Below are 52,123 nucleotides of genomic sequence, written 5' to 3' on the forward strand. Positions count from 1 at the left end.
TTGCTTTTTTTCCCCCCTCGTCTGTTTCTGAGTAAAATAAGCCTGTAATTTTTCTTTCTCTGGTATCGTGGTTGTGAAACAGAGAGCTTTCTCTCTCTGTCTCTCTCACTTAATGTCTGGAAGAGTTTGTATAAAATTCGACTAATCTGTATATTGAAAGTTTTGCAGAACTCCCTTCTTGCCTGTAAACCCTCTGGGGCTATTTTTTTCCTTGAGAGAAGATTTTTAACTACTTCCATTTCTATAATGTTTATAGGGCCATTTGAGTTTTTTCATTTTGAATAGGTCTGTGAGATACATTTTTCTAGGAACTTGTCCATTCAGTAAGCTTGAAAAATTGTTGGCATGTATTTGTTGATGGTATTTTTTCCCCTTACTTTTCATGTTCATTTTATCTGTAGTTATACTGTGCTTTAACTTATAATACTGTTAATTTGTGCCTTTTCTGCTCTTGATCGGTCTTAACTAAAGGTGGTTATTTTGTTAGTGTTAGCTGAGAACTAACCTTTGGCTTTTTAAATCTTCTCTATTCTACTCTTGTTTCCTATTTAATTAATTTTAACTCATGTTTATTATCTTTTTTCTATGTTATTTGGGATTACGCTGTTGTTCATTTTATAACTTCTTTTTATTAAACGATTGGCACCTGAGCTAACAACTGTTACCAATCTTTTTCTTTTTCCTTCTCCCTCCCAAAGCCCCCACTATATAGTTGTATATTCTAGTTGTGAGTGCCTCTGGTTGTGCTGTGTGGAACGCCGTCTCAGCATGGCCTGATGAGCAGTGCCGTGTCCGCGCCCAGGATGGGAACCGGTAAATTCCCAGGCCGCCGAATTGGAGCACATGAATTTAACCACTCAGCCACGGGGCTGGCCCAATTTTATAACTTCTTAAGATGGCTGTTTAATTCATTTTAAAAGACAGTATAAACTTTACTAAAGTATTAGTCATTTTTACTTCATGTGTCTTGCAGTATGTCTTGGATTTTTCTCTATTCTCATTCAAGTATTTTATCAAAAACTCTTTTTTGGCTTTTTGTGTGTGTGTGGCAGATAGCTTTTGTCTTTGTATCCCTGAGATTATTGCCCTCATTTGTTAATGCAGTTTGGTCAGCTAGAAAATTCTGGGTTCTCTTCCATCAGTACTCTGGAAACACCACTCTACTGTCTTCTTATATCCAGTGTTGGTTATGAAAAATCTGATGTCAGTTTGATTTTTTCTTTCTTTTGAAAACTTTTATCATTTTCTCTTGGTCTTGAATATTCTTAAATTGTGCTAAAAATGTCTAGGTAAGGTTTCTTCTGTATCATTCCTCTCTTACGCTGAGCTCTTCTTTTTAAATCTGAGAAATACATCTCTGTTTTTCTTCACATGTGGTTCCCCCCCATTTTAATTTTTTGTCCTTTCAGGGACTTCCATTATTTGGATGTTAGCAGTCTCCTTCTGTCCTCCATATTGCTTGCTTTTCTTTCATACTTTCTCTTTACATGTTCTTGTTTTTTCCTTCTGGGAGATTTCCTCAGTTTGTTCTTCTAATTGGCTAATTCATCTCTCTACTACATCCATTTCTATATATCCCAACTTTTGGGCTTTTTATTTCAATTGCTACATTTTCATACATAATATTTCTGCTTGCTTCTCTTCATATTATTTGTTCTTATTGCTAACATCTTTCCTTATTTCTTTAGTAATTTTATTAAGGTCACTAGTAGTCCATCTGTTCTAATATTTTTGCTTCTTATAGATTCAATATTCCAACATGTATTTTTCTTTTGAAATAGTTGTGCTCTTCAAGTATTTTGTTGATTTTTCTCATGTGTCTGTTTTTCCCTGGTGGTATCAACTTCTCTGTCAGGCAGCACTCAATCCCTGACAGCCTCACTTTGCTCAGTGCGTTGGGGGGTGACTGGCTTTTGAGTCTGTCCCTCCTCACTCAGAAAACAACCCTCGGGCCAGAGAGCTGCTCTTTGCATCACAGGGAGAAGAAAGGTTGGGAGGAAATGCTCCTCAGATGTAATTCACCAGCCCTGGTGCTTGGGCTGGGAAGGATGGGGAGGCAACTCCTGGAAGTTACTTAGTTTCTATCTGTTTTCTAACTTTTCATAAACTGTCTTGGGCCAGGGGGGGATTTGTTTGCAGGAATTTATTGGAGCATGGTTTCAGGAACAACACCCGTAAGCCAGTAAGGGAAGCAGCACTGGGCAGAGGGAGGAGTGAACTGTGATGCCGTTGCAGCAGGGGCTTCAGCTGATCCTGTAGAAACTCTGGAGCCAGGAGCGCCCTTCACAGTGTCTAACACTGAGGCAGGAGGGCTAGCATTTGGTACTACCCTCCCACCCGCATTGACTAGTAACTGAATGTAGGCTGCTCCTGGGGAGGGGTCTTGCGTTGCTTCTTTCCAAGGCAGTTCCTGGAAAGGAACGCTGCTGTGAGCTGTTAGCAACCAACGCTCCAGGTAGCTGCAGGAATGAGCGCCTCAGCCCTGAGGGGGGATCTGGGCTCTGCGCTATAGGCCTTCTGTGCTGCCCTGATTTTACCCTTCAGGACATCTGAACCAGAGGTCCAAAGGCAAAAGTGAGGGGCAGGAAATCACAGAACCCCTGGAGTTCCTTCTCTGTATTATTTTCTTCCCGTAGCCGGGCCCAGCTGCTTCTTGCCCAAACCAAAAGCTTCCAGGTCACACACCAGTTTAAATAGTTGCCTTACCTTCGTTCCCTCTCTGCTTTCCCACAGTTTTCTTACTTTGTTCGTGTTTTTCCCTCTGTAGTTTCTCTGGGGTTGATCTTAGGGAAGGCACTGAGGGTTGCTGTGATGGTTAATTTTATGTGTCACCTTGACTGGCCTAAGGGATAGCTAGATAGCGGTAAATATTTTTTTCTGAGTGTGTCTGTGACTGTGTTTCTGGAAAGGATTAGCGTTTGAATCAGTAGACTGATTCAAGAAAGTCACCCTCAGCGCTGTGGGTGGGCATCATCCAATGCATTAAGGGCCTGAGTAGCACAAAAAGGCAGAGGTGGGGTGAATTTGCTCTCTGCTTGAGCTGAGACATCCATCTTCGCCCCTTGGCAGTAGTGCTCCTGGTCCTCATGTCTTCAGAATCTGAGACTTACACCGTTGGCTCCCCTGGTTCTCAGGCCTTTGAGTTTGGACTGGAGTGACACCACTGGCTTTCCTGGGCCTCCAGCTTGCATACAAGATTGTGGGACTTCTCAGCCTTCATAATTGCGTGAGCTAATCTCTCATAAGAAGTCACTTTCTATATATCTCTATATATTCTTTTTTTTTTTTTCTGGTGAGGGAGATTGGCCCTGAGTTAACATCTATGCCAGTCTTCCTCTTTTTGCTTGCGGAAGATTGGCTCTGAGCTAACACCTGTGCCATTCTTCCTTTATTTTGTGTATATATGGCTCACCAGCACAGCGTAGCTTGATGAGTGGTGTAGGTCTGTGCTTGTGATCCAAACCCACAAACCTGGGCCACCGAAGCAAAGTGTGCCAAACTTAACCACTAAGCCACTGGGCCAGCCCCATGTCTCTACATATTCTATTTGTTCTGTTTCTCTGGAGAACCCTAACTGACCCAGTTGCTAGTGCAGCAACTTTAGCTATCATACTTTCCCACGTAGTGGCTAAGGTAATCTTAAAAAAAAGGGAAATCAGATTATGTCATTCTTCTGCTTAAAACCTTTTGTTGTTTCTTCGGTGTATTTAGAATGAAATCCAGAACCTCTAACCTTGGCCTGTAAAGATCTTTGCAATCTTGCCTCTGTCTCTCTGACTTCCTCTCATGTTGCTCTTCACCCTGGCCTTGTGTCTGTCTTGAAAACATACCAAGATCTGCCCGTTCCCCTCTATCTAAAGCGTCCCCCTCCTCCAATTGTTCTTTACCACAGCACCCTGTACGCTTCTTTCTTTGCACTAGTAAAGTCTTAATTATTTTGTTCACTTATTGGCTTACCTGTTGACTGTTCTTCCAGCCGAATGCAGATTCCACGAGGACCAGGCCCATGTTGGTTTTGTTCACCACTGTGTCACTCCTGGCCACAGTTCTTGGGGCTGAGTGCTCTGCTCAGTAAATATTTATTGAGTGGATTCTCCGAATATCAAAGATACTCTTTTCTTTTTTCATTCTTAAGCTATACTCGTTCTTTTTTTCTAGCTTGTATACATGCTCTTCTGTCTCCCAAATTAGAAAAATCTTCTCTCTCCATGCCTTGTTTGTCTCTCACGACCACTTTTTCTGATTCCCACACCTCTAAGCTGCATACTAGTTGAGTTTACAATGAAAGTCTGTACTTCTTTGTCAGCCCGTTACAGCTGGGCTTCTCGCCACACCACTCCGCTGTTAATGTCTCTGGAAAAAGTCACTCATGCCCTCTGTATTGCCACATCCAACATGAATATATTCTTATCTTTTTGGACTTCTCTGCTACATTGAGCTGAGTTGAATACTCTTTTTCCTGAAAATTTGTCTCCTCCTCTGCTGTGAGCTCCTGGAGGCTGGAAACTGTGTTGTACTCACTGTTTGTGTTCACTCTTTCTGTTCCTAGTGTTTGCACATAATAGGTACACAATAAAAGTTTGTGGGACTTTTGAGTACTTCGTCAACAAAGGGTGCATATTTAAGAGTGTGGGGAGGTTAGGCAGGGCCAAATAATGTAGGGCAAGTCTTGAAAACCCCAGTAACCACAGGACGTAGGGTGATATGGACTCTAAATCAGTATAGTAGGCTGGGGAGGATGGTGGCAGATGGCAGAGGATACAGTTTGTCTAAGGGGATGAGATGCTATTCAAAGCCACTGGATGGCTGCCCTGTGGGAATGCTGGTCCAGTGTTGTCACATCTTATCATGGAGCCAGAAATCTGGATGCTTATATAAAATTATCTGATGTTTAAATGTTGAGTATCAATTTAAAAGTCAATTTAAAATATTGTGTAGGCCCAACAAAGCATGTATGTAGACTGTTTGTCCATGGGCTTCTAGTTTTCTACTTTGAGGTTATTCTCAAAGCTAAGGGAAGCCAGAGATGGATTTTAGGTAAGGAGTGGCATGTTCAAATTTATCTTTCACAAAGAACACACTGAAGAACAGAACATAGACTTTACTGCAATGATAAGAGTGGAATTTCAAATAAACGGTGACAGAAAGGATTTTTTCCCCAATAAAAACCATTGGGTTAACTTGTAATTATCAGAAAAAAGGTTAGCTTTTTCCATCACTTAATATACAAAGATTTTACAATGAACTTACTATTTGAATATGAAAAATGAAAATGTATGTTATCAAAAAGTAATTATAGCTGCTTATTTCATTTAGAAATGGAAAAGTTCTTTTAAAGTTAATACCTGAAAACAAATACCAAAGAGAAAGCAATGATAGATATGATTATGTGAAAATTAAAATATCTCCCCATATCAAACTAAAAGGCGAAGTACAAATGAGCAAAAATATTTATCATATGTCACAAAGAGATCATGTATATATAACTAGCAATTGCAAATCAATAAGAAAAATATTGCAATAGGAAAATGGGCAAAAGTTACGTGCTAACAATCAACAAATATAAAATACAAATAGTTAACAAATAGAAATATTTCAACATGCTAATAATCAAAGCAATAACTAAACTATAATGATAAATTTTTTTTTATACAGTTAAAGGTAAAAAGATGACAATATAACAACTAATGTTAATGAGAATGTGGGGAAGTGGGTGTTCTGACCCAGGAGGTTGTGAGGATAAATTGCACAGTTTTTTGAGAGGGCTACTTGACAATACGTATGTATTTTTCGAACCGGAAGTTCCACTTTTGCAACTTTATATTGTTGAAGTAATAATATGTCAAAACACTTAGTAAGGATATTCATGGAAGCGTTGTTTATTATATTGAAAAAACAAAAACAACTTGATGCTTCCAAATAGGGAACTAGTTAATAAATTGAAGATATACACTAATAAAATAAAGTTCAACCATTACACATTATGTTGTACAAGAAAATTTGATGACCATGGAAATTGTTGGTTACACTGGTAAATGGAGAAAGCAAGTTGCAAACTCTACTGTAGTGATCTCATTTTTGTTAAAATATATATGTCTGTACAGAAAAAGCACTGGAAATGCAGACAAGAAAATACTATCAGTGATTATCTCTGTGCTGTGGGAATTTTCACATATTCCTCATTTTTCAGTGACCATGTGTGTTTGTTTGCTAGGGCGACCTCAGCAAAATTTCACAGACTGGATGGCTTAAACAACAGAAATCTATTTTCTCACAGTTCTGGAGGCTGGCAGTCCAAGATCAAAGTGTTGGCAGGTTTGGTTTCTCCTTAAGCCCCTCTCCTTGGCTTGCAGACGGCTGCCTTCTTATTGTGTCCTCATGGCTTTTTCTCTCTGTCTGTACATTCCTGATGTCTCTTCCTCTGCTTCTAAGGACACCAGTCGTGTGGAATAGGGCCCCATCCAAATGACCTCATTTTAACTTAATCACCTCTGAAGACCTTATCTCTAAATATGGTTATGTTCTGAGATACTAGGGGTTTGGACTTCAACATATGAATGTTAGGGGGATAAAATTCAGCCTATAAGACCTACATTTATTTTGTAATCATGCTTCTTCAGTACATGATTGTGGAGGTAAGATTAGAGACTTAACTTACGTGGATAGGAAAATTTTTATTTTTATTAAGAACATGTTTCATTATTCATAACCCTTCTAGGTAAAATTGACTTAAGTTTATCTGATGAGAGGTCAAAAATATATCCATTTAAATTATGTTTGGAAATTGACAAACATAACTTTTGATCTGGCTGCTGTGCACATTATTTGTCTGGCTATAAAGGGAAGGAGAGGTCTCTAATGAATTCTTTGTGAGTACTAGTAGGCAAGCTCAATACTAATGAATACTGCTATGTGCTAGGCTCTGCATTTTACAAACACCTTGTTTGGCCCTCACAAATAGATTAGGTAGTTTACACACAGTGACACACATAAAGTCCACAGATAGCTGATGGTAGAGTCCTATGGAACTTAGAACCACCTGACTCCAAACCTACTGCCCTTACTTGCTACACTGCAACCACCTATCAAGTTTTGTCAGATACTCTGTTAACTTAACACTTATCACTCTTCATTGGAGTGCTAAGTCTGATTTTCTTCCTTAATTTTTTTTTTCCTGAAAATTCTAAGTACTACACTAGTTTATTGCATTGCTTCTTCTATAATAGCGCAGAGAACTTTGGACAAAGAGTTTGATATTTTGTCATTTAGAGAGATTATTATACCTTTCGTTCATAATTTTCAATCTGCCAACCTAAACATACACATATGCACAAGCACATACACACACACAGAATTGTTTCAACGGATTTATTAGCCAGAAAACAAACAATTAATACTAAGATTTGCATAGCTGTCAGAAGTGTTTACAGAAAACAATGACTAAACATCCTTGAAAATAAGGTTGTCTTTTCTATATCAGAGGAAGAATACATTTATTCTTCAATGATATAAAATTTAAAGTTAGCTTTTTGGAGGATTGATGGCAGACCGAAATTTCAGTAGTGCATTTTTTGGATTGATGAAGATTTGTGAGAAAGAGGATATAAAGACAATTTTAGTTACTAGAGCCACATGTTCTGAGAAGAATAGAAATTTCTATTGCTTGTCATTTTAATTTTGTAGGTAGAATCTGTTATTAATTGACAAATTGCTTCATGGCATCTTGTAAACACTCCGTGGACGTTTGCATGGTAATATTTTTCGGCATAACTGATATCAACAGTTTTGGTAAAAAATACATGATTAAAATTTGATTTGTGATTAATGAAGCTTGGCCTATGGACAACATATGCCTCTTATTTTTTACTAGCTTCTTCCATAATTAGGATATCATGAAGCTACTTATTGGCAGATGTCCATTTCTCTCTATAGGCGTGTTCCATTTTTTAATGTTAAGGGAACATTCCAAACTTATTAACAGATTGCCAGATATTGTTACTTATCATTGAATTTATAGAAAAATGAAAAATAAAAGTACTAAAGAGAGAATTCAATAATATTTTAATGGTCTTCAGGCTGTATGGATCATTCTAGCAATTGGGATGGCAGAGAAGTTTCCTCCGGAGTGGCTCCATTGGCTTGAAGTCACCCACGTTTTCAAGTGATGACTCATAACTAAAGTTTTATTTTTGAAATTTAGCCCAAACGCTTTCCTCTACAGGACTATGTTTGACTTTCTGGAAAGAAGTTATTCAGTTGTGATTACAGGTAACGTAATTTGAGGGTGCAGTAACTAAAGCAGGAGAATAAGGGCATTACTCTAAGTTGTGAGTGATTTTTGTTTTAGTAAGTGTGATAGATGAGTACTTAACTTTCATGATTGGTTGTGATAGAAGTAGCAGAAATTGTAGTTTGCCCTTTGTACTTTTATATCACTTCTACTAAAAGCTCAAAGCACTTTACAACTATATATTTAAGTCAGGAGTTTTAACAGTAATGCTTTTAGTTTGGAAAAGAGTAGGTTTTGAGAGCTGATGTTCCCCAGTTGGACTGCGTGCTTGTCTGTCTGGATTGGCTGAAGAAGTGGTAGAAGTGTTGAAGTAGAGCTGAAGCTGTATGTGTTGTGTTAGAAGGGAACGTTGTTAGACAAGTTGTTATGGCTAGTTCAGTTGTGGTCGAGGTGATTGTAGTTTGCAGTGGATATTTCAAGTCCAGGGCTGGTCATTTCCCGTTTGACAGTAGGGGCTGAAACTCTTGTGTTCAAGACTGTCGATGGGGTGACTTCAGGTACAGTGGTGTGCTCTGGGGTGATTTTAAGTACAACAGTGGTCACTGGGGTGGTTTCAGGTTCAGCGATTGTTAATGGGCTTTGGCTTCAGTGGTAGTCTCAGGGGTTTTTTCATGTTCAGTAGAGATTTCTTGGGTGTTTGTGCGTTCAGCGGAGCTTTCTAGAGTGATTTGGAGTTTGGTGGTTGTTCTTGGGATAGTTTCAGGTTCAGCAGTGGTGTCTGGGGTGGTGTTTCCATTTGCTGGTAGTTTCTAGGATGGTTCCCTATTCAGATGTCTTTTCTGGTGTGGTTTCATGCTCAGCGTGTTTTCTGGAGTGGTTTTGGATTCAGAAGTATTTTTGGGATGGTTTCAAGTTTGATTGTGGTCATTGGGATAGCTTTAGGTTGGGTGGTGATCACAGGGAGGTTTTGGGTTCCATGATGATCTCTTGAATGGACTCATGTTGACCAGTGATTTTTGGAGTGCTTTTGGGTTCAGCAGTAGTTTCTGGGGTAAGTGTGATTTCAGGTTTAGCAATGTTTTTTAGGGAGGTTCAAGGTCAGTCAGCACTGGGGTAGTTTCAGGTTCCGTGGTTGTCTCAGCTGTTCTTTTGGGTTCACTGGTGATTTCTTGGGTGGCTTTAGCTTCAGCAGTGATCTCTGGGGTAGTTGTAGTTTCTGGGGAGGCCACTGGGATGGTTTTGGGTTCAGCAGTGCTTTCTGGGGTAGTTTCATTTCAGCAGGGGTCTCAGGAGTGGTTTTGTGTTCAACAGTATTTTCTGGGGGTGTTTTCAAGTTTAGTGGGGGTCCCTGGAGTGATTTCAGGTTCAACAGTGTTTTCTGGGGTAGTTCCAGTTTCAGAAGTGGTCTCCGGAGTGGTTTTGCGTTCAACAGTGTTTTTTGGACTGGTTTTAAATTTAATGGTAGTGTTTTGAGCCATTTCACTTTCAAGGATGTTGCCTGTGGTGGTTTTGGGTTCAGTGGGGGTCTTATGGTTAGTTTCACGTTCAGCAGTTGCTTCTGGGGGTGATTTCAGTCCTAATTGTGGTTTCTTGAGTGGTTTCATGTATTTTAGAGTGGGTTTGGTTTCAGGCCTGATTTCTGGGGTGGTTTTGAATTTGGTGTTGGTCACTGACTTTGCTTTGTGTTCAGCAGTGATCTCTGTGTTGGTTTTTGGTTCAGTGGCATTTTCTTGTGTGGTTTCATGTTCGCCAGTGGTCTCTGAGGTTGCTTTGGGTTCAACGGTGATCTCTATGTTGGTTTTCAGTTCACTGGTGGTCTGTTGTGTGGTCTCATGTTCACCAGTGGTCTCTAAGGTGGTTTGGGGTTCAGCAGCGATCTCTGCGCTTATTTTAATTTCTGGGGTGGTTTCAGATTCAACAGTATTTTCTGAGGAAGTTTTAGTTTCAGAAGTGGTCTCCGGAGTGGTTTTGTGTTCAACAGTGCTTTCTGGTGTGGTTTCAAGTTTAACAACAGTCGTTTGGGTTGTTTCAGGTGTAAGGACGTTGTCTGTGTTGAATATCTGTTCAGTGGTGATCTCTTGGTTAGTTAGATGTTCAGTAGTTGTTTCTGAGGTGAATTCAGTCCTAATTGTGGCTTCTTGAGTGGTTTCAGGTTCAGCAGTGGTTTTTAGAGTGGGTTTAGTTTCAGGCTTGGTTTCTGGGGTGGTTTTGATTTTGCTGGTGGTCGCTGACTTTGCTTTGTGTTCAGCAGTGATCTCTGTGTTGGTTTTGGGTTCAGTGGCGGTCCCTTGTGTGGTTTCATGTTTACCAGTGCTCTCTGTGGTGGTTTTGGGTTTAGCTTTGATTTCTGGGATGGTTCCCAGTTTAGTAGTAGCCACTGTGGTGGTTTCAGTACCTGGGGTGGCCTCTGGGGTGGTTTTGTGTTCAGTGCTGTTTTTCTTGGCAAGTTCAGTTTTGGCAGTAGTCTCAGGCATGTTTTTGTGTTCAACAGTGTTTTTGGGACTGGTTTCAAGTTTAGTGGTGATCGTTGGGATGGTTTTAGGTTGAGTGGTTGTCTTGGGGGTCAATTTGGGTTCAGTGGTGATTTCTGGGTTGGTTTCAGGTTGAGACCTAATTTCTAAGATAGGTTTGGATTTGAGGATGTGTTCTGGGGTGGTTTTGGGTTTGATGGTAGACACTGAGGTGGCTTTGCATTCAGCAGTGTTCTCTGGGTGAGTTTTAGATTCAGTGGCAGTCTTTTGTGTGGTTTCATGTTCGCCAGTGGTCTCTGAAGTTGCTTTGGGTTCAGCAGTGTTCTCTGGGTTGGTTTGCAGTTCAGTGACAGTCTTTTGTGTGGTCTCATGTTCACCTGTGATCTCTAAGGCAGTTTTGAGTTCAGCGGAAGTCTCTGGGCTTGTTTCAGTTCCTGGGGTAGTTTTAAGTTTAGTGGTGGTCATTGGGATGGTTTTAGGTTCAGTTGTTGTCTCAGGGGTTGGTTTGGATTCAGTGGTGGTTTCTGGGATGGTTTCAGTTTGAGAAATGATTTCTAGGTTAAATTTGGGTTCAAGGGTAGGTTCTGGTGTCGTTCGAGTTTGATGGTGGACACTGAGGTTGTTTTGGGTTCAACAGTGGTTTCTGGGTTCATGGTGGTGCCTGGGATAGTTACACTTTCAGTCAATTTTTGTAGAATGGGTTTGGGTTCGAGGGTGGTTTCTGGGATGTTTGTGAGTTTGATGGTGGTCACTGAGGTTGTTTTGAGTTCAGAAGTTTTCTCTGGGTTCATTTGGCATTTATTTGCGGTTTCTTGTGTGGTTTGTTGTTCAGCAGTGATGTCTGAGGTGGGTTTGTGTTTAGCAGTATTTTGGGGGGTGGATTCACGTTCAGAGGTGATTGGAAAAATTGCTATCATAGGTTCCGTAGTAATTGGAGTGTGGGTAGATTCATATAGAGAGCTAATAGCAACTTGGTTGGGCAGAAAGGAGGTGGTAGATACTTCTGAAGGGATTTTTGAAGGGATTCTTTTAAATCAATTTAGAAAGACTTGGCCATCAAGACACATTACAAGACCTGAAGATGGTATTCGATATGGCCTCTTACACAATTTTTTAGCTGGATGGTTCTGTTTTGGTTTATCTTTTAGAGTCCATAAAGAAGGTTTTTTCAGATAATGTCTATATGTTATGTGTGGGATTGTGTGAAAGTGAGTATTACTAGTTTTATAAACAGGACCATGTTTTAAGGAAGATAGAAGAGCTTTGGGGCCAGTTTTCCATTGAAGGTGTACCATGTTTTTTTCCTGACTCTCACTAGGCTGTAAAAAGAGAAAGGAGAATATTATTCATGAATAACATAATTATTGAAATTTAGATGAATCAAACTATGTAAATTTGGAAGTATCTTTTTTAATTTCAATTTTTGATCAAGTACAGCACACATACCTAAAACACAGTGTATAGTTCAATGAATTAAGAAGGCAAATACCTATGTAACTACAGCACAGATAAAGAAATAGAACGTTCCCATTGTTCCAGGAGACCCCTTTGGTCCCTTCTCAATTTTTACCTAACACTTGTATAGACCTGTTTTTGAATTTTGTATAAATGGAATCATGTAATATATACTAATGATTTCTTTCTGGCTTCCTTTGCTCAACATTCTGTTTGTGAGATCATCCATATTGTCGTGTGTAACTGTAATTAATTTTTTTAAAGTCACCATAGAGTAGTTAGTCTCTTCTATAAATCCACCACAAATGTATCCATTCTACACTTTATAGGCCTTTAGGATCTTTCCAGTGTTTGGTTATTAGAAATGATGCTGCTATGAACTTCTGTTTACGTGTCTACTGGTGTAAATGTATATGCATTTTCTTGGAAAATACACTAATGTTGAATATATCCATTCCTGATGACTTAGTATATATGTATATCTTCAGTATTAGTATATAAAGCCTTACAACTTTCCGAAGTAATCTCACTAACTTATGCTCTAGTGGTAGTGTGTGAGAATTCCAGTCTTTTTAATCATTCTGATTAGTGTGTAGTAGTATCTCATCATGGTTTATATTTGCATTTGCCATTACATATGAGGGTGAATCCTTTTACATATGTTTATTGGCTTTTTGAATATGACCAATATCTTGAAGATATTCTGTTGTCTTCTAGACACTTTAATGTATTGTATTTTCCTTTAGGATCTACAATTCACTAGTCTTTTTTGAGAGAAAGAGAAAGGCGGCAGGATATGAGTTTGGGGTCAGGTCTCATTTTGTTTTCCAATTTGGACACTAATTGACTCAATACTTGTATTGAAAGGGTATCCTTTCTCCATTCATCTGCAGTGTCACCTTGTTGTAAATTAGGAATCTGTGTATCTATGACTCTGTTTCTGGGCTTTTAATTTTGTTTCAGTGATCTCTTTATTTATCCTTTGCCAAAACCACCTTTCATAATTTCCGTGGCTTTGTATTGTCTTAATGATCAGTAGAGAAATTCCACAAACCTTTCTTTCTTTTTTTTTCTTCATTTTTTTTTTTCTTCCAAGAGTGTCTTGGCTATTCTTAAATCTTTGCATTTCCATATAAGTTTGATGATTTTATGTCATTTTATGCAAAAGACATGTTGGGCTTTTGATTAAGATTGTATCAAATCTATAGATCAGTTTGAAAAGAATGATATTTTTATAATATTGAGTCCTGTCATCATGGACATTATATGGTCCTCTACGTAGGTCTTTAATTCTTTCAATGGCATTTTGTAGTTTTTAATGTAGAGAGCTTGCATATCTTTCATAGTTTTTTTTTCTTTAGGTGCTTCCTTATACTCCCATGTCTTCTGGCAAAAATCAGTAGAAAATTATATCACCTCAATATAGAGAAACTATTAATGCCATCAACAATTCAGGAATGAAAGTTAGGTCATCCCACCAGGCAGAGAACTACCACCAGCTGAAGTCCTTGTTAAGGGAAAAGGGAATATGGGCTAGGTGATTGAAGAAAGATTGTATATATTTGTCTCTTAGCAGTTTAAAATTTTTTCTCTTTATCTTGGTTTTAAGAAGTTTTATTACGAAGTGTTTGATTTGGTTTCCTTTGTATGTATTCTGTTTGCATTGTTAGGTCTTAACTTTTACAGGAAAGCCTGTTGTATTTTCTCATTAAATGTGATGCTGTTTCTGGGCTAAGGTATGGAAACTTTATCATATCGAGGAAGTATCCGTCGATTCCTCTTTTATTTAGTGTTTTTAACCTGAATGGGAATTAAATTTTTTCAGATTCTTTTTTATATCTACAGAAATGAACAAATAAATTTCTCCTCAATTCTGTTAATATGCCGTGCTGTCCATTGTGTCCCCAGGACTTATTTATCTTAGAACTGGAAGTTTGTTCCTTTTGATCACTTTCACCCACTTCACCCTCCCTACAACCCTGCCTCTGTTCTGTGTTCCAACCACCAATCTGATCTGCTCTCTGTATCTATGAGTTTGTTTTTTTTTAGATTCCACATATAAGTGAAATCATGCAGTATTTGTCTTTCTCTGACTTATTTCACTTAGCATAATGCCCTCAAGGACCATCCATCTTGTCACAATGGCAGGGTTTCCTTCTTTTTTATGGCTGAATAATATTCCATTGTATATATAAACCAAATTTTCTTTATCTATTCATCTGTCCATGGTTACTCAGGTTGTTTCCATCTGTTGGCTATTGTAAGTAATGCTGCTACGGGAGTGCAGCATTACATTTTTTTTAATGCAGACCCCAGTATGAGCCAAAGACTGCAAGGTAAAATAGTTACAGAGGTGGGACAAAAGAAACAAACTAAACTGCTGGTTAAAATTTCTCCAACAGGCATGGATAATGTGAGTGTGAGAGAAAATGTATGGGTGCATATAGGTAAAGGAAAAAGAACAGAAGAGAAAGAGAGAGAAGATTTTTGTCCTAGCTTGCCCTGATTGCTTGTAATTCCAAGTCTCTGAAATGAGCCGAGAAAAGCTGCCAAGCAAGGAGGTAGAGGATAAGGACATAAATGCACATTTAGTTTTTAGTGCTTTGCAAAACCCAAAGACTACTTATTGCATATTCTCAACAACTTCTGCATTGTTGTGCTGGGTTAAAATTGTGTTGGATTTGGTCACTTTGGAAATTTTTGCATGGCTGGATTCTTTGTAGGGAAAAAAGGAAAGGAACTCTGACACACTTGATTTCCAGTTATAGAATAGCCGTTAGTTCTTATTTAATTGTATGATCTCTTCTGCTATATCAGTTGTTGGCAAAGCTTCCTTTGCACCATTTTAATGCTTCGTGATGTAGTTCTTCTGTGATTTAACATGTGCCACTTAAACTTATATTTCCTGCCTGTTCTTCCCACGCTAATTTGAACTATGTGAAAAAACTTAAACAAAAGAGGAGAAACTTCTTGCAGGATAAATAAAGATATTGTACTGGGGCAATTCTTAATTAGAGTTAGCATTTTACATAACAATACAGGATATGGCAAAAATCAACTCAAGATGTGGTATATTGCAATTGCATTATGACTAACCAAGTCTAGACCCAAATTTTACACCAACTGTGAATCATGAACTAAAATAAAACTCAATGAAATCCATGCCTACACTAGAGTTTGCTTTTCTTGATTTGGCAACAAACTACTAACTTTGCATAGGATAGGCAGCAGAGGAGAAAATATTACATTTCTTTGAACCAATCCATGTTAGAAAGAATAACTAATTCTATTTGGTAACCAGCTAGATTTTTAAATAACAATATCCAACAGAAGTAGAATCATATCTGTACAAACTATAACCAACAAAAGCAATATCCAAACAGAAACTTTGTCTAAATGACGTTATTGAAACTTAAAAAATAAAATTAACAAAATCTATCGTTTATTAGAGCCTAGCATGTGCTAGTTAGTAGGTTAGGTAGTGTATGCACATTGTCTTGTTAGATGTTTTTAGAAAACTTTATTTGTCTGTTTGTTTATTAAAGTCCTTAGTTTCCATTAGGGTTCACTCTTTGTATTGTACATTCCATGGGTTTTGATAAATGCCTAATGCCGTGTGTCCTCCATTGCAATATCAGACAATCCCTATGCTCCACCCATTCATCCCTCAGCCCCTTGTCCCAAACCCCTGGAAACTACTGATCTTTTTACTGTCTTCATAGATTTACCTTTTCTATTAGGTCACATAATGGAATCATACAGTATGTAGCCTTTTCATACTGGCTTCTTTCACTTAGCAATATGCTTTAAGATTTCTCCATGTCTTTTCATGACTTGATAGCTCGTTTCTTTTTATTGCTGAATAATACTCCATTGTATGGATCCACCACAGTTTGTTTATCCATTCAGTTATTGAAGGGCATCCTGGTTGCTTCCAATTTGTGGCAGTTATGAATAAAGCTGCTGCAAACATCCATGTTCAGGTTTTTGTGTGGACATAAGTTTTCAACTCATTTTGGTAGATTCTTGGGAGCAGGACTTCTGCAGCATGTGGTTAAACTAGCTTTTTAAGAAACTGCCAAACTGTCTCCCAAAGTGCCTGTAGTATTTTGCCCTCTCATTGCTTCCTCTTTTAGCAGCTTTTCAATTTATGTATTTTACATCTGTTAGATGAGACAACTGAGATTCCAAGAGGTTAAATAACTTGTGCAGTGTCACGCAGCAGAATAAGGGCTAATGCTTAGATTCAAATTCAAGTTGCTCTGACTTTTAAGCTGATGATCTTTCTACTATACTACGCTACATCTCTGAGCAAACCAAACACTGAGCTGGGCAGGGTCCTTTAATGGTGCAAGTGTATATAGCCAGTCTCTACTGTATGTATTAATGTGTGTCCTGAGTCTAAAGCCAGACATCAGGGAAATGGCCTATTGCACAAGTCTTATAACTTTCCTCCTTCCCTTGAATCTCCCCCTTCTCCTTGGCCACAGCTCCAGGGCGGGGCTACAAGGCCCTATGAAAATGGCAGAAGGCAGACGCTAGATGTAGCCACGCCTCAATACAACTCTAGCTGTAGGCAAAGACAGTTTGCTATCACTAAACTTTGTATTATCACTCCATAACTGCACTTTCAGTAATGCAAATACTAACTTCAAACCCCCAAATGAGCTTTCTGAATTCAGGACTTCTTTCAAAGAACTGGAATGCCAGCGGCTGACTGTTCTAGAATGGGAAGCTGGGGGAAAAAGTCACTGGCTGCTGCTTGTAAGTTGTTTTGCCAGAAAGAACTTAAGATGACTATTGTAGACTCATACCTCTAAGCTAACTAAGGGATTTAGCCACTTAAAAATGTTTCTAGGTTTTTAGCTCAAGAGTTAAGCATGGTACTCCTGAGGTGTGATCTGAGATATTCCTCATTTTCAACCAGGGCAGAAATCCGAGTACATTTATTTGTACCTCAGTGAACTCATCATCACAATACACAGCGTGGGTGTTGGGGAGGGGTGACAGGCATTGATGGCTTGGGGGAGCAAGGGGCATGGCCAGCCTAGGTTCACTGTTAGGACTGGATTTGAGGCCCAACCCTGTTGCTTAGTTATTATGACCTCGAGGCATGATATGGAGACCATTGCACCATCTGGAAGGCAGAGAATAATATTTGCCATGTCATAATATGCATATCAGCCATATCATATTCTGCAAAGTGTCCAGTGAGATTCCCTATTCTCAAAGTATATCAGTTGTTTCTTTTTTTCTCTTCTCCTTTCAGCAATTCCAGCTATATTGATCACACCAGCTTTCAAACAGGGCACAGAATGCCCTATTTTAAGAGGAAGCACAATTTGGTATAGCCTGGAGAAATAGCTTAAGAAACTTAAGAAGAAGAGTGATGCTTGTTCTCATGAATAATATGATCTGGTTAAATTAGGGAGTGTGCTTTACATAGCAATTTAGATGAGATAGGATCACCATCCTTTGCTTATGGTCGTTTCTTTAAAAGGTTTATATAACTCTTTAGTTGTTGGTTGAGGTTATAGGAGAATATTACTTTGGCTGCCAGTTGTAGAAGGGGCTAGATTTCTATTTCAGAAAGACCTAGGTTGAGGGGGAAGGGATGAGACTGTTGACTATAAAAATGGACTACATTAATGGAAATCTTATGAAAATTAGGGGGCTATATCCTGCTTAGACTCCAGATGTTGGAGAGATGATATCCCCAGCCCTAAAGATTGCACACTGCATCGTATCAAATTCCTAAGATCTTTTAAGATAGTAAATATGTACTTCCTGATTTCGTCTTCATTTCCTTGAAAGACAAAAAGAGACCACATAAGTTTCTGGGTTCTATTCTATTAATAAAACTGAAACCATCTAGGGAGAGTGTTCTGTTTATACAGAAATTGAATAAACAGCGCATGTGTGTATGTCTTAATTCCTTATTTTTTACACAGCACATCTGTACTATCAAGCCTGGGTGACTAGCTCATGTATCTGTGTTTGAAGGTCACTAAAAGCAGAGTCAGTCTGGTTTTCAGAGCGTTCCCAGCCCTTCAATCCTTGTCTCCGGATCTGCCTATTCCATTCCAGTTTTCACCTCATCTGGACCCTGTGCTTCTCCTCTTTGTGCTTTTGAATAATCTTGGTGTCCTTATCTTGACCCCCTGTACCCTCTGAAATACTGTGGCTTGTGTTCAGCCCTGTGGCTCTTTGGGCTCCAGGATGCTTCAAATGGGATATATCACTTTAGCACCTAAGACCTAACCAACTCTGCTTGTACTCCAACTTCTCCCAGGGAAGAATGTAGGCCTCAGAAATTATGTTTTTTCCACACTGACACAAGTCAAAGAGCCATATTAAAAAATTTTTATTGTCCTAATCAATGGCTAGTAACCATATATATATATATTTTTTTTTTGCTGAGGAAGATTCCCCTTGAGCTATCATCCATGTTGATCTTCCTCTATTTTTCAGTTTGTGGCCACCAGCACAGCATGGCTGCTAAGAGGGCCATGTGGGTCTGCACCTGGGAACCCAACCCAAGCCACAGAAGCAGAGCCTACTGAACTTAACCTCTAGCCCACTGGGGCTGGCCCTAACCATATTTTTTAAGATGAGGAGAGGCATCAGATTTATGCTGTATAGTACAAGTTGAAGTTGCAAAATCCAGCTTCAGCGAGTTCAACACACATATTTCAGAGAAACATTCAAGTTTCTAAAATTCTGAACATTAGAGTTACTGAAACCAGTGGGGAAAAACAATACTACTGTAAGATTTCACCAGATATCTTTTTAGGATAGTGAGTTCATTTTACTCAAATACCCAGAAGTGGAATTATTGGATCATGTGGTAGTTCTATTTTTAACTTTTTGAGGAACCTCTGTACTGTTTTCCATAGTGGCTGCACCAGTTTGCATTCTCACTAACAGTGCACAAGGATTCCCTTTTCTCCACATCCTCACCAACACTTGTTATTTCTTGTCTTTTTGATAATAGCCATTCTAACAGGTGTGAGGTGATATGTCATTGTGGTTTTGATTTGTAGTTCTCTGATGATTAGTGATGTTGAGTACCTTATCATATACCTGTTGGCCATTTTTGTGTCTTCTTTGGAAAAATATCTATTTATTTCTGCTGCCTGTTTTTTAATTGGGTTATTTGTTTTTTTGCTATTGAGTTGTAGGAGTTGTTTATATATTTTGGATATTAACCTCTTATCACATATATGATTTGCAGATATTTTCTCCTATCCATAGGTTGCCTTTTCATTTTGTTGATGGCTTCCTTTCCTGTGCAGAAGCCTTTTAGTTTGATGTGGTCCTATTTGTTGTTTTTTCCTTTTGTTGCCTTTGCTTTTGATATCAAGTCCAAAAAATCATTGCCAAGACAGATGTCAAGGAGCTTACCCTCTATGTTTTCTTCTAGAAATTTTATGGTTTCAAGTCTCATATTCAAGTCTTTAATCCATTTCGAGTTGATTATTGTGTATGGTCTAAGTTAGTAGTCCAGTTTCATTCTTTTGCATGTGGCTGTCCAGTTTTCCCAATACCATTTCTTGAAGGAACTATCCTTTCGTCATTGTATATTCTTGGCTCGTTTGTCCTAAGTTAATTGGCCATATATACATGGGTTTATTTCTGGGCTCTCTATTCTATTCCATTGATCTGTGTGTCTCTTTTTTTGCTGATATCATACTGTTTTGACTACTATAGCTTTGTAATATAGTTTGAAATCAGCAAGTGTGATGTCTCCAGCTTTATTCTTCTTCCTCAAGAGTGCTTTGACTGTTCAGGGTCTTTTGTGGGTCCATACAAATTTTAGGATTATTTTTTCTGTATCTGTAAAAAATGCCATTGGAATTTTGATAGGGATTGCACTGAATCTGTAGATTGCTTTGGGCAGTATGGACATTTTAACAATGTTAATTCTTCCAATCAATGAGCACAAAATATCTTTCCATTTATTTGCATCTTCTTTAATTTCTTTCATCAATGTCTTATCGTTTTCAGTGTACAGGTCTTTCACCTCCATGTTAAATTTATTACCACGTACTTTGTTCTTTTTGATGCAATTGTAAATGGGATTGTTTTCTTAATTTCTCTTTCTGATAGTTCATTATTAGTGTATATAAAGGAAACTTATTTTGGTGTATTGATTTTGTGTCCTGCAACTTCATTGAATTCCTCTATGAATTCTAACAGTTTTTTGGTAGAGTCTTTAGAGTTTTCTATATATAATATCATGTCATCTTCAACAAGACAACTTTACTTCTTTTCCAATTTGGATGCCTTTTATTTCTTTTCTTGCTTAATTGATCTGGCAGTGACTTCTAGTACTGTGTTGAATAGCAGTGGTAAGAGTGGGCATCCTTGTTTTGTTCTTGATCTTAGAGGGAAAGCTTTCAGCTTTCACTGTTGAGTATGATGTTAGCTGTGGACTTGTCATATATGACATTTATTATGTTCAGGTATGTTCCCTCTGCACCTCCTTTATTGAGAGGTTTTATCATGAGTGGATGTTGATTTTTTTTCAAAATGTCAGATGCTTTTTCTGCATCTATTGAGATGATCATATGATTTTTATCCTTCATTTTGTTGATGTGGTGTATCGCATTGATTGATTTGTGGATATCACACCATCCTTGCATTTCTGGAATAAATCCTCTTGATTATGGTGTATGATCCTTTTAATGTACTGTTGTATTTGTTTTGCTAATATTTTGTTGAGGATTTTTGCATCTGTGATGATCAGGAACATTGGTCTGTAATTTTCTTTTCATGTAGTGTCCTTGTCTGATTTTGGTATCAGGGTGATGATGGCCTCGTAAAATGAGTATGGAAGTGTTCCCTTCTCTTCTGTTTTTGGAAGACTTTGAGAAGGGTTGATATTAATTCTGTAAATGTTTGATAGAATTCACCTGTGAAGCCTTCTAGTCTGGGACTTTTCTTTATTGGGAGGTTTTTGATTATTTGTTTAGTGTGCTTACTATTAAGAGGTCTGTTCATATTTTCTATTTCTTCATGGTTCATCTTATTTGGAATCCTCCAGGCTTCCTGGATCTGCATGTTTGTTTCCTTTCCCAGGTTTGGGCAGTTTGCAGTCATTATTTCTTCAAATAAGTTTTCTGCCCTTTCTCTCTCTGTTCTCTTTCTAGGACCCTTATAATGGGAATATTGGTCTTCTTCATGTTGTCCCATATGTCCCTTAAACTATCTTCAAAGTTTTTCAGTCTTTTTTCTTTTTGGTCCTCTGATTGGCTGAATTCTGCTGCCCTGTCTTTGAGTTTGCTGATCTTTTCTTCTGCTTCATCTAGTCTGCTATTGAACCCTTCTACTGAATTTTTCATTTCAGTCATTGTATTCTTCAGCTCTGTGATTTCTATTTGGTATTTTCTTATATTTTTCTATCTCACTGGTGCAGTTCTCACTTTGTTCATGCATTGTTCTTCTGACCTCAGTAACCATCTTTATGACCATTATTTTGAACTCTTTATCAGGTAAATCACTTATCTCCATTCATTGAGGTATTTTTCTGAGTATTTTTTTTCTTGTTCTTTCATTTGGTATATGTTTCTTTGTTTTTTAAATTTTCCTTGGCTTTCTGTGTTGGTTTCTTTGCATTAGATAAAGTGGTCACCTCTTCCAGTCTTGAAGGAGTGGTCTGGTGTAGATGAACCTTATCATTCAACCTTGCCTTAGCTCTTGGTTGTCTCTCAAACATTTGTGATTGTCTAAGCAGCCTCTTTCTTCTCAGTAGCTGAGTGTGTGCCAAGACACGTCATATCTCAAAGGAGAGGATCTCAGTTAGTACCTAGTTGCAGGCTGATTGGAAGCTGGACCCTCGAGCAGCACCTTTTACGGTATGCGAATGTACCTCTTTCAGGGGAATACTGGGATATGAATGTTTCTGTCTGCTCCCTGTGCACTGAGCCCTGAGGGGATAGCCAGTTACAAACTGTTTCTTTGTTGAACCTGTGAGCACAAGCCCCACTGGCTATCAGAGCTAAGCAGTTTAGGGGTGTCACCTAGGTGGCAGCCACAAAAACTGGGACATGAGACATGTACACAAGCTCCTTTCTTGGAAGTACCTGTGAGAGCACAAAGATGGAGCCCGCTGCTCTCTGGGGTCTTGGAGAGTATTACGGTTGGCCTTTTCATGTGTGTTAAATTAGAACTCTTCCCTTTTGGCCAAAGCTTTAAGAGAAGCAAATAGTCCCCTCTCGCAGAAAGAATGGATGTTTCAGTCTGCTGCCTCTGCACTGGGCCCTGGGGTTAGCAAGGGTGCATCTGCAGGTGCCCTTTAAAAACTGTCTCTCATTTCCCTATAGCCTCGTGAATCTCCTGGATGCAAGCCCCATTGATTTACAAAATTAGATGTTTTGGGAGCCCATCTTTCTCTTAAGGTGAAAGTTTTAAAAGTTGGGGAGCCAGGTGTGGAGTCCAAACTCTTCACTCCTCAGGGAAAAGCTGGGAGTTGTACGTTCCCTCTTGGTTGTGTGTTGCCAGGGGTGAGGTTTATGGCAGGAATGTCTCAGTCTTTTCTACCCATTTCCATATGCGTTTTTTCTCCTTTGCCTGACGTGTATGAATTGCTCAGCTAGTTTCTGAACTTCTTTCAGAGGGAATTGTTGTGTTAGTAGCTGTAGATTCCGTGTGTCCGTGAGAGGAGGTGAGCTCAGGAGCCTCCTACATCACCATCTTGAACTGGAACTCCACATTTGTTTTTCTCAAGCTTGTCCTTTAGTCAGATTCTCCGGGAGGAACTCATGGTGACAATACACTTTGGGTTCTTCAGTTTCCTAACCGTATATCTGCAGTCATTACATTTAAAGATCAATTTGGCTGAATATATTCTGGCTTATATTTTATTTCCTTGAAGATCTTAAATATTTTACTCCATTGTCTTGTACAAAATAGCCATTGAAAAGACTCATGTCAATTTAATTTTATTTTTCTTGTAAGTAACTTTTTCTTTGTATCTGAATGCCTAATGGATTTGTTTGTTTGTTTGTTTTTTTAAATTAAAGGTCAGTAAATTACTAGAGTATATATTAGTGTTTACTCTCGGTTGATATTCCCAGGTTCATGTGTGGTATGCCGTTTCCATCAGTAATTTCCAGTCTTCTTTTATTTCAGAAAATATTTCTTTAATTATAGCTTTAAGTATTTGTTCTGATCTGTTGCATTGATTTTCTTCAAGGACACCTGTAATATATATGTTGGATCTTCCCTCCTACTCCTTATTTTCTATCTCTGTTACTTTCTCTTACATCTTTTAATCTCTCCTTAAAAATTTCTTTTTTGATCAAAACATATTTTTTCCTATTCATTTCTATTTTCTTATGTATTTATTTGCTCATGTGTTCCATGTGTTTGATCTTTTTCTTTTATTTCTAATTCTTTTCTGAGTTCTGTAAGCTCTTTTTTCAAACTTCGATTTTGTCCAATCATTTTTTTCTGAGTTTTTTAAATTTCTGATTTATGTAGTTCTTTCATAGCTTCTATTTTTTTCCTCCAAATTTTTAACTTGTTTTGATATATAGGTCTACCTTTTCCATCTGTTTTTGGGCATGTATTTCTGACATGCCTTCCTTACTCCTAGGATCATTACTCTGACTATTCTTTTCTTTTGTTTTTTCTTTTCTTTTCTTTTGTTTTTTTGCAGGCAAAGATTTGCCCTGAGCTAACATTTGTTGACACTCTTCTTCTTCCTTTTTTAATCCCCAAAGCCCCAGTACATGGTTGTATATCATAATTGTAAGTCTTTTTAGTTGTTCTTTGTGAGCCGCTGCCACATCATGGCTACTGACAGACAGGTGGTGTGGTTCTGTGACTGGGAAATGAATCCGGGTCACTGAAGTGGTGAGAACGCTGAACTTTAACCACTAGACCATCAATGCTGGCTCTCTTTTGTTTTTTCTTAAAATTGTTTTGAATGAGTTCTGCTATAATTATTTTTTGTGGCTAATCTTTAAGTGGGATAGACTCTTGTCCTGTGAAGGAGGATGTAAAACATGCTAGATTTCCTAGCTTCATGGCTCTAGGATTCCCTTTTCTATTGTTATCACAAAATGTTAACTGATTATGGCCTTAAAATTTTTGAGCTCTACCTTTTCTGCTCCTCTCCCCTCCTTTCATCAGCACAGTCTCTTTTCTTTCCTCTACTTGTCCCTTTCCTGATCAATTTAGATACTACTCCCAACAGTTTCTCTTGAGTGTTGGGCTTCTTTTTCCTGGAAGAGTGCTTTGATTGGTTAATTTACAGAATTCACAGAGCTTCATTTGTCCCACACAGTTAGACCTTTTCCTGATCCCCTTGGCCTCCTCAGCACATTGGGGACTTTTTATATTGTTAGGGTGAAGAGGTCAGTTGTTTTGCTTCACTTGCTTCCTTTAATTCTAAAAACGTTATTTTCAATGAAACTGGATGTCATTTATTAATATACTAGTGCTAAACTAGTGACAGCTTGAATAAAGCATTAGCTCTTTGCAGATACGGGAAGCTGACTTATCAGTTGAAAAAAGAAAAATTTTCAAAATCAAATGCTTAAATGATATAAGATAGCTTGATGAATTTATGTCAACAATGAGAACACATCTACCAGAAGGACTGGATGTTAAGATGGCAAATGCAAAGGACATGATGTTACTAACCCTTGTCAGTATTGTAAGTTGTGGAAACGTTTTCTAGGTTCAATGTACATCAACACAAATTATTCATGAATCTTTACAGAAAAGGTCTATTCAGACTTGAAAACCAAAGGCAAAGCTTATGTTATTAATTATTAAGACTCACATACTTAAAGAAAGGCAAAGAAAGTAAAAATTCCAAACCCACTATTTCATTTCAAAGAAGAATCACACTGTGGGTTAGTGGTTCTTCCCTTGTGGCTCTTTGGCATAATCTGAACCCTTGAGAGAACTGTGATCATCTCTGCACACCCTGACATTTTTCTTATACAATGTCATTTAGAACTAGGTACAGTTTGATTCTAATAAAAGAGGGGGCACGGCATAGTGTCATGCTGGCACCAAAGGAAGGTAAATTTTTTTTGTATAGCATTAGTGCCCTTGCTGCTTGAGGCAAGAGGTCAGGGGTATAAAAATTTTACTCACACAGAAACACTGAACTGAAGGGTGACAAGTGAATAGCTCAATATATGGATACAATTAAATGCTGTTAAGTGTGCTGCGAAAAATTCTAGCATTTGGAAAATTCAGAGAACATAAACAAAGTTGAGAAGTATCACTGTGGATTTGTTAAGATGGTTTGAATAAAATAGGAAGGGTGAAGGATTGCAATCGATGGGACTTACCAAGAAGCCTGCAGTCAGAACCCAAAGTCCAAGAATCAGGGATGGTGTTTTCATCTTTTCCTGTTATGCCCTGAAAATGGTCAGATGGTTATGTCTCTCAGCCACATTGATAGATATATTAGTGAGGCTCAAGTTATTTAATTGAAAAAATGCATTTTACATTTTTATATATAATCTTCAAGAGATAGGGCCTTCTGGATAATGACCATGAGAAAAGTTTCAGGAATTTTTGTTTGTTTGTTTTGTTTTTTGTTTTTCTTTAAGGAAGATTAGCCCTGAGCTAACTACTGCCAATCCTCCTCTTTTTGCTGAGGAAGACTAGCCCTGAGCTAACATCCATGCCCATCTTCCTCGACTTTATATGTGGGACACCTACCACAGCATGGCTTTTGCCAAGCGGTGCCATGTCCACACTCGGGATCCGAACCGGTGAACCCCGGGCCGCCAAAGCAGAATGTGCACACTTAACCGCTGTGCCACTGGGCCAGTCCTAAAATGTTTCAGGAATTTTATATAAAGAAATGGACCATTTTTTTAAGTAATAAAGGCACTGAATAATTAGGTACTGGTAGTGCTTCTTCTAAAAAATTATAATAGGGAATTCCTGTAAATTTATGGTTAGAACATTTTTTATTTTCTTAGATAATGCACTTAAAATTATAGTCTTTCTTGGGAACTTATGCATGAATAAAAGACAATCATTATTACCCTGTTTTCAGGTGATAAGAAATTCTTTTCCTAAAAATTTTTAGTCTTTTTGAAAAAAATTTTTATTATTACACAAGAGTCTTACTAAGAATTAAAAGTTCACATCAGTGTTAAAGCATTTTCATATTCTCCTCTACCTCCCATCACTAAGAGCAGAATCATCCAAGACATCCTCTTCTCTGTGCATCAGACTAAACTCACACGCTAGTGTGTTTCTTTCATTTCTTCTAGATGTTTTCTGTGAAATAATTAGATGTACTTTTAATGTTGATGTAAGGAAGGAGAAAAGGTGAGAAGAACACAGCCCATTGATCTTCATTTTTGAATTGTGATTTTCAACAGTTTTTAAGTATACGTTATTTCAGATAGGGGTCTCTGCTAAGTATGACCACAGATAACTATGTTTATTCAGTATGAGTGAGAGAACGTATAGCCTTGTAAAAAAAATATCTGAGGTGGATAATCCTAGGTTCCCTATGCAGGATTGCGGAGAAGGAAGGCATATCCGGAAGCTGGAGAGGACCTTCTTGGAGGAGGTGGTACTTGAGTTGGTGGAGCACAGATACCCAGGACAATCCTAGAGAACAGTCTCCCACACTATACTCCCCAGGATGGGAGTCAGACGAAGACCAAAAGTGTTTCCTTATTTGTAAAAGAATAAAATGCTATCTTTCTCGTGGGCTCACCATAAATGCCTAATAATGTGAAACACTTCGAAAGAGATAAAATGACTTCTAATTGTATGGGCCTTATATGATTACGATCATTTCAGATATCTCAATTTCCAAATCCTCAGCTTCTTAGATTATTTAAGAGGCATTTGTTGCATGATTTCTCTATGCCAGGCTCTGTGCTAGGCACAGTCGGGGATAAGGACATATCTAAAGCAAGTTGCCTGTAGTAAGAAGCTCAGTGTCTAAAATAATGTAAAATAATGTAAAATAGAAGTCATAGGGCCAGCCCCGTGGCTGAGTGGTTGGGTTTTTGTGGTCCACTTTGGTGATCTGGGGTTCGCTAGTTCAGATTCTGGGCATGGACCTACACACTGCTCAGCAGGCCATGCTGTGGCAGCATCCCATATAGAAGAACTAGAAGGACTTACAACTAGGATATACAACTATGTACTGTGGCTTTGGGGAGAAAAAGAAAGAAAAAAAGAAGAGGAAGATTGGCAACAGATGTTAGCTCAGGGCTGATCTACCTCAGCAGAAAGCATACCTTAAAAAAAAAAAAAAAAGAAGTCGTGTGTAAGATTATTTATAACAAAAGCAGAAGGAAACCTGATTATCCTAGAGGTGTAACAAAGGTGTGTTTATCACTGTCCTGGCTCAGGGCAGCCTCAGATGCCTTCCATCTGCTGAGGCTTTCCCTTTCATATAACTTTGCTTAGTGACCAGGTCCTCTCCTTCTAGAAATTCTTTGTATCCCTGCCAAGAAAATGTACTTTTTATCTCAGTTTCCCCTACATAAATTGAAAACTAAGTTTCTGTTTCAAATTTTTTTCTTTAGGATAAAACTTCCATATTTTCAAAATAATAAATATGAAGAGAGAATATAATGCTACAAGATTTGTATGCAAAAAGATCTGAGTAAAAGTAGAATTCAAAAGTCTCAAATCCAGAGTTCCCAGTACCTACCTTAGTGAGTGGGAGACTTCTTCTCATGGATAGGTCAAAATGGTGCAGAAGTTTGATGGTGGCCAGTAACTGTCTTATGGCTTTCTCAGGATGGCAGCTGAATCATATGAGAGAGCTTTTTAAGGGATATACTGCTTCTTCTAGCCGTCAGGATTTATTGGAGGTAGGAGGAAGTGTTGTTGGAAGGGGAAGTCACTTCTCGACTGATAATCTTTATCCACACAAAGAAATGGTAGTTATGATGTTTGGCAGGAGTTCTTTTCATATCTGTTCATTATTGAGGAACACCGTGATTCTTCAAGCCACATTCTTGCAGTAAATTTTATGTCCTGGGATTAAGCTATGTAAATTCTTTTGGATCATTGGATTCCCACTATCATTAATACTAAGATGCCCAATTTTTTATGGTAGCTTTGTACCCATAACATTCAATTTACCTTCCAGATAGCCAGGGACTCTGGCAAATATTTACTAAATCTTTCAAAAGTACACGAAACAGTTTCATGTGCTGTCCTATTGTATAGAAAAGACATGGAAGACATTGGCTAGATGCTCACCAAACCCATCTTTTAGTTCTTGGCAACACAGCTAAATGGAAATTCTCACCATGTTTGTATGTAGGGGCCTTGTGTCTGGTTTTGGCCAACAGAATACGAACAGAAGAAATGTATGTCACTGCTAAGTTTGGCCACTACAATATGCCCCACTTTCTCTTTCACTATTTTTGAGTAAAATATAAAGGAAGGAAAGGAGTCAACTGTGCAGATATCTGAGTGAAGGGAGTTGCATGCAGGGAAAACAGTTGTGCACAGGCCCTGAGTTCGGCGAGTGTTTGGTTAGAAGAACAACAAGGAGACCAGATGGCGAGGTGGATTTTTCCTTTCTATCTTGCCCCAAATGTCCTCCTTCTCAGTAAGGCTTACCTCTTCCCACTCTATTTAAAATAGCACCATGTTCTCATCAGTTCTCCTTGTTCTTTCTTTCATACACTTATTCCCTTTGACATAACATGCTAGGCAGAATAATGACCTTTAAACACGTCCATATCCTAGTCTCCGGAACCTGTAAGTATGTTGGGTTACATGACAGAAAGGGAATTAAGGTTGCAGATGCAGTGAGGGGGACTAATCATCCAATTTTAAAATAGGGATATTATCCTGGATTGCCTGGTGGGCCCAATATAATCACAAGGACTCTTAAAATGGGAATAAACCTGCAAAAAAGAAAAAACCAGAAGAAAGAGACAGAAGAAACTCAGAGGGAGAAGTGACTCCAGAAAAAAGACATAGAAAGGCGCAATACTGCAGACTTTGAAGATGGAGAAACGGGGCCTCTAGAAGTTGGAAAGACAAGGAAGTGATTCTTCCCCAGAGCCTGCAGGAAGGAGCTCAGCGCTGCCCACACCGTGATTTAGCCCAGCGAGACCGTGTCTGACTTCTGACCTACAGAACCATAAAGAATAAATTTGTGGAGTTTAAGCCACCAAGTTTGTCGTAATTTGTTACAGCAGGAATAGAAAACTATTACACTATACTATATAACGTACTATATGATTTACATATTTATTATGTTTATTGTTTTTTGTCACCTTTTTCAATTAAAATTTATATTTTAATAGGTAATATATTTATATGGTTCAAAATGTTTACACGATTCACAAAGGTATAAACACAGAAGTCTAGTTTCCATGGTGTTCCCTCTTACCTGTCTCATCCCTGTTTTAGGTAACTATTTTTAAAAGATGCTGGCTTATTCATACAGTATTTTTAAAAAATATAAGGAATATGTATATGTGTGTATGTATGTATATATATATATATACATGTGTACATAAACATGTATATTTTCTCCACTCTTTTACAAAAAATATAGTGTAGTGTATGTATTATTCTGCACCTTGCTTTTTTTTCACTTAATCATCTATCTTGAATTCATGTCAAACACACAGGATTTCCTCATTCATTGTTTTTCAGCTTTATTGAGAAATAGTTGACAAATAAAATTGTAAGATATTTAAAGTATGCAATGTGATGATTTGGTATACATATACCATCACAATATACGTTGTGAAAGAATTCCCTTCATCAAGTTAATTAACACAACCATCACCTCATATATTTCCTTTTTTTTTGTGAGAACATTAGTTCTACTCTCCTAGTAAATTTAGTCAGTGTGTCATACATTAGATCCTCAGAATTTATTGTTCTTATAACTGAAAGTTTGTACCCTTCTATCAACATTTCCCTATTTCTCCCACCCCCCAGCCCCTGGTAACCATTTTTCTACTCTCTGTTTCCATGAGTTTGACTATTTTGTTGTTGTTGTTAAGGTTCCAGATATAAGTGTTATCATGCAGTATTTTCTTTCTCTGTCTGGCTTATTTCACTTAACATAGAGCTCTCCAGGTTCATCCATGTTATCAGAAATAACAGGATTTCCTTCTTTTTAAAGGCTAATATTTCATTGTGTATGGACCACATTTTCTTGATCCATTCATGCACTGATGGACACTTAGGTTGTTTCCGTACCTTGGAGATATCTTCTCACTATGATGATTTTGTTTCCTTTGGACATATATCCGGAAGTGGGATTGCTGGATCATATGATAGTTCTATTTTTAATTTCTTGAAGAACCTCCATACTATTTTGTATAGTGGCTGCACCAGCTTACATTCCCACCAACATGTACAAGTGTTTCCTTTTCTCCACATCCTCACCAGCATTTGTTATAGCTTGTTTTTTGGTAACAGTCATCCTAACTAGTGTGAGGTGACATGTCATTGAGGTTTTGATTTGCATTTCCGTGATGATTAGTGATGTTGAGCACCTTTTCATGTACCTGTTGGCCATTTGTATGTCTTCTTTTAAAAATGTCTATTCAAGTGCTTTGCCAATTTTTAAATTGGGTTATTTGGTTTTTTTTTACTACTGAGTTGTATGAGCTCTTTGTATATTTTGGATATTTACCTCTTATCAGATATGTGGTTTGAAAATATTTTTTTCTCCCATTTTCATAGGCTGACTTCATTTTATTGATGGTTTTCTTGCTGAACAGATTTTAGTTTGATGTAATCCTACTTGTTAATTTTGCTTTTGTTGCCTTTGCTTTTGATGTCAAATTAAAAAAATCATCACCAGACCAATGTCAAGGAGCTTACCCTGTATGTTTTCTTCTAAGAGTTTTATAGTTTCAGGTCTTAGGATCAAGTCTTTAATCCATTTTGAATTGATTTTTGTGTATGGTGTAAGTTAGTGGTCCAGTTTTATTCTTTGGCATGTGGCTGTCCAGTTTACCCAACATCATTTATTGAAGGACTGTTCCTTCCCCATTATGTATTCTTGGCTCCTTGTCCTAAATTAATTGACCATACATGCAAGAATTAATTTGGGCTCTCTGTTCTGTTCCATTGATTTGTGTGTCTGTTTTCATGCTGGTATCATACTGTCTTGATTACTACAGCTTTGTAATGTAGTTTGAAATCAGGAAGCATGATGCCTCCCACTTTGTTGTTCTTTCTCAAGAGTGCTTGGCTATTCAGGGTCTTTTGTGGGTCCAAACAAATTTTAGGATTCCTTTTTATATTTCTCTGAAAAGTGCCATTGGAATTTTGATAGGGATTGCGTTGAATGTGTAGTTTGCTTTGAGTAGGATGGACATTTTAATAATACTAATTCTTCCAGTCCATGAGCATGAAATTCTTTCCATTTATTTGTGTCTTCTTTAATATCTTTCCTCAATGTCTTATAGATTTCAGTTTACACATCTTTCACCTCCTAGGTTAAATTTATTCTTAGTTATTTTATTATTCTTTCTGATACAATTATAAATGGAATTATTTTCTTAATTTCCCTTTCTTATAGTTCGTTGTTAGTGTATAGAAATGCAACTGATTTTGGTATGTTGATTTTGTATTCTGCGACTTTACTGAATTTGTTTATTAGATCTAACAGGTTTTGGTGGTTTTTAGGGTTTTCTATATATAATATCATGTGATCTGCAAATAGAGAACATTTTACTTCTTCCTTCCTAATTTGGATCCCTTTTATGTCTTCATCTTGCTTAACTTCTCAGGCCGTGATTCCAGTATTATGTTGAATAACAGTGGTGAGAGCAGGCATCATTATCTTGTTCCTGATCTTAAAGGAATAGCTTCCATCGTGTCGCTGTTGAGTATGATGTTAGCTGTGGGCTTATCATATGTGACCTTTATTATCTTGAGGTACATTCCCTCTATACCAGTTTGTTTAAAGTTTTTATCATGAATGAGTGTTGAATTTTGTTGAATGCTTTTTCTGTATCTATTGAGATGATCATATGAGTTTTTCTTTCATTTTGTTTATGTAGTGTATCATATTGATTGATTTACAGATGTTGAGCCATCCTTGCATCCCTGGAAAGAAATGAAAAATAGAACCACCATATGATCCAGCAATCCCACATCTGAGTATATATCCAAAGGAAATGAAACCATTATTATGAAGAGATAATTTTACTTCCATGTTCATTGCAGCATTATTCATGATAGCCAAGGTATGGAAACAACCTAAGTGTCTGTCAGTGCATGAATGGATCAAGAAAATATAACTATATATATATGTATATACATAAAAAATGAAATATTAGCCTTAAAAAGAAGGGAAATCCTGTCATTTGCAACAACATGGATGAACCTGGAGGACATTATGCTAAGTGAAATGAACCAGGCAGAGAAAGACAAATGCTACATGATATCACTTATATCTGGAATCTTAACCAAAAAAATAGTCAAACTTTTAGAAACAGAGAGTAGAAAAGTGGTTGCCAGGGGCTAGTGGGAGAAATAGGGAGGTGTTGGTAGAAGGGTATGAGCTTTTCAGTTGTAAGAACAATAAGGTGTGAGGATTTAATGTAAAATATGGTGACTATAGTTGACAACACTGGAGTGCATAAAATTTTCTAAGAGAGTAGAACTTGTGTTCTCACCAAAAAAAAGAAAAAGGAAGTATTTGGGGTGATGGTTGTGTTAATTAACTTGATGAAGGGACTCCTTTTACAATGTATATGTTTATCAAATCATCACATTGTACATTTTAAATATCTTACAATTTTATTTGTCAATTACATCTCAATAAAGCTGAAAAAATTTTAAAAAGAGCATTGGTATGGGAATTTTTAATTATAAGTAAATATATTTCTAATAATATAAATACATCTGCCGATTTAATTTACATTGACCAATTTTGCTAATTCTGTAAATATATTTAATTTGCTTGTGTGTGAAGTTAAATTTAAACAATAGTACTAATCCTGTATAAAATTATCTTGCCCTACATTACATATCTGGTATACATCAAAAGAGTCATAAAATTTCTTCTAACAAGGCTGTCATTAACTTGAATGGCAAAAATACATACCAGACTGTACCAGTATGATAAACAATGCTTCTAGATATTCGTCTTAGTACGTGTCTGATGAAGTAATGCATTGTGGTGGACAGAATAATTGCCCCCTTAAAGATGTGCATGTCCAAATCTCCAGACCTGTCGGTATGTTACTTTATGTGACAAAAGCGACTTTGAAGATATCATGATGTTAAGAACCCTGAGATGAGGAGATTATCCTGGATCATCCTGGTCAGCCCAGTGTAATCACAAATGTTCTTATAAGGAAAGGAGGGAGGCAGGAGAGTCAGGGTCAGAACGGGTGATGTGAAGACAAAAGCAGAGAGAGAGGTTGGAAGACGCTGTGCTGCTGGCTTGGAAGATGAAGGAAGGGGCCACAAGCCAAGGAAGGGAGGTGTCCTTGAGAAGCTGGCGAGGGAACAGTTTGTCCCCTAACCCTCCAGAAGGAATGTAGTCTTGCAACTTTGATTTTAGGACTTCTGACCTTTGGAACTATAAAACAATACATTTTTATTGCTTTAAGCCACTCAGTTTGTGGTAATTTGTTACAACAGCAATGAGAAAATGAATACATGTGTTATCATTGAGTGGTAGTTTTTAATTTATTAGCTGATTTATCTTTAATAATCATAAATGATATATCCATATACACTAAAAGGAAAATTTTCTGAGTGTGTTAATGATCCACTTTTTGCTTCCATAATGTTCAACTAAATAAAATATAAAAGCATTTTTCATTAATAGTCATGGAAAGCTAAGGAATTTTGCCTACACTTAGAATTTTCTTTCTTTGGAGATATTCAGTGGTTTTATAAGAAGTAAATCCTGCCAGGTTCCAGTGTCTTTTTAAACTTGAAGGCTTTAAGCTTTAATTTTTAGGAATATCATTATGAAGAATGCATTAGAGTCTGTCATTTTCGTTGGTTTTGCACACCTTACTTTCTTCCCTTGGTGAGGCTCAAATTTAATTGAAGTTTGTTGAGTAGAGTCAAAATTTTTATCCAAGTTATTGCCACTTATGCTTCTAGATCTAGCAATTGAGCTTGAACTGTGCTTCTATATTTTTCACTTCTTCATTCTTTTCTTTTAGCAATAAAACAAGCTATTTTAAGGGCAATTTATAAAGATTCAAATAAAATATTACAATTGTCACAAACTTTAGAAATGTTCATCTGTATGTTCTCCTTTACAAAAAATATAGTAGGATTTCACAAAAGTGAAAGACAGTTTTGTCGACAAGGGATAGAATTCTCCCTCATTTTGCTTTCTAAGTAATCATAAGTTCTGTTAATAAAAAGAAATTGTGTAATGTTAACCGTCTGTTTACAATGACAAAACAGATAATCATATACCAGAAAATCAATACTGATAAGCCATAGATCAAATAACCCATTTCTGCATGTATTGATCACTTCCCCTTCTCTGTCTCTCACAATGCTGAAGGCAATTGGGTATAGTGTTTATTGTAATGTACACAGTTCTTGCTGAGGATAATGTGATTAATTCTTTGTTCTATTCTGTTCTGTTCCATTTCATTTCATTCTAGATGTTAACCTAGGATTCCAATTCATATAAATGAATGTATGCTGTTGATGGTGAAGTCTTCGGCCTCAAGATGGCATATCTTGGCCATTCTAAAACTGGGGAATATTCCCAGGGAAAGGACTAGTTGCTATTCTTCTTTCAAGAAGGCACAGAGGTACTCTATGATGAGACTGGAAAGAACAGAGGTAAGTGAGAGGGATGACGGTCTTTGTCAATCTCAGCAGCACAGGGCAAACACAGAATTTGGATTGGTAATAAGTTTAAGTAAAGATTAAGTTAATCTAAGTAAATTAACCACTTTGTTTGAAGGATAAAAAAACATATTCTGAGATATTGATTGCCTTGCCAAAGTCACTGGCTAACTAGTGGCAGAGTTGACAAGTCACCTGACTCAGAATCTGAGAGAGACAAGGAGCTTCCAGATACACACAATGAAAATGGATTGCCATGTGAAGTCTTTATTAGTTGACAAAAAATCTAAATACAATCATCAGAGTTCTTAGTAGTAGTAAAAATAAAAGTACCTCCGCATCCCAAATTAACATCCTCTCTTTATACCAAATAGATAGTTTTTATTCTTCTACTGGCTAGAATCAGCATTTATTTTCAGAGGCCATTTTGCAAACTCAACATCAGGGCAGTAGTTTGGTATGATTTGCTTTAAAATACACTCAAATATATGGCTAAAAGTTTTAGAAGATATTTCACTGTTGAATGCAGTTCACATTGAATTAATGTAAATTAATCAAATTAGTAGAAAGTTGAATTAATAGTAAAATATTATGAGCAACATACAAAAAAAGTCTTCTTGTGGTTCACAGAGGCTAGAATCAAGCACGTCAGGTCTAAATTAACTTAGATATAATATAATAAATGTCAACCGTGAAGTCTAACCAATTACATGCTCTGAAAAATGTGGTGCCAGAGTCTTGGCTGCCAGATTTCATTTTCATTCACTTCAAGTCTTCACTTCACATCCACTTTCCCCTTTCTCAGCTCACATTTTGTGGAATGAAATTTCATTTAAAGTTTTAAGATGATTGTTTAAAGGGTTTTTGTCACTAATCAGTAATACAATGATAGATCTATCTATAGATGTTTAGATGTTTTTGTTCATTTGGAGAGACCTAATTTTATCCCTTTATATTTGTGGGGTTGGGTAATTCAGGTAGGTTTTTGATTTAGGGGTACAATGTAGTGGCCTTATAGTTTCTAACATTTAGGGAAAGGTAAATGGTTGCTGATCCATATAATTTTCTCTCTTTATTAAATGACTTTTTCTCCTGTCAGTGGGCTATCTCTGTAGGTTCCATAAAGTGATCTTAAATTATGGTCATGCAACTGATTTGTGGATAGAGGTGTTTTTCCTTGCTAATAGATCATGTGAGGTGACTAGTTAGACTAGGTGACAAGATTAGTGATAGCACTTTAAATCTGAGGAATATTTTTATTTCACTTTGAGATTGGTGGTAAAAGTAAAGGTGGTAGTTATGTATTCATAAACCATATCTAATGACAGAACACTTCACAGCGTATGATGCACTATTGCTGCTGTAATACGCCAAAATTGCTCCCATAGCTTATTAAGAGCTAACCAGAATTGAGGAAATGTATCTTGGGGAGAAGATGAAGTTGTTTGTTCAACACTAGTAGTTTGAGTAATGGCTGGAGTAGGAGTTTGGGTTGTGGGTTCAGCTGGAGTTTGGGAAGTGTCAGGAGTGGTTGGGGAAGGATTGGGTGTGGTATCTGGGGCAGCTGTGGTCTCTGGTGAAGGTGGGGAAGATGGTGGTGCTGGCGTAGCTGGGGGAGATGTAGGTGGGGCAGCTGTGGTCTCTGGTGTAGCATGGGAAGATGGTGGTGCTGATGTAGCTGGGGGAGATGTAGGTGAGGCAGCTGTGGTCTCTGGTGTAGCTTGGGAAGATGGTGGTGCTGGCGTAGCTGGGGGAGATGTAGGTGGGGCAGCTGTGGTCTGTGGTGTAGCTTGGGAAGATGGTGGTGCTGATGTAGCTGGGGGAGATGTAGGTGGGGCAGCTGTGGTCTGTGGTGTAGCTTGGGAAGATGGTGGTGCTGGCGTAGCTGGGGGAGATGTAGGTGGGGCAGCTGTGGTCTGTGGTGTAGCTTGGGAAGATGGTGGTGCTGGCGTAGCTGGGGGAGATGTAGGTGGGGCAGCTGTGGTCTGTGGTGTAGCTTGGGAAGATGGTGGTGCTGATGTAGCTGGGGGAGATGTAGGTGGGACAGCTGTGGTGTCTGCTGTAGCTGGGTAAGGTGGTGGTGCTGATGTAGCTGGGGAAGGTGTAGGTGGGGCAGCTGTGGTGTCTGGTGTAGCTGGGGAAGGTGCTGTAGCTGGGGAAGATATAGGCGGGGCGGCTGTGGTGTCTGGCAGAGCTGGGGAAGATGGTGGTGATGGTGTAGTTGCAGACAAGCCTGTGTTGCCGTTATTTTCTCTTGCCGTTGTGGTAGCATCCGGAGCAAGGATTGTCACACTTGGAGAGGGAACAATTTTGGTGGAAGTAGATGTGGGTTCCACAGATGGGACTTGAGTGGTAGCCTCTGAGGTATTATTGTTGACCCCAGTGTCATTTTTAGCTGGATGTTTAGGTGGCTTGACATGTTTTGGCCCCTTGTATTTTCTTCTTGGATTTGAAGGCTTCCAGGGTCTGGGTTGATTAAAAAGGAAATGCTTTTGAATTAATAGGTTCCTGTCAGGTCGAAATTGGGGATGAAATGGTGAGTGGTGGTCTAATGTATATCGATGGACATTAATCTTTTTGTGAAGTACTTTCTGTTGCTGTGTATGACCTTCACTGAGCTGTAAAAGAGAAAGAAAGTAGAAGAAATGAAAACATCTTTTGATTTATCAACTAGGGGATTGTTGCTGAATGTGGGGTGAGCATATTTGTGAAGTTTTGGGATTGGAAACTGGATTTCAGTGGGTTGAATGATTATCCTTCTAATTTCACCAAATTTCAATAACAGCTTGCTCTTAGAGAGTTTCATTTTGTCAAGTGTTTATTTCACAGCCAGCCGGGATGGATATATTCCTGTGGGCTCAAGCCTGGACAATCAGCTAGATCTGCCCTTTTGTGCTTGCAGTGTCTCTGGTAGAACCTGGTCAAGTTACTGCTAGAGGCGTGAGCAAAAGGGCTCCCAGCTTGCTGCACTCTGTCCGTGAAACTTCAGTCAAAGAATTTCAACTGAGACCAGGAGTCCTTTCTGAATCACACCCCTCATATCCACCGTCATCAAAACCAAAAAACGAACAATAACAAAAACCCAAACAACCAACTTCACAAACAAATACACCACCTCAGCTTCAGATTTTCCATATCGCAGGAAACTTAGTTTTTAGCCTTCTTAAATTGGAGAAAGAACTTTCGCCATTACCTTTTAACATTATCATTATAAATATTAGAATTACAGAAACTCAGGGGGTTCATCAATCCTATGATTCTGCAGAAAAATTATGCATGTTTATGCATTTTGTGGGGTTAGGGGACCTATAGGTTTCAGGATTTCTCAAAGGTGCTCACATCTGAAAAGAACACTGATCTAGTCCAGCTGTCCATCTGATACCTGATCTTATACCAGTACACCTCCTGACTGGCTTGCCAGCCTGTGCTTGACCACCTTTTCTGGTCGAGAACTCGCTACCCTGTCTCCCAAGGTGGCCTGGTAGAGAGTTCTTGATACTGAACGGAGTTCATTTCTTGGCATTTCCATTCTTAACTGAATAGAGATTTGTTTCTTCAGATTCCCATTCTTGGTATTAATTCTGTGCTTTGGCAGCACATAGGAGATCCTGGAGCCCTTCAGAATTTGAAAATACCTACCATGCCATCTGGCTGTTCTGTAAGATTAGCATTCTTAGTTCCTTTAGCCATTGCTGACGTTATTGGAGTTAGAGTACCATCACTGTTTCATTTTCTTATCTTTAAACATACTACAATTTGTCTATATCCTTCTTTTATTTCTGTATTCCATCTCATACTAGACTTTTAAATTATCAATTATATTAATTTAAATTGGAGAAAAGAAATATTAGCATAAGGATAAGGGGGCACATTCCAAAGTTCCAAACAAGAATAGGTTACATTTTTCCTGCTGAAAATTCCACATAAAGACTTTTTAGACCACCAAATACATAAATCATTCCAGTCCCACACTATAAAGCTGTCTTCAGAGACAGAGTTTAGCACAGGTAAAGTGACAACTTCTCAGTGACTAGCAGAGTTGTTTAGCTAGAGAACTTGCTCAGAGACTGGTATACCAAGCCTCAAAAATAACTTCGAAAGGCATTAATTGTTTAAAAAACTTAAATTATCTAGGACATTTCAGTTTTTAACTGAGAATATCCATAAGTTAAGGTAATGGCCTCTGACCCACATAATGTTAATGCTTTTGCATAGAGCTCTCTTAAAAGGGCATAGAAATTCAGAGTCTGTAATTCTGAACCCAGGATTCTTCCCTGACCATGGACCCTCTCAGGAGATCCTCTCCAGTGGAGGGCAGTAGTTTTCTAATATGAAGTAAGCGGGTCTCATCATTCAAGCAAATCTTTCCCTGGAGATGCAATGTGTGATCCGGATAATCATGAAACTGCTCTGATTGAAGCAGGATTGGGGGCCTCACATTCCAGTGGCTCAGTCTCCCCCTTTCCTGGTGGTCTCTGAGGATGGTGTGAAGAACTACCACACCTTAGAGGAAGGTTTTTGAAACACACCGCAGCAGACCATCAGGGGACGTCTGGGTCCATCCTACACCTACTGTTAAATGAGTGACTTTGGATCATTGGCTCTCAGTTTACTCATTTATGAAATGATTTGGATTAAATTAAATTCCAGATCCAAAGTCTAATTCTGTGATTTCTATGCTTTGAAATACCTATGCTCTTCATTCTCTTAATCAGATGGTCAATTTCATGAGGGCGGTGACTTTATTTTGTTAATCTCTGCCCGATTCCTAGAACTATGCCTGGAGGGCACATAACAGGTACTTGTTAGATATTTATTGAATGAACAAATGCATGGAATTGATAATAAAAACACTAATTTCTCCTTGAATAAAATCTTAACATTTAAAAGTGCTTATTAGGATGCGAAAAAGTTTCAGCTATTTTAATTTAGGTGACCAAAATAATATCTATGACATTTTGATATGAAGGAAATTAATTAAAATCATATTGATTTTGGGACCACCCCTGTGGCCGAGTGGTTGGGTTTGCACACTGAGCTTCGCTGGCCCAGGGTTTTGCCTGTTTGGATCCTGGGCGCGGACCTACCACCACTCATCAAGACATGCTGAGGTGGCACCCCATATGACACAACTGGAAGGACCCACATCTAAAATATACGACTATGTACTGGGGAGCTTTGGAGAGAAGAAGGAAAAAAAAATCATATTGATTTTAATATTAGCTTAGCGTAGAACATGTATCAAATGACCAGTTTGACTAGTTTACTTAAAATATGTTGAGTAATTATTATAATTGGCAGTTAGAGATGCCTTTAACAGAGCTTGTTGATGGGAATTGGGCTTGTGTGGGGGGGTGTTGAAAATACCTCTAAGGGTTTGAGCTTAGATATCTGAAGTATGGAGGTGCTTGTAAGAAATATAGATAAGCCAGGAAGAGTGTGTTAAAGGTATGCTCATTTGCCTGTTCACATCTGCTATTTACTTTTATAAAAAATTCTTATACAGCATTACTTTGTGTTATTCCCTATTCTGATTGGTTTACAAATATAATTTTACTTGATTCTTTAGCAACACCCTAAGGTGGGTACTATTATTCTCCTCATTACACAGATGAGGAAACTGAGTCCCAGAGAGATTAAGTAACTTTTAGGGGAATGTGTCTCCACAGACAAACCACACTTTTGAGGGGAGAGTGGGCTGGAGTCAGGGAGGGGAAGTGTAGAGAGGCACATAATCCTTGGAGCAAGAAAGGATGGGTAGGAGGAAGAGGAAGATTCCTAAAATAACTAGAGGAATGCCAGATTTTGGGAGTTGGAGGAGGAGGAAAAAATAAGCTGTGAAAGAAGAAGAGAAATAGAAAGGAAGTAGACTAGGAGAGTGCAAGGTCAAAGATATTTATGGTTTTTGGGAAAGGAAGATTAAAATTAATAACGATTCAAGGTGATACAGCTCTAAGGCTGTATACGTATATGTGTTTGTTCACATTTATTTTGACAAATTTGAAGGAAGGGTAGAGAAGTGGAATGTAGATTTATTGAATGGGGCTGGGTATGTTGAATAAGGCTTCTGAATATTAGGACTGCAAAGAGTAGAGAGAGAGAGCAGGAGAACTGATAAAGTGGATGCAGTTTACTCTTGGATACTCTCAGATCCTCCCTCACCACATAGTATCCACCCCCAAAAAACCATCTTGCGATTTTCCCTGGGCCCTGGTGCTCATTTCTGTGATTATAGCAGAAAATGCACTCAAACTGGGCTCAGAAGATATGGGCTTAAGCCCATCATCTGAACATCCAGATGACTTTTGAACCACAATCTATCTATAAAGCACAATTTTGCTGTGTGAAAATAGCAGTAACAGTATATGCTTCACAAGGCTGTTGAAGAGTAGATGAGAACATATGCATTTATAGATTGTAAATCACAGTATAGGTGTAAAAATTATGACTGTTGGGGCCGGCCCAGTGGCGCAGCGGTTAAGCGCGCATGTTCCACTTCAGCGGCCCAGGATTCGCTGGGTGGGATCCCAGGTGCTGATGTGGCACCACTTGGCAAGCCATGCTGTGGCAGGCGTCCCACATATAAAGTAGAGGAAGATGGGCATGGACGTTAGCTCAGGGCCAGTCTTCCTCAGCAAAAAGAGGAGGATTGGCAGATGTTAGCTCAGAGCTAGTCTTTCTCAAAAAACCCCACAAAATTATGACTGTAAGATTGCTATAATCTCCATTCACATATTAGTTGATAAGGATTTAAGGCCTGAATATGTGTGGTTATAATAATTTTTTAATAAGTTAAATTTTAAAGGTAGGGTCCATTTTGTAATCTTCTCTTGGTTTTGAAAACCGTACTTTCCTGTCCCCTTTTGTGGTTCCTTCATTTTCTCTATCTATATCCAAACTTCCAAAATTTTCTCTTTAGGTGATCTTGTAAGGTTCCATGGCTTCAAATACATTCTAAAAGTAGACTTTACCCCTTGACTTCTTTCTGAGCTCCAGACAATGTATATCCAGTTGGCTTGTGACATCTCCTTGTAGAAATCTAATATCCATTTCAAATTTAACCCTTCTAAAACAGAACTGTTTTGCTCATTTATTTCTTTAACTACACACCCAATCCAGCCGAAGTTATGGTAGACAATCGCCAAAATATGTCTTAAATCCACCCTCATCTTTCATTTTAATTGCTGACATGTAGTGCAAGTCACCATCATTTTTCATCTGGACCACTGCTATAGCTTGTTGACTGGTCTCTTTGCCTCAACTTTTGGCCCCTGCAATCTGTTTTCCCCCAAGGCCACAGTCATGTCATTCCCCTGGGGGCACTACAATCATCCAGAGTCTTCCTGACATTCTGAGAATGAATTCCATTTTTCTACACCAATATGGTCCCACATGACCTATCTTTTGCATCTCCATGTGATCTTATCACACCTGTGATAAAGTTGGTGCTATGTAAATATTGATTAAGTGAAACAAATCATTTACTTGTGCTTTAATTATCTGTTGTCTTATGTTTCACAGAAAAGAAAAGATATCAAGCTTCTTGGAAATAGGAATTGCATGTTGTGCTTTTGAAGTCACAATTGGGTATACCCACTAAATGTTGGCTATTGGTATATAAGAATAAAAGTTATTTGGGTGGATACTTACTGAGAAGCAAGCACTCAGTGCACAGATGCACACCAGCAGTGGCAGAGTTTTCATGTTTTCCTTATGGCTTCTGGGAAAAGCAGAAAAGTGGCTCACTATTAATTATGATATTGTGGGAAAGGGATGCATTTTGGTAAATGACTTATTTTTGTTAGAAGGAACTGCTTAAAAGAGAACGATGGTTTCTGAAAATTATATATGTATTTTCACTTCATAGTGGTGAGACAAAATTACTTCAAGCCAGAACACATTCTTTCAGAAAGAAAGCAATGGAAGAGAGTCAAGAATTATTCTTGTATCTACCTCTTAGCATGAGTATTTTCCACTGATACTAAAGATCGCCTAGGAAGGGCAGGATCTTAGGAAGTTTAGCAATAACAGAAGGAAAAAATTTCTTCTTATTCCTATTCTAATTCTAGAAGCTTCCCTGTTTGGTGAACCATCATACAAACTACTATTTGCTGAACATGGTTTTGTACATGTTCCATGATCTTTTAAGCAAGGGAGGTGTTCCTTGTTTCTGTATTATGAAGCTGTCACTTAGGACCAAGAACCATGTTGAATGGACTCTTCTCTAGACTTCATTCTACTGCAGATTTTGCCATTTGATGTCCTTTTTCTCAATCCCTAAAGGACAGGAGTTATGTTCTATTTCATTTTTATATTACCGTCTTTAGCACATAGTACAGATTTAATCAATTTTTTTTTTGAGTAACTGCTACCAAAGATAATTGTGCTTTTGCCTACAACTTGTAGGAGGGGAGAGTAAGGGAGGGGACATGGCCTTTTATTTTTCTTCTTTTGATCATGTATACAATATGTACATGTCAGCGTGATTTCAGAAAATGAAATAAGGGTTAAATTATTATGTAGCCGCAGTGCCTATTAGGGTAAGTAAATTAGTGTGCACACGTCAGTGTGGTGTGCCGTCAGATCAAGTACACTTCACAAGATAGCAGTGTGGTTTATCAAACTGGTGTTAGAGTCAGTCATACTTAGTTTAAATCCGAACTCTACCACTTACTTTGTGACCTTGAGTGAGTTGCAGTCTTACATTTTAAGATTGCCCTGAGGATTGCCTGGAATAACATATTCTACAAATTGTTCTGAGGACAATGTCTGGTCCACGATAAAGGCTCGGTGGTGGTTGTTATTATACTGCTAGTATACCAGGAAGAAAACCATCTGGCCCAACTGGAGAAAGGAATTATTATGATTATTTTATCTGGTTCCTAATGTCCTATCAGACTTCCTTCTCTTTATTTTCAATATTAAAAAACATTCCCCACTGAACATATTTTCTTCCAATAACATATGAATTGGGTCTGTTATCACATAGTTTAGCAGTTCATGAGAAAAGGGGAGAATAATTGTATTACAATAACTACCTCTATTATTTAGTATATGTGTATAACTTGAAAGCTGCATAGCTTACGTTAGAATACGTTAGTCCCTGATATATCTAAAATATCCATATACCTGGCGTGGTGTGACTCTTTCTTCTTAGGATGTTCAATCCGGTTGATTGCCTTCAGCTGATCCTTTTAGGATGGTAACTGGAAGCAAAGAAGGAGAAAGGCCAAGAGAATTTTCACGTTTTATAGCTCTCCAGTTGAGTTTTTTGGAAAGAGATCATTTATTGCATTTAGGATAAGGTCTCTTCTGTTAAAGAATTTGATTTCAAAGACAAAGAAAGGATAGTTGTAATTCACTGAGGTTGACAGTAGTCCTTTGTGCATCAGTTTCTTCCTGATGAACATGGTGACAATAAGAGGTTCTCAATGAATAATTTACCTGATTGCCAAGCATGACAGTGATTGATGACTTTTAAGGAGACTTAAACAAGCACGGCCCAGGTCTTCCAAGCAGGAACAGATCTTCCACCCTTTCCTGTTGGCCTCTCAAAGTAAGCAGAGGGGTTTCCCCTGACAGTTCTTGCGATGGAACATCATTTTTCCTCTGTCAAGAAATATGATTTAACAAAGGGCAGAGGATTAAGAAAAATAACGATTCTAAATACTGGTCAAGGACAATTGTTTCAGAGCTGAAAGATAAACGTAGAAATTTTTTTTTTGAGGAAGATTAACCCTGAGATAACATCTGCCGCCAATACTCCTCTTTTTGCTGAAGAAGACTGGCCCTGAGGTAACATCCGTGCTCGTCTTCCTCTACTTTATTTGTGGGACGCCGGCCACAGCATGGCTTGACAAGCAGTGCGTAGGTCCACACCTGGGATCTGAACTGGTGATCCCTGGGCTGCCAAAGCAGAATGTGCAAACTTAACTGCTATGCCACTGGCCTGGCCCCCAAACATTGAAGTTTTTGATATGAGCAATTTTTAAATTTTTGATTTGTTATTTTGAAAAAAATTCAAACATACAACAAAATGAGGAGAGTAGAATAATGCACAACTATATATCCATTCCCTAGATTTCACAGTTGTTAACATTTTGCTATAGATACTTAATTGATTGTTTTGCTGAAATATTTTAATGTAAATTACAGAAATCATGATAGTTAATCTATAAATATTTCAGTATTTTTCTCTAAAAAACCCTTTTATAACACAGCACCAGCAACATCTAACAACATTAATAATTCACACATATAATCTAAAACTCAGTCCGTATTCAAATTTCCTGAGTTTTGTCAAAAGTATTTTTAGTTGTTTTGTTCTAACCAGGACTCAAATAAGGGCCATGTGTTACTTTTACTTGTTATGACTCTAGTTTCTTTTGTCGTAGAATGGTCTTCCCTCTTTTCCCCCATGATATTGATTTCTCAAATGACTAGACCAGATGTCTTACAAATATTTATTTTTAGAAAGAAATTTAAGACCCATTTTTATAAAGGTTAGATTTTTCTACCAAATGAAATTGTCAAGCTGGAATACGATTTTGAAACTCTCATTCCACTTTTAGCCAGTCAGTTTGTTCTTTTTCACATATGGTCTCCGAGGGCAGGTTCAGAAGTTATATGGTTTGAGTTTGATTCCTTGCTTCTCCACGTAGTAGCAATATAATATTTGTCAAGTTATCTCATTTCTCTAAACCTCACTTTTCCTATCTGTAAAATAAGGGTAACATCTACCTTACAAAGTTGTTGTGAGAATGACAGATAATTTAGAGCCTGATATGGTGCTTTTGAATTGTAAGCCCTCAGGTATCGAATTGCCATCAAAGGGAAGTAGGAGAAGTTTTTGACATACCATTGAGTTAGTGGATGTGGGTTGTAATGTCAATTTTGTTCCCTCTTTTTTGCTAGTAGCCAGTGACATGTATTTACAATGTGCTTGTTGTGATCAAAATTGACTGTGGAGTAGAATTTTTATTAACATGAAACAAGTTTTTCTGAGTTCATGACTTCATTAGAACAATTCTCAAATCACCTTAAGTTATTGCTCACTTAGTTGATGATTTTTAATGATCTGAAAAAATTAATAGGATTTCTAGAAATGTCTAATTTATCTACAGTCTTGATTCACACCAGAAGATAGCAGATTCAGTTTTCTTTAAATGTTGGAAAAGTATAAGAATAACTGAACCTGTCCAAACCTAATCTAGTGCCTTTCAGGTTTTATTTTTCAATAAATAATGAGTATCATTTATTCCTTTAATATTCTTGCAGTGTTGGAGCTGCTTGGCATTTTAGGAACTCGTGATCATACAGTAGCATATGTCAGTTGTACAAATTTTGGAAATAATGTATGAAAATTACTAACATATAGACTATAATTCACCATTATGCCATATTTTAAATTAGCACTGGGTGTTGTGACATGGGGCTGCACATGTTAAGCTCACAGTATACTACTCATTGAGTTTTGCTCTTCTGGAATAGAAAAGCTACGGCTGCTTTTCTGCTCCTCATTACACTCTCACCTCTACACAAAAATGCTTCACAGTTGGAAAGAAAGAAGAAGTTTCTTATCTGATTCAATCAGGACCAGATGTTGGTTAATTGAAAAATCCAGTAAGGTAGAATTCATAGTAGAAGGCTTTTACCAACCTGCTTTCTACCTTGACCTCAGCCCCATGGATTTTTCAGATTGTTTTATGCTTTCTAATCCTTCGTAAAATGTATTTAGAATATGGAGAACATCAATTATTTCAATCAGTGGAATAAGACAGCTTTTACTGTATCAATATTATTTTAGGATTTGTCTTTGTAGTTTGAAATGTATCTTTTAGTTTTATTAAAGTTGAGAGTTGACTTCCTTTAGAGTTTTGAGAAGGTTTTTGCAAGCTGAGAGAGTCTATCTATGGAATCCAGTTACAGGTTTAGAGAAGTGATCTGAAGTTAAGAGAAAGAGAATTTGGCTACGCACAAGGGAAGATTGGCCTGGGAAAGTGGTGGAGAGCAGCGTCTCAGCTTTGGCTAGTCTTAGCAGGGACTATCTAATCTAATTTATGTCTAGATATGCAAGAAAAAAGTAAAGAGAATTATGTGCATCTTCTTTAGTTTTTGATTTCCTACCACGATCAGTTTTATCTGTATCATCTGTCCTATCTTAACTGTGCCTAAATTCTTTTCATTTTCAAAGTACTTCCATATACTTCATAGTTATCAATGATCTAGAACAATTATTTGAAGCAAGTATAGTGCTGTGGAAATCTGTGGGGGCACTCATATTGCTTAACGTAACAAAGTCAGTAGACTAACAATGGATAATGGTAACATTGAAATCTTTTTAATACTACTTTCTCTAAGTATGTTTATTAGGGGAAGGTTAGATAGTTTGTACTTTAAAATGCCTCATTTAATATTTTCCCTTTTCCCCACTTAAGTTAGCTTGTCAATATTTCTTTGTCATGACTATACCTTTTGTATCAGCTTTATACCTCTGGCTTCAATTTTCTAAAACTAACCCTTTTTAGCCTGGAGATCTTTTTTTTCCTTCTATTTTGATCTTAAGATTTCATTTTGTTATTTTCTTCTGGTTTGGGTTCAGCAAAACTGAAGCTAAATCGTTCATTGAGTAAGGCTCTTCCTTATTGAGAGAAATTACAATTATTTCTGCAATTGTTGTGTCTCCCTCTGAAGTTTTAGGTCTACTTTAAAGATGGCATTTTGCATTGGAAGGGGGGACTAAAGCATAGGATAAGAAGGGCTTGGACTTAAAGGGCAGGGAAAGAAACAGGTCATTCTATAGGGGATAGCAGGATCAGTGGACGTTCGCAGCAAGAATCGCGGAGGTGATTCTCGGCGTCTCTGCATGGTTAGGCCTCCACATAAAAGAATTGCTCAGGTAGAGTTGTGAACTAGGTTAACAGCATTTGTATTTATTACCTTATCATTTTAATGCAGACATGTAATAAATAGAGTAGTAGTTGAAGAGGAAATGTTTTTTTCTGGCATATTCTTGAGTCCTGTAAATTTTTGTAAAGGGTAGAATCTCACTTTCTGAGCACAAGAAGGTCAACTGATGTCTGTGATAAAGACGGTATTTAAATATAGTCCAGTCTTCTAAAAAATTTGCTTAAAACTTTTTTTCTTTGTGTCAGTTATTTTTTCCAGGAAGGGATAAAAAACTTAAAATAAATGTTATGGAATATATTAAGATATTTGTAATTTTTCAACTTTTATGTAATAAAGTATTAAAAACAATCTGATTCTTTGTCTAAGCAGTTCCTGAGAAGAGATTGCTTAAATTCCACCTGATCTGAGAGACAGATTAGACAGGTGAACATTACAAAGGAAGGAAAGACTCTCAGAACTACTTCTGATTAAAACAAAACAAACGGGGACATCTCATTAAAGAGACAGTCACAGGGCAGGTTGCATGGGAAAACTGGAAGGCCATAGTTTTTCTTTTGTTTGTGCCAAATATAAGAAGGGAAGCAAGAGAAGAGCTCTGAATGTGGAGAAATCTTTCCTCTGATTAGCTGAGTGCTATCAAAAAAGAAAGGAAAGATACTGGCAAAGGCAAAGTCAACTTGCAATGATTTTGAGGCTGTTTCCCTGCAGTCGTAGCAAGAGGGACCCTAACATGTCTTAGGAAGGAATTTGTACTCTAAGAGAAGAAATAATAAAGAAGGGTCTGACTGAGTTTATGAAAAAGTTATAGAATGAAATGTGTATTATAAGTTAGATTTAGTGAAGATGGTAACCAGTTTACTACTAGAGCGGGCTTTGGTAAACAATGGTATGGGGGCCTAATTTGGCCTGTGGCCTGGTTTTGTGCCCAAATGAAGAATGGTTTTTACATTTTTAAAGGACTATAAAAACAAACAACAACAGAAAATACCCACAAAGCCTAAAATATTTACTACCTGACCCTTTACAAAACAAGTTTGCTGATTCCTGTTTCAATTAGAGGAATTTTTTAAGGAAAATCTATTTCACCATTTAATGTTTGGGTTCACCTATTTTTAAAAGTCTTTAAAGAAATAAAACAGGAATATTTTCTGTAAGAGTTTAGTGTATTTTACAGTGATTGGTGTAGAATTGGGCTATATATTTAATTGTCTGAGCTCTACCCTCTGACTTATTAGCTGTCTGACTTTGCTTAAGTTATTCAACTCTTCTGAGATTTAGTTTCCTCATTAGCAATATATGTATATGATTATGGGATTTACCTTGTGGAGTTATTGTGAAGATTAAGTGGGATAATGAGTGATACATACTTAGCGGTATCTGACACAAAGTAAATGCCGAATAAGTGTTAGCTATTATTATCTGTGAAACTGTTAGATGTAAGCATTCCAGAATTATGGCAACAAGGAAGCAGATAGACAGTGTTACACAGGTAGAGTTTTTTGTGACATCCATGTCTCTGCCCAATGGGGAAATCCATATTCAGTTTGGAACACATTCCAGAATTTGTCTTCCCACTGACAGTTGTGGAAATTAACTCACAACATTGTCACAGGCTCGCAGAAAATGCTTGCAGCTGGGTAGGGATCTTGGCACAGACCTAAAAGTAGAGACTCATGTGCAGAACCACAGCACCAAAAAAAGGATGTTTTCAGGTTGAATAGAACAAAGTTATCAATATTTTATAAAGCTTGCCAAAGAAACTAAGCCCTTGCAGTTATACCTGATAAAGTGAATTTTGAATCACTACACAAGCAGAATCTGAAAAAAGCCACATCTCACCCCAGATTGGCTTGAGACAAGGACAATGAGGTTACAGAAGCATTTCAGAGGAACTCCTCTTTGTGATTATTAGATGCAAAATATGACGGGCTAACTAAGATTGGAGGTGTTAGGATAAGTGAATTGTGTGTAAGGACTTATGTCACTGGAGGATATAACTAGCTCAAATGCCTTAAAGGCAGAACTTTCTAAGTGATAGAACTTCAACAGATTTAATGGACTTTACCAGTATGGTGAACTCAGTGTCAGAGAGCAGGATTGGGAGATGAGGTATCTCCTGATGTATCTTAGGGATGTCTGGTCCTGGTTCACTTAAATGGCTTGATGGAGGTCTTGAGGAGCCAGGATTTGGCTTGATACATTCACTGAGATGGGCTTCTTGGGGATGGTGCCATCTGCAGTTTCTCGGAAGTAGCTCAGTATAGTGGATAGAAGATGGCATTCGAAGGGTGCAGTCAACAGACAATAGATGTGAATCAGGTAAGCAGTTGGCACCAGGGGTTACTATCCACTGGAGAGTCTCCTGACAGACAGTTGAGAGGCAGCAATACAAAATCCAGAAGGGAACGGGTGACGTTTAGAAATGGAGGCACACAGGATGGCAGCGACAGAACACTAGATTTTAACAGGTGTTAGCATACTGGGCGAGGTCTAGGAGTAGGGAGTACCAAGGGCAAGTACTTGATCTTTACAAAAGATCAATTGACTATATATGTGGGGGTTATTGCTGGATTGCCTGTTCTGTTCCGTGGATCATTACGTCTGTCTTTACAGCAATACCACATCGTGTTGATTACTGTTGCTTTATGTTGTTTTAAATTAGGAAGTGTAAGTACTCCAAGTTTGTTCCTCTTTTACAAAATTGTTTCGACTGTGCTGATTCCTTTGACTTTCCATATAGATTTTAGAATCAGCTTGTCAATTTCCACAGAAAAAATCACACTGAGATTTTGATTCTGGTTGCATTTAGTCTGTAGACTAGTTTGGAGAGAATTAAAACTATGTTAAGTCTTCCAATCCCTAAATGTGGTATCTGTGTCCACTTATTTGGGTCTTATTTAATTACTCATAGCACTGTTCTACAGTTTGCTTGTATAGCTCTTGCAAATTATTCTGTTTCATTCATTCATAAGTATTTAGTATTTTGGATGCTATTGTAAATAGTATTTTTTATTTCAGTTTTCAATTGTTCATTCCTCGTATATAGAGATAGAATTGACGTTTGCATAATAACTACGTATCCTTCAACCTTGCTAAACTCACTTATTAATTCTAATGGCTTTTTTTCCAGATTACTTTGGGATTTCTACATAGATGATAGTTTTTTTTACCATTCCAATTGCATTTTGCCTTATAGCTTTTTACCCTTGCTAGAATCTCAGTACAATCTTATATAAAGGTGGTGATTATATACAAAATTCTTTTTTCTTAATTTTAGGGGAAAGTATTGAGGCTTTCATTATTAAATATTTATTGGAGGAGATCAGAATGAGGGTTCAAAATATGCTTTTGTGTGGACACTGCATCTGGCCTAATCCAGACTTTCTCCTGTCACCTCACAAACCAGGCTGGCACCATTAGGGGATTAGAAGGGATTAGATTATTTGACAGATACCGTTGTTGAATAAACAGTGATGGGAGTCACATTTCAAAGCTCATGATGTGCAAGAGTGGGCAAAAGACCGTGACATTGAAAGGAGGTTCCATCTCCCCCTAATCTGCAAGCAGCAGGGTTGGTAGAAAGGATAAATGGAATATTAAAGAAGCAGATTAAATTACTAACAGGTAAAACCACCTTGGCCAGGTGGACCAAAGTACTGCCCCAGGCTTCAATACATTTGAATGATCATTTGGTAGGGCCTGTTGCCTTATGTGCTAGACTGGGGACCCCTGCTGACACACCCAGTACTGTAAAGGTATAGTAGTCATAGGAGACAGCCATTGCCCCACCTCTCACCATGAATCAACATACTGTGCTAGTGAAAACACCAAGCCCCATCATGCCTGGGAAAAGTATCTACTGAAATTTGCAATGGGACGTCCCACTGGGATGGGCAAGTTACTTTGCACCCTTGGGTGAGGGGGAACTACTCAGTCTCCACTGGGATCCCTTTGTCCTGCTGCAAGCTGGATCTGTTGAAATGCCCTCCACCTGAATGGAACATGCACCACTGAAAGAGGGGAGAATGTGGGCCTCCTAGTCCGGCATGTCCCACCCCCCAGTCCATATCCTCACGCTTGACAATGCTGCCTCCTCTGACCAACATGTGTGGTATGCACAACCAGGTCAAGTTCCTAAAGCTGCGACCTCCCTCTCTTCGAGGTCAGGTGGGCGCATTCTACTTTCCACTGGTACAACCATTTGGTCATCATCTTTGTTCCCTCCATTGGCCCAGAGGACATTATAACACACGTAGAAGCCCTTAGTAAATTCTTAGCAAGG

General features: G+C 37.9%; 1 protein-coding gene across 1 annotated transcript; it reads right to left on the bottom strand.

Moving 5' to 3' along the window:
* Positions 1-36,216: 36,216 nt before the first annotated feature.
* MUC7 (mucin 7, secreted) lies at positions 36,217-42,636 on the bottom strand. Its single transcript, XM_070264122.1, has 2 exons — positions 42,583-42,636; positions 36,217-37,550 (listed from the first exon to the last, which is right to left on the bottom strand). Exons 1-2 carry the CDS (start codon positions 42,634-42,636, stop codon positions 36,267-36,269), a joined length of 1,338 nt encoding a protein of 445 aa, XP_070120223.1. The 3' UTR covers positions 36,217-36,266.
* Positions 42,637-52,123: the final 9,487 nt, after the last annotated feature.

The sequence above is a fragment of the Equus caballus genome, chromosome 3, assembly GCF_041296265.1.
Source record: "Equus caballus isolate H_3958 breed thoroughbred chromosome 3, TB-T2T, whole genome shotgun sequence".
Taxonomy (NCBI): Eukaryota; Metazoa; Chordata; class Mammalia; order Perissodactyla; family Equidae; genus Equus; species Equus caballus.

Coding starts and splice junctions, on each gene's coding strand:
- MUC7 (XM_070264122.1), bottom strand. CDS start 42,636: ATGAAAACTCTGCCACTGCTGGTGTGCATCTGTGCACTGAGTGCTTGC. Junction 37,551..42,582: donor CACTGAGTGCTTGCTTCTCA/GTAAGTATCCAC, acceptor TCTCTTTTACAG/CTCAGTGAAGGTCATACACA.